General features: G+C 44.1%; 1 protein-coding gene across 1 annotated transcript; it reads left to right on the plus strand.

Moving 5' to 3' along the window:
• Positions 1–4,706: 4,706 nt before the first annotated feature.
• Positions 4,707–53,553, plus strand: FZD6 (frizzled class receptor 6). Its single transcript, XM_029063367.2, has 7 exons — positions 4,707–4,830; positions 8,789–9,124; positions 31,288–31,484; positions 33,650–34,667; positions 37,865–38,013; positions 45,741–46,169; positions 51,380–53,553. Exons 2-7 carry the CDS (start codon positions 8,948–8,950, stop codon positions 51,537–51,539), a joined length of 2,130 nt encoding a protein of 709 aa, XP_028919200.1. The 5' UTR covers positions 4,707–4,830; positions 8,789–8,947; the 3' UTR covers positions 51,540–53,553.
• Positions 53,554–57,184: the final 3,631 nt, after the last annotated feature.

Raw genomic sequence — 57,184 nt, forward strand, 5'->3', positions numbered from 1 at the left:
GGGAGAGGAGACTTCAACCTCTTTTTAGGTGGCCTGTGGTCTCTCTAGCTTCCCGAGCATGCTAATGGGCACTATGTTGTTCCAGCTTGAAAGCTAAAGGTCCACAGCGCCAAAAGACACAAAGCCTCCTCTCTGCTCTCGGGGAGTTGAATTAATTAGTCCATCACTCATTTGATCAATTGTATTTATTGAGCAATTACTGTGTGCAGAGCACTGTACTAAGCATTGGAATATACTATTCGGCAACAGATAGAGACAATCCCTGCCCAATGATGGGCTTACAGTCTTGGCACCCTTTCTTCACCAGTCCCTCAGCCCCACGGTAAATATGCACCTATTCACAATTTATTTATTCATTCATTCATTCATTCAATAGTATTTATTGAGCGCTTACTATGTGCAGAGCATTATACTAAGTGCTTGGAATGTACAAATTGGTAACAGATAGAGACAGTCTCTGCCCTCTGATGGGCTTACAGTCTAATCGGGGGAGACGGACAGACAGAAACAATAGCAATGAATAGAATCAAGGGGATGAACATCTCATTAAAACAATAGCAAATAATTATATTAATATGTATCCCCCCCCCCGTTCCGTAAGCTCACTGTGGGCAAGGATCATGTCCACCAACTTTGTCGTATAGTCTCACCTATTTTGCTGTTGACTCCTAACCCACTTCCTGCCCCTGGCCTGGACCGCTCTCCCTCCTCAAATCTGACAGATAATTATTTCCCCCCCTCCTGCCCCCGCCACTTCCAAGTCTTATTGAAGGCACATCTCCTACAAGAGGCCTTCCCAGACTAAGCCTTCCGGGCCCCACCCTTCCATCTCCCACTCCCTTCTGAGTCCCCCGACTTGCTTTTTATGTTCTTCCCCTGTTCCCAGCCCCAAAGCCCTTATGTCCATAACTGTCATTTATTTATTTGTATTGATGTTTGTCTCTCCCACCTTGACCGTAAGCCCTTGGTGGGAAGGGAATGTGCTTGTTTATTGTTGTATTACACTCTCCCAAGTGCTTAGTACAATGCTCTGCACACAATAAGTGCTCAATAAATACGATTAAATGAATGAATAATCTGCCTGCAGTATGTGCTCAGTAAATTTCAATGATTGACTGGGAGACTGATTGATGGCAAAGCACGGTACTAATCGCTTCAGTAGCAGCATGTCCTAGTGGCAAGAGCACGGGCTTTGGAGTCAGAGGACATGGGTTCTAATCCCACCTCTGCCACTTGTCTGCTGTGTGACCTTGGGAAAGTCACTTCACTTCTCTGTGCCTCAGTTACCACATCTGTAAAATGGGGATTAAGACTCTAAGCCCCATGTGGGACACCCTGATTATCTTGTATCTACCCTAGAACTTGGCACATAATATGTGCTTAACAGATACCATTATTATTGTGAGGAGCAGCAGAGCGTTGTGAATAGAACACTGGCCCTGGAGTCAGAAGGTCATGGGTTCTAATCCCAGTACCGCCACTTGCCTGCTGTGTGGCCTTGGGCAAACCACTTTATTTCTGTGCCCCAGTTAACTCATCTGTAAAATGGGGTTGAAGACTGTGAGTCCTTTGCGGGACAGGGACTTTCTCCAGATCCCATTGTTGGGCAGGGATTGTCTCTATCTGTTGCCAAACTGTACTTTCCAAGTGCTTAGTACAATGCTTTGAACGCAGTAAACACTCAATCAGTACAATTGAATGAATGAAATTCACAGCGCTTAAGACAGTACCTGGCACATAGCATCCGCTTAACAAGTACCATAATTATTATTACTGTTCCTCCTCAGTGGGGCCGGGGAGAGGAATGAGGACAAGAAAGGGCCCTGAGGTGCCTCGTGGTAGACTGTGAGCCCATCGTTGGGCAGGGACTGTCTCTATCTGTTGCTGAATTGTCCCTTCCAAGCGCTTAGTCCAGTGCTCTGCAAAAAGTAATCGCTCAATCAATGCGATGGAATGAATATTGATGCCTATTGTCTTGTTGTCTGTCTCCCCCTTCTAGACTGTGAGCCCGTTGTTGGGTAGGGATTGTCTCTATCTGTTGCTGATTTGTACTTTCCAACTGTTTAGTCCAGTGATCTGTACACAGTAAGCGCTCAATAAATATGATTGAAAGAATATTGATGCCTGTTGTCTTGTTGTCTGCTTTCCCCCCTCTAGACTGTGAGCCCATTGTTGTGTAGGGATTGTCTCTATTTGTTGCTACTTTCTACTTTGCAAGCGCTTAGTCCAGTGCTCTGCACATGATAAGCGCTCGATCAGTACAATGGAATGACTACTGATACCTGTTGTCTTGTTGTATGCCTCCCCACCTCTAAACTGAGAGCCCACTGTTGGGTAGGGATTGTCTCTGTTGCTGCTTTGTACCTTCCAAGCACTTAGTCAAGCACTCTGCACACAGTAAGCGCTCAGTCAGTGCAATGGAATGAATACTTGCCTAATGCCTTGTTGTCTGTCTCCTCCTTCAAGATTGTGAGCCCACTGTTGGGCAGGGCTGGTCCCTATCTGTTGCTGCTTTGTACTTTCCAAGTGTTTAGTCCAGCGCTCTGCACACAGTAAGCGCTCAATCAATACAATGGAATGAATACTGATGCCTGTTACCTTGTTGTCTAGACTGTGACCTGCTGTTGGGCAGGGATGATCTCTATCTGTTGCTGCTTTGTGCTTTCCAAGCACTTAGTCCAGTGCTCTGCACACAGTAAGCGCTCAGTCGATACGATGGAATGAATACTCATGCCTTGTTGTCTGTCTCCCCCTTCAAGACTATGAGCCCATTGTTGGGCAGGGATGGTCTCTATGTGTTGCTGCTTTGTACTTTCCAAGGACTCAGTCCAGTGCTCTGCACACAGTAAGTGCTCAATCAATACGATGAAATGAATACTGATGCCTGTTGTCTTGTTGTCTCTCTCCCTTCTAGACTGTGAGCCCATTGTTGGGTAGGGATTGTCTCTATCTGTTGCTGCTTTGTACTTTCCAAGGGCTTAGTCCAGTGCTCTGCACACAGTAAGCGCTCAATCAATATGGTGGAATGAATGAATGAAGGAAGGAACCAATGAAGGAATGAATGAACGTGGCTCAGTGGAAAGAGCCTAGGCTTGGGAGTCAGAGGTCATGGGTTCGAATCCCGTATCTGCCACTTCTCAGCTGTGTGACTGTGGGCAAGTCACTTCACTTCTCTGGGCCTCAGTGACCTCATCTGTAAAATGGGGATTAAGACTGTGAGCCTTGCGTGGGACAACCTGATTACCCTGTATCTCCTCCAGTGCTTAGAACAGTGCTCTGCACATAGTAAGCACTTAACAAATACCAACGGCATTATTATTATTAAAATGGGGATGAAGATGGTGAGCCTCACGTGGGACAACCTGATGATCCTGTAACTCCCCCAGGGCTTAGAACAGTGTTCTGCACATAGTAAGTGCTTAACAAATACCAACATTATTACTATTATTACATGGGGATGAAGACTGTGAGCCTCATGTGGGACAACCTGATGACCCTGTATCTCCCCCAGGGCTGAGAACAGTGCTATGCACATAGTAAGCTCTTAACAAATCCCAACATTATTATTATTATTAAAATGGGGATGAAGACGGTGAGCCTCATGTGGGACAACTTGAGGATCCTGTATTACCCCCAGCGCTTAGAACAGCGCTCTGCACATAGTAAGCGCTTAACAAATCCCAACATTATTATTATTATTATTAAAATGGGGATGAAGACTGTGAGCCTCATGTTACATCATGATGATCCTGTATCACCCCCAGCGCTTAGAATAGTGCCCTGCACATAGTAAGCGCTTAACAAATCCCAACATTATTATTATTAAAATGGGGATGAAGATGGTGAGCCTCACGTGGTACAACCTGATGACCCTGTATCTCCCCCAGTGCTTAGAATAGTGCTCTGCACATAGTAAGCGCTTAACAAATCCCAACATTATTATTATTATTATTAAAATGGGGATGAAGACTGTGAGCCTCATGTTACAACATGATGATCCTGTATCACCCCCAGTGCTTAGAATAGTGCTCTGCACATAGTAAGTGCTTAACAAATTATTATTATTATTATTATTATTAAATGGGGATGAAGGCGGTGAGCCTCATGTGGGACAACCTGATTATCCTGTATCTCTCCCAGTGCTTAGAATAGTGCTCTGCACACAGTAAGTGCTTAACAAATACCAACATTATTATTATTATTATGAATGGATGGATGGACGGATGGATGGGTGGATTAGACTGTAAGCCCGTCAAACGGCAGGGACTGTCTCTATCTGTGGCCAACTTGTTCATCCCAAGCGCTTAGTACAGTGCTCTGCACATAGTAAGTGCTCAATAAATACTATTGGATGGATGGATGGATGGATGGATGGATGGATGGATGGATGGATGGATGAATCAATGCATGAATGAATGGATGGATGGATGGATGGATGGATGGATGGATGGATGGATGGATGGATGGATGGATGGATGAATGAATGAATGAATGAATGAATGAATGAATGAATGAAGGGAGGGAGGGAGGGAGGGAGGTGTCACTCCCGCCCTTCCCTCGAGAGGCGCGGCGGGCCCAGTCTCGCCCGGCCCGTCTCGCGCCCCTCGCTCAGTCTCGCGAGATCTCCCAGCTGTGGCCCGGCGAGAGCCGGCCGCGGGGCCGCGCGCGCGCGCGCCCTGGAGGGGAGGGGGGGCCCGGGAGCGCGCGGAGGAGGCCCGGGAGCGCGCGGGAGGCCAGGACCGGCCGCGGCCTGGGCTGACGAGGTCGCACCTCCCGCACCTCTCGCACCCCGCACCCGGAGGCCACCACCCGGAGGGTCCAGTGAGCCAGGTAGGATCCCGTTTTCATCTTTCCTCCGCCGCCGTCTTTCACTTAGCTTGGCTTAGTGGCCAAGAGCCCGGCCTTGGGAGTCGGAGGACCTGAGTTCGAATCCCCCGCCCCTTCTCTGCTCTATCTCCTCGGGCAAGTCGGCCCACTTCATTCATTCCATAGTATTTGTTGAGCGCTTACTATGTGCGGAGCACTGGACTAAGCGCTGGGAAGGGACACATCGGCAACAGATAGAGACGGGCTTACAGTCTAACTTCTCCGGGCCTCAGTGACCTCGTCTGGAAAATGGGGATGAGGCCTGGCGTGGGACAACCCGAGAAGGCAGCGAGGCTCAGTGGAAAGAGCTCGGGCTGGGGAGGCAGGGGTCGTGGGTTCCAATCCACTTGTCAGCGGGAGGACTTTGGGCAAGTCACTTCACTCCTCTGGGCCTCAGTGACCTCATCTGGAGAATGGGCATGAAGACTGGGAGCCCCACGTGGGACAACCCGATCACCTTCTAGGCCCCAGCGCTTAGAACAGTGCTTTGCACATAGTAAGCGCTTAGCAAATACCACCATTTATTTATTTTGTATCTCGCCTCCGCCACTTAGCTGGGTGACTTTGGGCAAGTCACTTCACTTCTCTGGGCCTCAGTGACCTCATCTGGAAAATGGGCATAAAGACTGTGAGCCCCACGTGGGACAACCCGATCACCTTGTAGGCCCGAGCGCTTAGAACAGTGCTTTGCACATAGTAAGCGCTTAGCAAATACCACCATTTATTTATTTTGTATCCCGCCTCCGCCACTTGTCAGCTGGGTGACTTTGGGCAAGTCACTTCACTCCTCTGGGCCTCAGTGACCTCATCTGTTAAATGGGGATTAAGACTGTGAGCCCCACGGGGGACAACCTGATCACCTTGTATCCCCCAGCGCTTAGAACAATGCTTTGCACATAGTAAGCGCTTAACAAATACCACCATTTATTTATTTTTTATCCCGCCTCCGCCACTTGTCAGTTGGGTGACTTTGGATAGACGACTTGCTTTGTTTTGTTCCGTTTTGCTTCGCTGTCTCCCCCTTCTAGACAGTGAGCCCGTCGTTGGGCAGGGCTGGTCTCTATCTGTTGCCCAACTGTACTTTCCAAGCGCTTAGGACAGTGCTCTGCACATAGTAAGCGCTCAATAAATGTGATGGTATGAATGCAGCGTGGCGCAGTGGAAAGAGCACGGGCTTTGGAGTCAGGGCTCATGAGTTCGAATCCCAGCTCTGCCACTTGGCAGCTGTGTGACTGTGGACAAGTCACTTAACTTCTCTGGGCCTCAGTTCCCTCATCTGTAAAATGGGGATTAAGACTGTGAGCCCCACGTGGGACAACCTGATTCCCCTGTGTCTACCCCAGCGCTTAGAACAGTGCTCTGCACATAGTAAGCGCTTAACAAATACCAACATTATTATTATTATGAATGAATGACAGGGGCTGTGTCCAGCCCGATTTGCTTCTATCCACCCCAGCGCTTAGTACAGTGCCTGGCACATAGGTAAGCACTTAACAAATACCATTATTGTTAGAAATAATCATCCTTTAGGCTATGAGCCCGTCGTTGGGCAGGGGTGGGCTCTATCCGTTGCCAAATTGTACTTTCCAAGCGCTTAGTACAGTGCTCTGCACATATTAAGTGCTCAATCAATACGGTGGAATGAATACTGATGCCAGTTGCCTTGTTGTCTGCCCCCCACTTCTAGACTGTGAACCCATTGTTGGGCAGGGATGGTCTCTATCTGTTGCCGAATTGTGCCTTCCAAGAGCTTAGTGCAGTGCTCTGCACACAGTAGGCGCTCAATACGATGGAATGAATGAATGACTTCTTGGTGCCTCAGTACCTCATCTGTAAAATGGGGATTCAGACTGTGAGCCCCCCCCGTGGGACAACCTGATTACCTTGTATCCCCCCAGTGCTTAAAACAGGGCTTGACACAGAGTAAGCGCTTAACAAATACCGTTATTATTATTATTGTATTGACCCCAGCGCTTAGAACAGTGCTTGGCACAGAGTAAGCGCTTAACGAATACCATCATCATTATTATTATTGTCCGTCGATGATATTTCCTGAGCCCCTACTAGGCGGTAAGGTCGTTTGGGGCAGGAAAGGTGCCTGTTAATTCAGTGGCAGTGTACTCTTCCCCACCACCCCCTTCTGCTCTTTCTCCTTCCCCTCCCCTCAGCACTGTGCTCATTTGTATATATTATTTATTACCCTATTCTGTTAATGAGGTGTATAACTCCTTGATTCTATTTATCTTGAAGGTTGTCTTGTTTATGTCTTATTCTGTTTTGCTTTGCTGTCTGCCCCGTTTAGTCTGTGAGCCTGTCATTGGGCAGGATTGTCTCTATCTGTTGCCGAATTGTGCATTCCAAGCGCTTAGTCCAGTGCTCTGCACCTAGTAAGTGCTCAGTAAATACGATTGAATGATTGAACGAATGAAAAGCGCCTACTACAGTGCTCCACACACAGCACTCAGTAAATACTATTGCTTCATTGTATTGCCCTCAGAACACTTCACTAATCGCTTGGGAGAGTACGCTACAACAGAATTGGCCCCAAACGATCCCTTTCATAGGTCGTTGTGGGCAAGGAATGGGTCTGTTTATTCTTCTCTTGGTACTTTCTCAAGTGCTTAGTACAGCACTCTGCACACAGCGCTCAATGAATACCACTCCTTGATCGATGTGCTGAACAGTGTACTAAGCGCTTGGAAGAGTACACTCCAACAGAATTGCTCCCAGATGATTCCTTTCCAAGGTCGTTGGGAATGGATCTGTTTATTGTTATATTGGTACTTTCCCAAATACTTAGTACAGTGCTTTTCACACATGGTAAGCGCCTAATAAATATGATTAAATGATTACTGGGGAATTTCTCCCAGAGTAGGGCTCTTTTGAGAGGAATCAGTGCTCTCCTCTTCCCCACACTGAGCAAAGTAAAGTTTGGTTCAATATCTCATCCACAATAATCTGCCTGCCTACTTGTTTTGTTTTATGTTGCCTGTCTCCCCCTTTTAAACTGTGAGCCCGTTGTCGGGCAGGGATTGTCTCTCTCTGTTGCCGAATTGTACATTCCAAGTGCTTAGGACAGTGCTCTGTGCACGGTAAGCGCTCAATAGATACAATTGAATGAAGAATGATTCCAACCTTAACCCTAAATCCTAAATGTTAGATTTCTAGTCCTACGAGGGACAGGGTCTGCATCTAATTCTCCTCCAGCACTTAGAGCGGTGCTCTGCACCTAGTAAGCACTTAATAAAAAGTATTACTACTTCTAGACTCTAAGCTCTGCTCTACACTATGAGCTTGTCACGGACAGGGAATGTGTCTGCCAGCTCTGTTGTATTGTACTCGCCCAAACAGTACAGTGCTCTGCACATAGTGAGTACTCAATAAATACCATTGATGATGATGCTATTAAGCCCGTTGTGGGCAGGGATTGTCTGTCTTTATTGCTCTTTTATACTCTCCAAGTGCTTAGTGCAGTGCTCTGCATACAGTAAGTGCTCATAAATACAACGGAATGAAAAATACGTTGGAATGAATATTATCCCAGCATCTAGAGGAGAATTATGCCTCCAAAGGATTGAGTTAGAGGCTGGCCATTTGGAGGATGGAAACTTCTATGTGAATAATTCTTGGCTTCCCTGGCATAGTCCAACCAGCTGGTGAATGCCCCCGCTCTAATCGGAAGACACATAGACCCACTGCAACCCAAATCCTTTCGTGTAAGACAAATGGGCCTCATCAAATACCCTGGGTTTTTTTTACGGTAGCCATGCAAGGCTCCCGGTTCTTGTTATTTCCAGTACCTTTTTGAGATTTCATTTTACTTGGAAGATCTTCCAACTCAGTGAGCATTGTTTTTTGTTATGTACTCATGATTGGTAATCAGATTTTTGTTACTGATTGTTCTTTCTTTTTGCCTTTACAGTTCAGTTATGTCATTTTCACGGAGGCAGCATTCAACAGAACAGTTAAATCATGAAATGTGATGGACCTCATCATCAGTTTATGAGTGCTCTTATCTGTTTTCGGGTGGAGATGAAAATACTGATCCAAACCATGTGCTGAAGTCAGAAAGTTGAAGAAAATGGAAATGCTTGCATTTTTTGTAACTTGTGGTGCTTTATCCCTAATTCATGGGCACAGCCTCTTCACCTGTGAACCAATTATCGTTCCCAGGTGTGTAAAAATGGCCTACAACATGACCTTTTTCCCCAATTTGATGGGACATTATGATCAGGATATGGCTGCTGTTCGAATGGCGGTGAGTTTCTTTTCTTTTTTTTGTGGTTCTTGGTACAGTTAAGTATCAGGTAATTATGCTAGAGAAGTACAGAAGTGACTTATGGAAATGCTTTTCTATTGGTATCATTGGTATTTATTGAGCACTTATTCAGTTATATTTATTGAGCGCTTCCTGGGTGCTGAGCACTGTACTAAGCACTTGGGAGAGTACAGTACAACACTAAACACACATATCCCCTGCCCACAACTAGCTGCAGACCACTGTATTAAGGACTTAGGGGAATCCAGTAAGACAGAGTTGGTAGATGTATTCCTTGCCCACAACAAGCTTATAATCTAGAGAATCAGAAAGCATATTTAGTGGGCCATCTAGAAAATATACTGAATTTTCTCTGAATCATTTATGTCAGACTCTGAGTCTGAACTTGAAGAAAATTACATATTCTTTATTTGCTATGAGATTGGCTGTTCTCTATGAAACACTGCGAAACGTTCTTTCCTTAGCTTTAAATTACAGTAGGACTTTGAGGCCTTGTTGGTCCATGCTACACTGTCATCTCCTTTTGAACAGTGGCATTATGAGATACTTGCCAAACAAGTTTCCAACCTGTTTTAATAATGGTGTAAGCAGCCATGTTAAAAAAAAAAAAAAGGCCAAATAAATTTTGTTTTTAAAATATCTTTCTCATTGGTGTATTTTCCAGTTGCATTCATCCTTATCCATGCCATTATTATCATAGGCCAAATTCTACTGTACGCTCTGAAAATCTGGCCTCAGTTGAGATCCTCGGAAGGTGGTGTAAAAGGCAAAATTTTCAGTAGTATACCTTTCACTGGTAGTTTACCATGTGTTTGATATGGAATAAAACATGATGCGCTATCTTTTTCAAACAGTGACTACTTATAAATTCATTCATTCAATTGTATTGAGCACTTACTGTGTGCAGAGCACTGTTCTAAGTGCTTGGGAAAGTACGATACAACAATAAACAAATTCCCTGCCCACAATGAACTTACAGGAAATAGAAACAAATGATAGACACACCAGTAAAAGAAAGGATTTTCTGGACTTCAGTGTGTCTAATAATAATAATAATAGTATTAAGTATTATGTGCCAAGCACAGTTCGAAATGCTGGGAAAGATACAAGGTTATCAAGTTGTCCCACTGGGGGCTCACAGTCTTAATCCCCATTTTACAGATGAGGTAACTGAGGCAGAGAGAAGTTAAATGACTTGCCCAGAGTCACACAGCTGACATGTTAAAAATTACTGTGATACTAGGGGAACAGAGATGCTGGAAGCGGGGGCCAAGAAGCAGCGTATAAAGTCAGAATGCTGGCCCTAGGACTGGAGTCTGTAACCTTTACCTGGGGAAAGGTTTACCTTGAGCTGGGGAGCGGGGGTATTTAAAGTCATCCAGAGCCTTTCCGGTTAAGTGTGTGTTTGTGTGTGAGGGGGCAGGGGGCACAAAATGTCCCACAAAGCTCAGGGCTGGGGGACTCCGCTGCCCATCGGGTGACTCCAAGTAGCAACCGCAGAGAGAGCTGAGGGGAAAGAAGGAAGACTGGGGATTGTGGGCAGGAGGAGGAGGGGTGGGCCACCGGCACAAGCCAGGGCAAGAATGGGTATTAGACATCTATCCCTCACCTCTCCACCCACTCTAGCGGCGCAAAACTATCTTTGCTGTGTGGGAGGGATAGTGCCCCACCTCCAGCTGTGAGCCGGATCCAGCAGTGAGGGCCTCCTGTCCTCTGCTGGTGGATCCAGATCAGAGTAATAGTATGTGTTAAGTCCTGTACTGTACTGAGGGCTGCAAAAGAATCAGACCCAGTCCTTAACCATCCAGAGACTCATCATCGAAGTTATCATGGGGGACTGGCCACAGACACCTAAGGAAAGATAAACACAAGGAGAACACAGAAACATCAAAGACAAAGGGTAGAGATCACTCAAAAATAAAGTAAAAAATGCAGTAACAATAACTGTGGCATTTAAGTGTTTACTGTGGGCCAGGTGCTATACTGAGCTCTGGGGTGGATACAAGTATCACATGGGGCTCACGGTCTCGATCCCCATTTTACGTTTACTGTGTGCCAATCACGGCTTTAAGCGCTGGAGATACGAGGTTATCAAGTTGTCCCATTTGGGGCTCACAGTTTTAATCCCCATTTAACAGATGAGGTAACTGAGGCTCAGAGAAGTCAGTTGACCAGAGGCACACAGCTGACATGTTAAAGATTACTGCTCGGACAGCTAGCCTACCATCTCCACTCATTCATTCAGTCGTATTTATTGAGTGCTTACTGTGTGCAGAGCACTGTGATATTGGAGGAAGAGAGATGCTGGAAGTGGGAGTCATTTACAGTTACAGAGAGGTAAAGTGACTTGTCCAAGGTCACACAGCAAATGGGGTACTCTGGCTGGAAAGCAGTCTTCCAGGATGCTCTTGGCTCAGAGGCCACTGGTTTAGTCTGCAGTGTCCATCCCTCCTAAGCAGCATGACATAGTGGATAGAGCATGGGCCCCTGGAAGTCACAAGGTCATGGGTTTTAATCCTGGCTCTGCCACTTGTCTGCTGTGTGACCTTTGGCTAGTCACTTCACTTCTCTGTGCTTCAGTTACCTCATCTGTAAAAGAAGGATTGAGATTGTGAGGCCCACGTGGGACGGGGACTGTGTCCACCTCGATTTCCTTGTATCCACCCCAGCACTTTGAACAGTGCCTGGCACTTAGTAAGCGCTTAACAAATACCAGAATTATTATGAAGTGGGCATTTCGTGAAGGTGGCATATTTGCCCTTGCTTCTGTCCTTCCTGCCAGGTCCCTTTGGACTAGAGGTCCAATGGTGATGCGGTTGTCGGGGACGGCACGGGTTGCCCAAAAGGCAGCTCAGCTCTCCGGCGGGGAGAGCAGGGTGTGGCGAGGTAGGGTCCACGCTCTGCTGCCCTGGGGTCAGGAGAGGAGGGCAGGGAAAGCAGGCTGGCCCACTGCACCATCCCATCCTTCCTCCCCTCTCCCTTCCTTCCTTGTCCCCTGTCTTCTGTTCTCTCCTCTTCCCTTTCCCTCTCCCCTGGCAGCAACAGCTGTTGTTGTGAAGCAGCTGCAGGGTGCAATAACATCATCGCATGTGAGGTAATGAGGTCAGGTGAGGGTCCCATAAAACCGTGTAACTCAGTTCTGTTGAGTGGGCATTGAGTTGGGGTGTGGTGGGGGACTGAGCATTTGAAACTATTAGATTCACAATGAAGTGAGCTATATTAATGTGTTTAAATTGGATGATTGGTTCTTTGTGTACCATCTGCCCAGAGGTTTCGTTTTGTTTGGCTCAAAGACAGTGACAATCTAGAAATGGCAAACAAAAGCTGTTACCTCTTTTGCTAAAACTGAACTTCTTATCTTCCCACCCAAATCCTCCCCCTGACTTTCCCATCACTGTCGACAGCATCACCGTCCTTCCTGTCTCACAAGCCCACCTTGGCGTTATCCTTGACTCCTCTTTCTCATGCAACCCTCATATTCACTAAATCCTGTCAGTTCTACCCTCACCCCATTGCTAAAATCCACCCCTTCCTCTCCATCCAAACTGCTACCACATTAATGCAAGCACTTTTCCTATCCCGCCTTGATTATCGAATCAGCCTCCTTCCCGACCTCCCTGCCTCTCCCCACTCCAGTCCATACTCCACTCTGCTGCCCAAATCATTTTCCCTCAAAATGTTCAGACCCTGTTTCCCCACTCCTCAAGAAACTCCAGTGGTCGCCCTTACACCTCCGTATTGTACAAAAACTCCTCACCATTGCCTTTTAAAGCACTCGATCACATTGCCCCCTCCTACCTCATCTCAATACTCTCCCCCTACAATTGGCCCGCACAATTCGCTCTTTTAATGCTAAACTTCTCACTGTACTTAATTCTCATCTATTTCACCACCGACGTCTCGCCCACATCCTACCTCTGGCCTGGAATGCCCTCCCTCCTCATATTAGACAGATAATTGCTTTCGACCACTTCAAACTTCATTGAAGGCACATCTACAAGAAGCCTTCCCTCAACTAAGCCCTCCTCTCCTCTTCTAGTCCCTTCTGTGTCGCCCTGACTTGCTCCCTTCATTCATCCTCCCCTAACCCCCACAGCCTCTATGTATATATGTGTAATTTATTTATGTATATTAATTTCTGTCTCCCCTCCTATACTGAGAGCTTGTTGTGGGCAGGGAATGTGTCTGTCGTACTCTACAAAGGGCTTAGTACAGTAAGCAATCAATGCGATTGAATTGGAAGCTCATGATCACTGAAAATATTTAAATGTAATGATAGGTTAAAAGCTCAAAGTGCTGTGACTCAAAAGTTTGGATTGTCTTCCCTGTCATTCAGTTGTGTTGCATGGTTTCTCTCAAAAGTTTTCATTCTAAAAGTTCTCATAAACCCCCATGTCTCAAAGTTGGTCTTTCCTTTGGCCAAACAGTGTATTTTAAAGGTTGCAAGGGATGATGATGATATAGAGGGCTTTACAGAAAACTACTGAGATCTCTACACAATCCCAATTCTACTTCACTTATCATCATCAAAGGTATTTATTGAGCGCTTACTATGTGCATAGCACTGTCCTAAGTGTTTGGGAGAGTATGGTGCAACAGAGTTGGCAGGCACAGTCTCCGCCCATAGTGAGCTTGCAGTCTCGATGTAGAGTTAGACACTAATCAATCGATGGATTTTTATTGAGCACTTTGTATGTGCAGAGCACTGTACTAAGCACTAGAAAGAGTGTAGTACAACAGAATGAGCAGACACGTTTCCTGCCCATAATGAGTTTATAGTCTCGAGAGGGACATAGACATTAATATACTCTTCTATACTATACTATAGTATATATACTATGCTATATGTACTATATGTATACTGTATAATTTAAAGATATGTACATTTGTCCTATGGAGCTGATGGTGTGGCACATATATGTCGCATGACCTAGTGGATACAGCACACAATCTGGGAGTCGGAGGGACCTGGGTTCTAATTCCAGCGCCATCACTTGTCTGCTGTGTGACCTTGGTCAAGTCACTTCATCACATCTCTGTGCTTTAGTCACCTCATCTGTAAAGTGGGGATTAAGTCTGTGAGCCCCATGTGGGCTCCTGTTCAACCTGATTGGCTTGAATCCAATCCAGAGTTTAGAACAGTGCCCGACACATAGTAAGTGCTTAATAAATACCATCATTATTAATAAATGTCCAAAGGTCACAGATCCAAGTGCATTAGATGACGCAGAAGGGACAGCAAGTTGGGGAAAAGAGGGCTTAATTGGGGAAGACCTTGGTTATTATTTTCAAATTATTGAAATAATTACTTCCCTGTAATCCTTTTGGGAACCTGATCCCCAGCTTTAGAGATGCTATTTTGGATTCAGGTCTCGTCCTCCTTGATGCACGTGTTTTTTAGAACATGGTTACCTCTTGTAATCTTCATCTTTTAATTTTCAGCTGTTAGATCACTTTAAGCCTTGGAAAGTGTCCTTAGCTGTTTTCTCCAGAGTATTTACATGTTTGATGATGTCTCTTTGAAAACTCACTTTTATAACTGTTTAGGGTTTATTGTTTCTCCACTTTTCAAAGATGCTTTTTGGCTTGCCTCACATTCTTAGTACCAAGAGTGTAAGTCTGAATAGTACCAGCCCTGGATGGGTTAACACCCGTGTAAACCATATGAGCTTTAGCTTATTTAGAGTTTCTAATTCAGAGAAACTGTCAATCATCTAAATCAGTGGAATTTATTGAGCATCTACTCTGTACACATCACTGGACTAAGCACTTGTGAAAGTGCAGTAGAGCAAGTAGATACAATCCCTGCCCATAAAAACTACCCTATGGAAAGGTATGCAAGTAAGATATACGATCTAGCCACTAAATATTGGTGTATTGTACTCCCCCAAGCACTTAATACAGTGCTCTGCATATAGTAAACAATAAATATGATTGACTGAATAAATAGTTGTAAAGATAGAATTCCTGGGTCTTGTGGTACAATTTACACCTGGTTTACTTTGAAACTGCTTGTAGGCAACTGGAACCAATCAATCTGGTATTTCTTGAGTGCTTATTGTGTTCAGAGCACTGTACTAAGCACTTGGGAGAATACAATACAACAGTCTGTAGACATTCCCTGCCCACAACGAGCTTACAAGTCTAGAGGGAGAGAAAGATGTTAAATAAATTATAGATAGATATGTAAGTGCTGAGGGTGGGTGAATATCAAGTGCTTAAAGGATACAGATTCATTCATTCAATAGTATTTATTGAGCGCTTACTATGTGCAGAGCACTGTACTAAGCGCTTGGGATGAACAGGTCGGCAACAGAGACAGTCCCTGCCGTTTGACGAGCTTACAGTCTAATCGATCCAAGTGTACAGAGATTGCAGAAGGGAGAGAGCTGTGGGGGGGGAAAGGGCTTAGTCGGGGAAGGCCTCTTGGAGGAGGTGTGTGACTGTAGTAAGGCTTTGAGAGTGGAGACTGTGGTGGTCTGGAATATCCGGAGGGAGAGGGAATTCCAGGCTAGAAGGAGGATGTGCGAAAGGGGTCGGTAGCGAGATAGATGAGATGGAGGCACGTTGAGCAAGCTAAAGGAGCAAAATGTGCAGCCTGGGCTATAGATCCAGGGAGGTGAGGTAGGAGGGAGTGAGCTGATTGAGTGTTTAAAGCCGATGGCGAGGAGTTTCTGTTTGATATGGAGGAGGATGGGCAACCATTGGACGTTCTTGAGGAAGGGGAAGACGTGAACTGAACTTTTTAGAAAAAATGAACCGAGGAGCAGAATGCAGTACGGTCTGGAGTGGGGAGAGGCAGGGAGGTCAGCAAAGAGGCAGTGGCTGTAATCAAGGTGGAATTGGAATTGTGAACGTCTCCAGCACTGGTCTTCCCTTCTCTCCCAGCTGGTATTGATATCATTCTGAGAACACTTCATAGCTGGCAGGTTAATAATGTTGGTATTTGTTAAGCGCTTACTATGTGCCGAGCACTGTTCTAAGCACTGGGGTAGACATAGGGGAATCGGGTTTTCCCACATGGGGCTCACAGTCTTAAGCCCCATTTTACAGATGAGGGAACTGAGGCACAGAGAAGTGAAGTGACTCGCCCACAGTCACACAGCCGACAAGTGGCAGAGCTGGGATTCGAACTCATGAGCCCTGACTCCAAAGCCCATGCTCTTTCCACTGAGCCACGCTGCTTCTCCGACCTTTTCTCCTTTCTCGTCCAGGTCCTTTTCTCAGACCAATCAGTTATATTCATTGAGCGCTTACAGTGTTGAGCACTCTACTGAGCTCTTGGGAGAATACAATATAACACAGTTAGTGAGCAAGTTCCCTTCCCACAAGGAGTTTTCAGTCTAGACTGTTTAGCCAGACACTGATATGCCACCCCTAGGAGTTTCGTATTGATAATCGATTTCTACAGGCTCACTACTACCACCAGTAGCTAAGAATTTCTTTTTCAGAGTCTACTTTTCTCTGTATAGAGGTGCAAAAAATGAAGGATGAAGGCAGCTCCTTCTCTAGAATGGACATTGAGCCTGAAAGGCAGGGAGAGAGGGAAGGAAAAAGGAAGTGTCAAAGTTCTATCACTCTGGATGGTATTTGGTATTTTTTATTTGTTAAGCACTTACTATGTGCCAGGCACTGTACTAAGAAGATAATCATAATGAACACAGGCCTCGTCCCACAGGTGCTCACAATCTTAATTCCCATTTTACTGATGAGGGAACTGAGGCACAGAGTAGTGAAGTGGCTTGCCCAGGGTCACAGAGCAGACAGGTGGATCAGGTTGGATCTCCAAAAAGGCCAGTTTCTTCTGTGAGACCACTTACCCAAACCCATGGGACATGTAGCAGACAGGTGCTACTTGAGGATAGGAGGCATCAAGTGCTTAGTATACAGTGCTTTGCACCCAGGAAGTGCTCAATAAATGTGAGTGAACGAATTTGGAGACCAAGTCCCCATGTGTGTATTTTCCCTAGTCCAGCCTGCTCATTTCAGGGTCAGTCTCCATATTCAGCAACAGTTTCCTGGCTTCCTAGTGTGTGTTGTATATTCAAATATCTTGACTTTTAGCTAGTTTGTATCAGAAGGCATTTGTCTCACTTATGATTAACTTGTAACCTGGGTTTGCATTTGGACTTTGTCATGAAAAGACTCGTGTTCAGGCGAAATCTCAGAAGTAAAACCCAGATGGCTACTGGTTTGCCATTGTGCCCTTTAGCTTCCTGTTTCAAGAGCATTGTTTCTCATATTGTACGTGAGGCCGACTTCCCTGGGGAGACTCAGATCTCTTCCGGTAGAGGCTGAAACTGGGCTAGGGAAAATGGAAACAGGAACACTTTTTTTGCTTCTTGCTGAATTGCCTTCATTGAGGGCTCAGCTAGGTATTGTGTTTAGAACAGTGTGTGGTAATTCTCCTTTTGTTGAATTCTAAGGGGAATTAAGCCAAAAAAAAGAGCAGGCTTCCTTTCCACCTGTTAATATGCATTACTGAAATGTGCTGAATATACTGAATAATGTACTGAAATAATAAGAGTTTCGAATATCCCCAGTAAGGAGAAAAAGTGCATGGTTTCATTCTTGAGACTATAGCCTAAAAACAGCCTTAGTAGTTTTTAGGGTAATGTTTTTGTATTTGAAGACATGTACTTATTTTAACCCGATGATCCTGGAAAATTTGAGGGGAGGGAGTTTCAGTCTCGTAAATTTTTGTGTGTCCTAACAAAAATATAATTAGGGAGGTAGAACTCACTTATGATTCTTGTTGGACTGCATCCCAGTTTGTTTCAAGCCCTGGACATAGGCTACTCTGAAACAATGGCCTAAAACTGAGGTTGTAACCAGAGATTAAAAATACTCTTAGGGGTACTTTTAAGTATTACATTATAATTACATTATAATCCCTGCCATTATTGGGCGGGATCTTGGCGTAATAGGAATGTGTGGGTTCAAATGTCAGAGGTTTGGGCTCTATTCAATCAATCAGTCATATTTATTGAGTGTTTACTGTGTGCAGAGCACCGTGCTAAATGCTTGGGAGATTACGATATAACAAGTCCCGCTTTGCCCTTGACCTTCTGGGTGACCTTGGACAAGTCCACTTAATCGCCCTGGGCCTCTGCTTCCTAATTTGTTGTAATGGGGTAGTAAATGCCCACCTCGTCACATCTTTCAGGGCAGTTGTGAGGACAAAAGTGAGATCATGTGAAAGTGTGATTGAAAAATAAAATTACTCTAGAAATCAATTCAGGGAGCTATGAGGAAAGTGGCAACAGCAGCCATTGTTGCTGCTGAACTGCTCCTTGCTGGTCCACCTGATAAGGCAAAACCTTATCTGTAAAAATGATAAGGCAAAAAAGAGAGGATTGGAGGAGAGGAACTTGAGAGAGTGGGTGTAGACAACTCACTCGCTCAAGGAGTTTGGAGAGGAATGGTAGGAAGGAGATGGAGCACTAACTGGAGGAAGCCATGGGGTCAAGGGATGGGTTTTTTCAAGATAGGGGAGACGTGCGCATGTTTGAAAGCCATGGGGAAGAAGCCATTTGAGCGAATAGTTGAAGATGGCAGTCTAGGAGGGAAGAAGGGAGAGGGCAAGTGTTTTGATAAAGTGTCGAGGTGTAAGGTAAGATGCTCAGGTGGAAGGGGTGGATTTTGAACGAAGGCAGGTGATTTTCTCTTGGATATTGCTGGGAGGGATGGGAGAGTTAAAGAAGGGGCAGAAGGAAGGAGGAACTGGAAGGAAATATTGGAGATTTTTGGTAGCTCAAGCCTGATAGTGCCAGTTTTCTCAATAAAGCAGGCGTCCAGGTCATCGGGGGCCAGGGTTAGGGGAGGCGAGGTGACAGGAAGTTTTAAGAGGGAGTTAAATGTCTGGAACAACTGGTGAGGTAAATAAGTGTGAGTGTCCATCAGGATGGAGAAATAATTTTGCCAGGCAGAGGAGAGGGCAGAGTTAAAGCAGGCAAGGATGAACTTTAAATCGTTGATGTTTACCAGCAGCACTCTGCGGCTCGTGCACAAGAGCTAAGGAAGCAGACTGGAGGTGATCCAGGGCTGTGGGTTAGTGGAATGAGATCGACGAAGGGATAGGGGAGAAAGAAAGCTGTGTTCAGTAGAGAGGGTGGAGTTGAGGGTGTCAATTTGGTCATCAAGGGAAGGTGGTTTGGAGATGGAGGCTAAGTGGGGCATGATGACTTGAGAAAGTTGGATGGGGTCAAAAGATTGGAGGTCACTGTGGGGCAACAGCATAGATTAGCGGGAAGGAGGTGTGGGAGAGATCAGTATCTGACCTAAGAGTGGGTGAGGGGTCAGATGAAGGCAAAGATTGTGAGGATGGAGTTAATTCTTTCAAGTGAAATTTCAGGAGTGCATTTAGTGGGGTGGGGGGGTGGGGGAAGGGAAACCCCTGACTTAAAGGGATCGCTCTCATTTTTGAAAGGTAAATTGAGATAGTTACTAGACTGTAAGCTTATTCTGGGCAGGGAACTTGTCTGCTAACTCTGTTGTACTATACTGTCTCAAGTGTTTAGTACAGATTATTGAGAAAGCACTCAATATCACTGATGATTGATGACAGTTCCAGACTTCCATCCATGGCCACACTAAACTTCTCCCAGTTAGATTCAGTGTTCAATTAGAACTTCATATAGACTATTTGACAGAGTGTATTACTTACTAAAGAACTAGGGCAATTTAGACTGGGCTATAGGTGTCTCAGGAGAAAGACCTCCAAATTATCTGTGATATATGCCTGTGATATATGCCTGAGGTTGGACTGATCTTAGTTACTTCCATTTACAGAAGAGAAAACCAAATCAGTTCATTGAATTTATCATTTATCCAAGAGTAGGCTTGCAGGATTTTGGTATCTGTGCCTTTAATGGACCAGAGGAAAGTTTATACTCACAACTAATACAGTCTTTAGTACCGAATACCTTTCCATGCAATTTTTTTAGTCTATAGATTATTTCATTTCTGCAGTTTCATGTTCATTCATTCCTTCAATAGTATTTATTGAGCGCTTACTATGTGCAGAGCACTGTACTAAGCGCTTGGAATGTACAAGTCGGCAACAGATAGAGACAGTCCCTGCCCTTTGACGGGCTTACAGTCTAATCGGGGGAGACAGGCAGACAAGAACATGGCAATAAATAGAGTCAAGGGGAAGAACATATAAAAACAATGTCAAGTAAATAGAATCAGGGTGATGTACATCTTATTAAACAAAATAAATAGGGTGATGAAGATATATACAGTTGAGCGGACGAGTACAGTGCTGAGGAGGTGGGACGGGGGGGGGAGGAGGAGAGGGAAAGGGGGGAGAAGAGGGTTTAGCTGCGCAGAGGTGGGGGGGAGGGAGCAGAGGGAAAAAGGGGGGAGCTCAGTCTGGGAAGGCCTCTTGGAGGAGGTGAGCTTTAAGTAGGGATTTGAAGAGGGGAAGAGAATTAGATTGACGGAGCTGAGGAGGGAGGGCATTCCGGGACCGTGGGAGGACGTGGCCCAGGAGTCGACGGCGGGATAGGCGAGACCGAGGGACGGGGAGGAGGTGGGCGGCAGAGGAGCGGAGTGTGCGGGGTGGGCAGTAGAAAGAGAGAAGGGAGGAGAGGAAGGAAGGGGCAAGGTGATGGAGAGCCTTGAAGCCTAGAGTGAGGAGTTTTTGTTTTGAGCGGAGGTTGATAGGCAACCATTGGAGGTGTTTAAGAAGGGGAGTGACATGCCCAGAACGTCTCTGCAGGAAGATGAGCCGGGCAGCGGAGTGAAGAATAAACTGGAGCGGGGCGAGAGAGGAGAAAGGGAGATCAGAGAGAAGGCTGACACAGTAGTCTAGCCGGGATATAACGAGAGCCCGTAGCAGTAAGGTAGCCATTTGGCTGGAGAGTAAAGGGCGGATCTTGGCGATATTGTAAAGGTGAGACCGGCAGGTCTCCGTAACGGATCGGATGTGTGGGGTGAACGAGAGAGACGAGTCAAAGATGACACCGAGGTTGCGGGCCCGAGAGACGGGAAGGATGGTCATACCATCCACGGTGATAGGGAAGTCTGGGAGAGGACTGGGCTTGGGAGGGAAGATGAGGAGCTCAGTCTTGCTCATGTTGAGTTTTAGGTGGCGGGCCAACATCCAGGTGGAGACGTCTCGGAGGCAGGAGGAGATGCGAGCCCGAAGGGAGGGGGAGAGGACAGGGGCAGAGATGTAGATCTGCATGTCATCTGCATAGAGATGTTAGTCAAAGCCGTGAGAGTGAATGAGTTCACCAAGGAAGTGAGTGTAAATGGAGAACAGAAGAGGGCCAAGAACTGACCCCTGAGGAACTCCTCCTCCCCAAATGTCTCAAGGCCTCTTACCTGGGGAAGAAGGACAACTTTTGTGGGGGAATTTGGGAGTGGAGGGTGGGAGGAGGCTTTTTGGGGAAAGAGAGCAGGCATTACATCCTGGAGTTGTATTCATTCAATTTTATTTACTAATAATAATGTTGGTATTTGTTAAGCGCTTACTATGTGCCGAGCACTGTTCTAAGCGCTGGGGTAGACATAGGGGAATCAGGTTGTCCCACGTGGGGCTCGCAATCTTAATCCCCATTTTACAGATGAGGGAACTGAGGCACAGAGAAGTTAAGTGACTTGCCCACAGTCACACAGCCGACAAGTGGCAGAGCTGGGATTCGAACTCATGAGCCCTGAGTCCAAAGCCCGTGCTCTTTCCACTGAGCCACGCTGCATTTACTAAGTGCTTACAGTGTTCAGAGCACTGTACTAAGTTCTTGAGAAAGTACAATACAGCAAAAAAGAGTGACAGTCCCTGCCCACAATGAGCTCACAGTCTGGGGGTTGGGGATGGGAGGTGGGGGGGGGGGGAGAGACAGACATCAATATAAACAAACAGACATTAATATAAATAAATAAAACTGTAGATATATACATAAGTGCTTTGGGGATGGGAAGAGCAAAGAGAGCAAGTCAGGGTGACACAGAAGGGAGTGGGAGATGAGGAAAAGTGGGGCTTACTCTGGGAGAGCCTCTTGGAGGAGATGTGCCTTTAGTAAGACTTTGAAGCAGGGGAGAGTAATTGGTGGATTTGAGGAGGGAGGGCTTCCAGGCCAGTGGTAGGATATGAAGACTGTGAGTCTCACATGGGACAACCTGATCACCCTGTATCTACCCCAGCGCTTAGAACAGTGCTCTGCACATAGTAAGCGCTTAACAAATACCAACATTATTATTATTATTATGTGGGCCAGGGGTCAGCGGCAAGAAGCAGGACAGGCGAGGTAGAGGCCCAGTGAGAAGGTTAGCATCGGAGGAGCAAACTGTGCGGGCTGGGTTGTAGAAGCAGAGAAGCTAGGTGAGGTAGGAGTGGGTAAGGAGTTGTAGACGTTAGCATATCAAATGGTGCTTTGCTCCCGAGTTTGGTGGGTCCCAGGATCTGCTTTCCAGCTTCTCTAGGTACACCAGCCTATTCCTTAGGCTTTGGATGGAGACTTCTCGTCTTCCAGTGGCTCCATGCTGCCCTCAAGTGACATTTTGACAATAATGTCCCTATCCAGGAGGACACAGTTTAATCCCAGTGGGACTAAGGGGTAGGTTTTGATGCCCTAAGGGGGTCTGGTTCAGAACTCCAGAGCCCAGATCTTTCATTCATTCATTCATTCAATAGTATTTATTGAGCGCTTACTATGTGCAGAGCACTGTACTAAGCGCTTGGAATGGACAATTCGGCAACAGATAGAGACAGTCCCTGCCCATTGACAGGCTTACAGTCTAATCGGGGTAGACAGACAAAAACAATAGCAATAAATAGAATCAAGGGGATGTACATCTCATTAACAAAATAAATAGGATAATAAAAACATATACAAATGAGCGGACGAGCACAGTGCTGAGGGGAGGGGAAGGGAGAGGGGGAGGAGCAGACTGTGGCCTAGGCCCTGGGAGCCTCACATACGATCTGAGGAGGGACAAACAGGAGTTGTCTGAAACAAAGGACAGTAGATATAGTTAATAATAGTTACTATTATACTATATATAATATAGTATAGTATAGGGACAGTAATAGTTAAGAATAATAATAATGATGATGGTATTTGTTAAGTGCTTGCTATGTTAAGCACTGTTCTAAGCGCTGGGGTAGATACAAGTAAGCAGGTTGTCCCATGTGTGGCTCACAGTCTTAATCCCCATTCTATAGATGAGGTAATTAGGCACAGAGAAGCTAAGTGACTTGCCCAAAGTCACACAGCTGAGAAGCGGCGGAGCCGGCATTAGAACCCACGACCTCTGACTTCTGAGCCCGTTCTGTGTATAGGTTCAGAGCACATAGTCAATCAGTGGTATTTATTGAGCACTTACTATGTGCAGAGCACTATACTAAGTGCTTGGGAGAGTAGAGTACAACAGAATTAGCAGAACCATTCCCTGCTCATGACGTGCACGCATGGCTTTTCTCTCACACACTTGTCTTCTCTAAATGATCTCTCTGAACATACCTTGGGCTGTTTTCATTTAAAATAGTTTTATTTTAGCTGCAAAATTTGAAGAGGGAAATTCAGTTAGTGACATTGGTATTATATTTAGTGTTCGTTTTCAGTTCCATGAAGTGGCTCCTTAAAATGCAACACATTTTAAAACTGCCTGAGCAAAGGAAACTCCAGATCGACTTCTTTTCCCCTTTTATTCGTGTAGATTTGAAGCAGAAACGTGTTGGGACGTAGCTCCGGGAACCTCTCCAAGCCACTTTAAAAAGACTGAAAAGTCCTTTGAAGTTCATAATTAGTGAGTAGTTGTGTTATGTATAGGAAAGAGATACTTAATCTAATTTAAAAAAATTTTAAACTTAAAAATGTCACTTATCAATCAGTGGTGTTCATTGAGCAAGTAAGTGTGTGCAGAACCCTGAACTAAGTGCTTGGGGAAGTATAGTTCAATAAAGTTGGTAGACAAGATACCTGCCCACAAGGAGCTTATAGTCTACAGGGGGAAGGTGGACATTAAAATAGATTACAGCTAGGGAAAATTGCAGTAGAGTGTAAAAACATTTACCTAAGTGCTGTGGGGTTAAGATATCAAAGTGCTTTATAAATCAGTCAGTCAATGGTATTTATTCAGCGCTTACCGTGTGCAGAGCACTCTACTAAGCGCATGGGGGAATACAATGTAACAGAGATGATAGACGTGTTCCTTGCCAACAGTTTGCCATCCAGAGGTTATTAAAAGAAATTATGAATATGTAACATAAGTGCTGTGGGACTGAGGATGGGGTGAATAAAGGGTGCAAATCCAAATGCAAGGGTGACACAGAATGGAGAGGGAGTAGAGGAAATTAGGGCTTATTTGGGGAAGGCCTCTTGGAGGAGATGTGATTTTAATAAAGCTATGAAGGTGGGGAGTGTGGTGATCTGACAGATATGAAGGTGCGGGGAAGATCAAGGCCAAAGGCAGAATATGTGCCAGGGGTCAATGGTGCAATAGATGAGATTGAGGTATAGTGAGTAAATTGGTGTTAGAGGAGTGAAATAGCATAGTGACTAGAGCCTGGGCCAGGGAGCCAGAAGGTCATGGGTTCTAATCCCAGCTCTGCCACTTGTCTGCTGTGTGGCCTTGGATAAGTCACTTCTCTATGCCTCAGTTTACCTCATATGGAAAATGGGGATAAGACTGTGAGCCTTATGCGGGACAGGGACTGTGTCCAACCCAATTTGCTTGTCTCCACCCCAGGGCTTAGTACGGTGCCTGGCACATAGCAAGCGCTTTACAAATATCATATTATTATTATGAGCATGCTAGGTTGTAGAAGGAAGGTAAGATGGGGGCCAGGTGAGTGAGTGCTTTAAAGCCAATGGTAAGGAGTTTCTGTATGACGTGGAGGTGAATGGGCAACTGCTGGAGGTTCCCGAGCAGTGGGGAGACATGGACTGAATTTCTTTTTTTTAGAAAAATGATCCAGGCTGCAGAGTGAAATATGGACTTGAATAGGGAGAGAGAAAGGAGTCAGGGAGTTCAGCAAGGAGGCTGATGCAGGGTGTCAGGGTGGGATTGGATAAGTGTCTGAATCGATGCAGTAACAGTTTGGTTAGAGAAAGGGAAGATATTAGTGATGTTGTGAAGGTAGAACTGACAGGCTTTGATGGCAGATTTAATATGTGGGTTGAATGAGAGAAATGAGTTGAGCATAATGCTAAGGTTACAGGCTTGTGAGTTAAGGAGCATGGTGGTTCTATCCATGGTGATGGGAAAGTCAGGGGAGGATAAGGTTTGGGTGAGAAGATGAGAAATACTGTTTTGGACATATTAACTTTGAAGCGTACTCAAGTTTAAGGGGCACTTAGTCAAGGGCATAGTCGATGCAGAGCCGAGGGAGGATGGAGGAAATAAAGGACTTAGTCACTTTGATAATGAAACCCAAATGGTATTTGAAAATTACTAACTCCATTGGTTCAGAAGCAGTCCGTGGGTAGGGACCTTCCTTTTCCTTTTGTAATTTTCCCTCAGCATCTTGTGCAGTCCTTGCTGAAAACAGTATTTACTGTTAATTGAAAAAATTCTGACTTGCCAGATAGAGCCAGAAAATTAACACCTGTGTATTTTCTTTTCTTGAAGGAATAATTATATAGTTTCCACTTGAACCTTCCTTTTTGAAATTATATTGGCATTCTAGTCTACTTGGTGGGAGGCAACTAGGTGTTACTCCTCTACAGTGTAAGCTCACTGTGGGCAGGAAACATATCTACCAACTCTGTGATATTTTACACTCCCAAGCTCTTGGTATAGTGCTCGGCACACAGTAAGTGCTCAATAAATCCTATTGATTATTGACAGTTTTACACAGTTCATACTATCTTAAGCAGAAAATAATGCTTTAGGAGCAATAGAGTAATGGAGGAAGGACATTTTATTCATGCTAATTATAGCATTTTGTGTTAATAATAATGATGGTATTTGTGAAGTGCTTACTATGTGCCAAACACTGTTCTAAGCCCTGGGGTAGACACAGAGGAATCAGGTTGTCCCACGTGGGGCTAACAGTCTTAGAGAATAGCATAGCTCAGTGGAAAGAGCATGGGCTTTGGAGTCAGGGGTCACGAGTTTGAATCCCAGCCCTTCCACTTGTCAGCTGTGTGACTGTGGGCAAGTCACTTAACTTCTCTGTGCCTCACTTACCTCATCTGCAAAATGGGGATTAAGACTGTGAGCCCCATGTAGGACAACCTGAGTCCCCTGTGTCTACCCCAGCGCTTAGAACAATGCTCTGCACATAGTAAGTGCTTAACAAATACCAAAATTATTATTATTATTATTAACCATTTTAGAGATGAGGTAACTGAGGCACAGAGAAGTAAGTGACTTGCCCAAGGTCTCACAGCAGACATGTGGCAGAGTCGGGATTAGAGCCCACAGCCTCTGACTCCCAAGCCCTGGCTCTTTCCACTCAGCCTCGCTGCTTCTTTGTTAAATTGTGCATGGGTATCTTCATCAAACAGAAACTCCTTTCTCTTGGCTCTAAAGCACTCAATCAGCTCATCCCATCCTACCTCATGTCACTGCTCTCCTTCCCATCTACAGCCCAGCCCACACACTCGGCCCCTCTAGCACCAGCTTACTCACTGTGCCCCGATCTCGTCTATCTCCCCGCCTACCCCTTTCCCACATCCTCCCCGTAGCCTGCAACTCCCTCCCCCTCCAGATATTCCAGACCACCACTCTCTCTATTTTCAAGGCATTATTAAGGTCACATCTCCTCCAAGAGGCCTTCCCCGATTAAGCCCTCTTTTTTCCGGCTCACTCTCCCTTCTGCATAGCCAATGCACTTGATCGATGACCTTTGGACATTTGATATTTGCCCCAACCCTACAGCAGTTATGTACGTGTTAGACATTAATCGAAGTAATTTCTATCTCCCCTCTAGACTGTTAGCTCATTACAGGTAGAGAACGTGCCTGCTAATTCTGTTGTACTCTCCCAAGAGTTTAATGCAGTGCTCTGCACATAGTAAATGCTAAGTAAATACCACCGATTATGCTAATTCTGTTGTATTGTACTCTCCCAAGCGTTTAATGCAGTGCTCTGCACATAGTAAATGCTAAGTAAATGCCACCGATTATGCTAATTCTGTTGCATTATACTCTCCCAAGCATTTAATGCAGTGCTCTGCACATAGTAAACACTAAGTAAATACCACCGACTGATTGTATGTGTGCCTACAAGGGATTGAATTTCATATCAGTACCTTTTCTCCCCTCTACTTAAACTGTGAATCCTTTGTGGTGCCAGGATTGTCTGACCTGATTACCCTGGATCTAGAGCTTAGAACAGTGCTCGGTACATGTTCAGTGCTTAAGAGATACCATAATAATAATTGTAAAAAGGAACTGTCCTTCTAAAAATAATCATTCTCTGTAGTACTAAATACTTGACCCTGCACACACAGGCAATCATTTTTTGAAGTGAATGCAGTTTCACTGCTCTTGTGGCTATTTCATTTTCACTAGGTCCTATGATAATTACAAATACTTGATGCAATCCTGCCTATTTTGTTAGCTTCCTCTGGAATAATTTGAAGATCTTATCTCTTTCAGGCCATTAAATTGCCAATCCAGTGCACTTAATGATGGCCTAATGGCCAGAATAGCCAATTCTCCTCCAGAAGTATCTAAGTTACTTACAGAGTAACATTTTTGTAATCTAGCATGCTCTGGTCCAAATGCTCTTCCAACTCTAGGGCCCTTGCATCAGAGACTTCTGTCAACTATTAATTTTATTTATTTGGTATTAATGCCAGTCTCTCACTCTAGATTGTAAGCGCCTTGTGGACAGGGAATGTTGTCAGTGAACTCTTTTTAATTATTTCTGCCAAGTGCGTAGTACAGTGCTCTGAACACAATAAGCGCTCAGTAAATACCATTGACTGAATTACCTAAGTTTTCCAGTTTACATTTGTATTTATATGCTCCATATAAAACCGTGTATTTTAAACTTGGCATTTCGTAGGATGCACCCTCTTTTTCAAACTGTGAATGGGTACAGTAATAATGGTTTTTGTAAAATACCTACTGAGTACAATGCACTATACTAAGTACTCCCTTCACTTGTTTTTTTTGTAGAATACCAAAGTGTTAATGCCGCTGTTAAACAAAATGGTAGAAAATAATGTGAAGCAGTGTAGTCTGAACAGGTAATTGAGTGAAGCAAAGTTATTACTGATTTAAATAAATCAAAGGCAGATGAATAGTGAAGATATTCCATTTTGATTGGCTTGACAATTTCCACTATCATCAAACTTCATCAAGGAAGTTTATCTTTATTCACTATGGGTTTAGGCTGGAATGCTGTTGGAGAATCAGGAATGTTATTCCGGCCACACATTACCTCAGGAAGCTAGATTGTAAGCTCACTATGGCAGGGAACATATCTACCAACTCTGTTGTTATATCATTCTCCTCCTAGTGCTTAGTACAATGCTCAGCACAGAGTAGGCACTCAAATACCATTGATGATTAGGCGGAAGAAGTTAAGATCAGTTCATACACTGAAGACAGTGCTCTGCACATGGTAAGTGCCCAGAAAATATCATTGATGGGTTGAAGAGGGTTTGGATAAATTCATGAATGAGGTGCATAATTGGTTAATAGAGGGAAGGGTTGTTAAAGGTTGCATCTCTGAACCTTAATAATAATAATGGTATTTGTTAAGCGCTTACTATGTGCCAAGCACTGCTCTAAGCGCTGGCGTAAATACAAGGTAATCAGTTTGTCCCACTTAGGGCTCACAGTCTCAATCCCCATTTTACAGATGAGGTAACTGAGGCACAGAGAAGTTAAGTGTCTTACCCAAGGTCACACAGCTGAGAAGCGGCGGAGCTGGGATTAGAGCCCACGACCTCTGAATCCCAAGCCCATGCTCTTGCCACGAGGCCATGCTGCTTCTCAGAAAAGATATCAAAAAGGGTAACTATCAGAGTTCCCCCCAAATATCATTTGTCACTGTCAGAGGCAGAACGATGTACTGCATAGACCACTGTTTGATCCAAGAATAGTTTTTCTCAAGTTCTTACCACCAGGATTATCAGGAAACCAGCTGTTTGGTCATTTTGAGTTTTAAATAAAGGTACTAACCCACCATTGGCATCAATAGCAAAAGGTTCTCTGCACAAGGGCTTGGCTAATATTGCTGATTCTGGCTCATGCCTTACAAGGGCGGGCATCTGTAGTTAGGGAACACGGAAGTACCCACTGAGGGGGCGTCTGCTGGCCCACTTCATCCATTCTGTTAAATATAGTACCCGGAGAGCAGGGAGCACAGGGAAGCAGTGTGGCCTGGGATCAAGAGGACCTGGGTTCTATGGCTGGCACATAGTCCAAGCTTAACGAATACCATAAATCTTAATCCTGCTCCATTCCTTGCTTGCCGTGTGACCTTTGACAAGTCACTTAACTTCTCCCATCTTAGTTTTCTCAACTGAAAGATTCATTCATTCAATCGTATTCATTGAGTGCTTACTGTGTGCAGAGCACTGTACTAACCACTTGGGGAGAGTACAATGCAACAGTGTAACAGACACATTCCCAGCCCACTACGAGCTTACTGTCTAGGGCAGGAGATTGAGACATTAATTTAAATAAATTACAAATATGTACAGATATGCTGTGGGTTGGGATGGGGAAGAACAAAGGGAGGGGAAACAAAAGGGTGTGGGAGAAGAGGAAAAGGGGGTTTAGTCAGGGAAGGCCTCTTGGAGGAGATGTGCCTTTGACTGGAGCCCCATGTAGGATAGGGACTTTGTCCAACCAGATTAACTTGTATCTACCCCAGTGGTTAGGGCAGTCTTTGACATATAGTAAGCACTTAATAAATACCGTTAAAAAAACCCCAACAGTAACCATACTACATTCTCATGAGGATTATCCTAATAATGGTCTTTTATAATAGAGGACCCACAGCAGAGATTTTGTTAACAGAGAAATCTGTGGGGGTGAAGGGAGAAGAAACATTTCTTATTCATCAAAACTCATTATTGGCTCCTTTCCGATCTACTTTATGCTAAAATGAAATTAATCAAAAGAAATTCAACGGAAATCTGACTCCATGTAAGTAAATTTGAATGTTTGCATTAGAATATATTTTCCTAGTAACCGAGTTGGTACAAAATTGGTGTAGTTTGCATTGTTTTTTAAAATTTTTTATGGTATTTTTTTAAACAGTTATTATGTGCCAGGCACTGTAATAAGCACTGGGGTAGATACGAGTTAATCAAGCTGGAAACAGTCGATGTTCCACATAGGGCTCAGTCTTAATCCCTATTATACAGAGAGATAACTGAGGCACAGAGCAGTGAAGTGCTTTCCCAAGGTTACACAACAAGCAAGTGGCAGAGCTGGAGTTAGAACTCAGGTCCATCTGACTTCCTGGGCCTGTGCTCTCTCTATTAGGCCATGCTGCTTCTCTTTACTGTAGTTTATAGAAGAGCAATAAATTTTGGTATATATGATCAAACCATCCCTGCTCAGGGTCGCGCCTGGAGAGTTTCCAATATGCCACCAGTCTCGACCGTGGGAGGGAGAGTCAAGCGGTGGCCTATCCATTCCATTCCTAGCTTGGGCAGTGGCTAGCGAGTGGAAGGCCATCTGCTACAAGCCAAAACTCACCTGTGCTGGGCAGCAGTGGCATGGGAGAGAGTCGAGGGTGGAGACTAAAACTTCCTGCACGGAAGCAGGCGGTGGTAAATCACTTCTGTATTTTTACCGAGAGAACTCTATGGATACACTACCAGAATGATTGCAGATGGAAGTGGGATGATCTGAGAGAGGTGTGTCCATGGTGTCGCTGAGGGCCAGAGACAACTGGACAGCATAAGATAATGATCAAACCATGCAATGTGGCCAACCAGAATTTATCTTTCCAACCATTAAATTAGAATCCTGAGCACGGAGGAGGCAGATGTGCAGTCCATACATTATCTTTATCTCAGAATTCCTGTAGATAAGCCCTGTTGTTAGAAAGAAAAAAGCACCTGGGACAAACAGTACCATTTAAAACATTTACCTCCGGAACCACCCCAGACTAGGAATAAAACTGCATTTTGAATAGCCAAAGATAAAAGGGAATTCATTTTATTTGACTATGCCCATAAAATTGTCTAACCAGGAATTTTTTTTTCTCAACAGCCTTTTCTTCTTCTTGCCAATCTGCATTGTTCACCTAATGTCGACACATTCCTCTGCAGTGCTTTTGTGCCAGCCTGCAAAGAGCAAATACAAATCGTTCCTCCTTGTCGCAAGTTTTGCGAGCAAGTGTACTCTGACTGTAAACACATGATGGACACTTTTGGAATCACGTGGCCTGAGGAACTTGAATGCAGCAGGTACAGTATTCTTAAACAGTTGATATTTTAATATCAGGGTTCCAGCCATAGCAAACTTAAAGTGTATTATCCCTAGAACAAGCTTAACAGTAATTATGTCCATATTACTCGTTGAAGAAACCCTTTGTTTAAAGCATTAGGAAGATATAATTTATAGTTGGCTGCTTAATGAAAGTAGTCCAAGGCTTAGAAATCTTACGAAGCTTGCTTTGGGAGGGGTCTGACCAGGCATAAGCCAATATTTCATTCATTCATTCAATCGTATTTATTGAGTGCTACTGTGTGCAGACCACTGAATGAAGCACTTGGGAGAGTTCAATACATCAATAAACAGTCACATTCCCTGCCCACAACAGGGAGAGACATAAGTACAAATTAATAAAATTACAGATATGTACATATATTTGGGGTTTGGACCACCAAACCGTTGAGAGTTTTGCCAGCCTAGGGCCAACGAGCTTGGACTGTATATCCTCCTCCCCTCACGGTTACCCACCTCCTTTCCAGCAGAAGCAACACTCACCCAGAAGGGTAAACATCCAGTTGAATGTGGGTTTTTTTTTAATGTATCTCCTGCTGATAATGGGCTCTTAATTGCTTTCTGTCCTTTTGAAATACCTAGCTTGCAATTGGACAGAGGCATGAGGAGTGGAAGTGGGGAAGGTGGAAGCGGGATGACCCAAGTCAGTCCCTACCTGGCTGTGTTTGGTTTGTGCTGGCTTCCCCTCTGTCAGGTCTCCCACAGGGCTGTATACTCTGGTATAATAATGTTGGTATTTGTTAAGCGCTTACTATGTGCGGAGCACTGTTCTAGGCACTGGGGTAGATACAGGGCAATCAGGTTGTCCCACGTAAGGCTCACAGTTAATCCCCATTTTACAGATGAGGAAACTGAGGCACAGAGCAGTGAAGTGACTTGCCCACAGTCACACAACTGACAAGTGGCAGAGCCAGGATTCGAACACATGACCTGTGACTCCCAAGCCTGGGCTCTTTCCACTGAGCCATGCTGCTTCTCTGGTATCTCTGATCTCTGATCACACTAGTATCAGTGTGATTGTGGCACATCTGCATGTGTGGGAAGCTAGAGGGGCCGCCTTTACCATATATCAAAACTGCCTTGAGAAGCTCAAATCATGATGCTTGGGATATGCATAAAAAGTTTATAAATATTATTTATAAATAGCAAATGTATAGTGAATTGTATTATACAATTAATAATGATTAGCAGTACTTCCCACTGTCATTATTATCCCACTGTATCTACAGTGTCATTATTATCATTAATAATGATTAGCAGTACACACTTACTGTGTGTAAAGTACTGTATTAAGCACCCGGGAGAGCACAATACAACAGAATTGGTAGACATGTTCCCTGCTCACAGAGTAGACAGCAAGCTCTGTGTACTATAGCACTTTCCCAAACACTTAGAATGGGAGAGTATTCTGCACAGCAGGGCCTAGTGGTGAGAGCATGGGTCAGGGAGGTAGACGGTTCTGGGTTCTAATCCCAGCTCCTCTGCTTGTCTGCTGTGTGACCTTAAGCAGTCACTTCATTTCTCTGGGCCTCAGTTCCCTCATCTGTGAAATGGGGATTAAGATTGGGAGCCCCACGTGGGACAGGGACTGTGTCCAACCTGATTTGCTTGTATCCACCCCGGTGCTTAATACAGTGCCTGGGCACATAGTAAGCACTTAACAAATACCATGATTTATAATTATTACTCTCAGTAAACACCATCGATTGAGAAACAGAGGGACTGGCAAATGGAGAGAAGTAGCAAAGAAAGAAAAGAACAGTTAAGAGGGAAAATTCAAAGGGAAAAGGAGGGACATATGAATGTAGTGATGAGAAGAGGAACAGGACTAGAGGCATGGAAAAGGGGGAAAGAACATGGAGAAGATTTATTGGGACAGTGGGAAGTACAAGTGGGACAGAGGAGTTAGAGGGACAGGGAGTGGCAACAGAGGATACAAAAAGTTGGGGACCGAGGAGTAAGATTTTACTTCATTCTAGATTTTGGTTTTTGTGAACTCATTTGGAACCTTTACCTGTCAAATGATTTCAAGGCAGCGATTGTTTTATACTAGGGAATATGACAGTGAAATAGGAAGCGGTACATAATGCTGAAGTCCATTTTTGCGATATTATGATCTCTACAGATTGAGATACTGTGACGAGACTGTCTCTGACACTTCCGTTCTCCCCACGAAGCCTCATGATCCACAGACGAGCCCAGAGGAAGTGTCGAGAGACTACGGATTTTGGTGTCCCCGGCATCTGAAGACCTCTGGTGGACAAGGCTACAAGTTTTTGGGGATTGACCAGTGTGCCCCCCCGTGCCCCAATATGTATTTCAAAAACGACGAGCTAGAATTTGCCAAGAGTTTCATTGGGATAGTTTCGATATTTTGCCTCTGTGCAACCCTGTTCACGTTCCTTACCTTCCTAATCGATGTTAAACGATTTAGATATCCCGAGAGGCCCATCATTTATTACTCAGTCTGTTACAGCATCGTCTCTCTGATGTACTTTATTGGATTTTTGCTGGGCAATAGGACAGCCTGTAATAAGGCAGACGAGAAGCTAGATCTCGGGGAAACTGTTGTTTTAGGCTCCCAGAATAAGGCTTGTACCGTCCTTTTTATGCTTCTGTATTTTTTCACAATGGCAGGCACGGTCTGGTGGGTGATTCTTACCATTACTTGGTTCCTAGCCGCAGGCAGAAAATGGAGTTGCGAAGCCATCGAACAGAAGGCTGTATGGTTTCATGCAGTTGCCTGGGGAATGCCAGGATTTCTGACGGTTATGCTCTTGGCCATGAACAAAGTGGAAGGAGACAATATCAGCGGTGTTTGCTTTGTTGGTCTCTATGACCTGGATGCATCTCGATACTTTGTATTGTTACCGCTGTGCCTGTGTGTGTTCGTCGGGTTGTCTCTCCTTTTAGCCGGCATTATATCTCTAAATCACGTACGTCAAGTCATACAACACGATGGCAGGAACCAAGAAAAACTGAAGAAGTTTATGATTCGCATCGGGGTTTTCAGTGGCTTGTACCTCGGGCCACTGGTGACGCTTCTTGGATGTTACGTCTATGAGCAGGTGTACAGAATTACCTGGGAAACCACTTGGATGGCAGACCACTGTCATCGATACCACATACCGTGCCCTTACCAGGTAAACCGCCCCATTTTATGTCATTTACGCTGAAAAACAGAGTGGTCAGTGGGACTCATTGCGGACGTTTTGCCGTCAATTTCAGTTGGAAAATCCTTCCATTGTCTGACTCCAGTACTGCCCTACCGGGTCAGTTAAGACTCATTCGATGGCTATGTGAAATGAGGGCTTGAGAGTGTCCGACATGGGCTGGAGAGAGAGAGTGAAAGGAGGGGCATTCCCTAATTTGGGATTATTTTATCAGGCAAAGCAGAAACATAGACCAAAGTAACCAAGGCTTAATTTGCACTGGAACTTACCTGCCACCTGTGGGTAGAGCCCTGCCACCTTGTGCCAACATCAGGACCAGAGGATTAGTGCTGGGAGAATCTGCCTTCTCTCCTTCCAGCCTTCAAATCTCCCTGTTGCTCAAGGTCGGGGGCACTGAGAGATGTTGGCATTTAGAGCCTCACCGAGGACAAATTCAACCCTGCCGTTAATAATAATGATGGTATTTGTTAAGCGCTTACTATATGCCAAGCACTGTTCTAAGTGCTGGGGTAGATACAAGGTAATCAGGTTGTCCCACTTGCGGCTTACAGACTTAATCCCCATTTTACAGATGAGGTAACCGAGGCACCGAGAAGTGAAGCGTCTTGCCCAAAGTCATGCAGCTGATAAATGGAGCCAGGATTAGAACCCACGACCTCTGACTCCCAAGCCTGGGCTCTTTCCACTAAGCCATGCTGCTTCATAATTGCATGAATGTAACTTGTTTTAGACATTGACTTTTTCTGTTTGTGTTCCAAAAGCCGTGTTTTCATCCTGATTTGGCCTGAGTCCATATTGTTCATTCTTAAATTAAAGAAACATATGTTTCTGTGATCTTTGATTATCATGATTCTGGTAGTCTTACAAGCACCTCTACAAAATTTACCTTGGTGTACGCATTTCCTTTCCATTTCTTTTGAAATGGCTCGACTGCCTCGGTACTGGGATTAAAGTCTATGTTAAATTAGTGTTAGATCGTGATAATTAGGTACATAATGACAGATCTGTTAGCACAAGTAATATTAGTATTTGTTTGTATTTATTGAGCACGAACTTTGGTGCAGTACCCTATATAGGTGCTTGGAAAGTACAGCATAAAGAAATGATACGTACCCTGCTCACAAGGAGATTAAACTCTCATGAGAGGGATTATACATCATACATCTTCTGTTTAAACTGAAAGGAAGAAGACACTGAGAAGTCACAAGGCCTAATGGAAAGAGCATGAGCTTGGGAGACAAAGGTCCTTGTTCTAATCCCAACTCTGCCACTAACCTACTGTGTGACTTTGGACAAGTCTCTTTATGGGGTTCCGTTTCTTCATCTGTTAAATGGGATTTCATTACTTGTTCTTCCTCCTCTTTAGCCTGTAAGCCCGGAAAAGGAGAAGGGACCATGTCCAACTGGAATATCTTGTATCTGCCCAACACTTAGTATAGTGCTTGACACAGAGTGCTTACCAAATGCTACAATTATTATATTGAAAAAAAGTCAGCATCTACCCTTAATACTGGATTTCCTCTATTTTTCAAGTTTCTATTAAATTCTTTAGTTGGACCTCATGATAAACCGGGTGATGTCTTTTGATCTAATCATCCAAGTGTCCAGTGTTTAAGACCATAAAGTAGACTAAATGTGGACGAATAGAAATGATCTTCTTAAAATCGAATGTATTCACACGGTGAAGTCATTTGGGCTTAAATGCTCTAGTTTATTGGTGGCCGGAGTAATTCTTCACTTGTTCTGCAGCACCTAGTTATCATTATTATTGTTATTGTTTATATTGGGCTGGCCTCAATAGTGTGGCCTAGCAGTCTGAGGTGCTGGATTTAGGGTCCAGTCTCCCTGGAAGCATGGGCTGGAGTCCCTCAGTGACAATACTGTTGGGAAGCAGCATGGACTAATATATAGAGCCCGGGAGTCAGAAAGACCTGGGTTCTAATCCCGGCTCCACCACTTGTCTGCTGCGTGACCTTGGGCAAATCACATAGTTACCTCATCTGGAAAATGAGGATTAAGACTGTGAGCCTCGTGTGGGACAGGGACTGTGTCCAAACCGATTTGCTTGTATCCACCCCAGTGCTTAATACAGTGCCTGGCACATAGTAAGTGCTTAACAAACACCATTATCATTATTGTATTAAGCACTGACAGTGTGTCAAGCACTGTGCTAAACACGGGTAGATACGGTCATCAGACCGGACACAGTCACGGTCACACCTGGGGCTCTCGGTCTAAAGTTTATTATTCTTTTCTCCACGGTGCAGGCTGCAGGGGATCGATCGCAGTTCCGGGCCTTCTAACAGTAATCATGGCACCAGTCCGCTTGGGAGGGGTGTGTTGTCTGGCATCAGCCCAGCCCTTATCCTGGCTTTGTCTTCCAGCTCACTGCCACCTCTCCACCAGCACTTTACCTTCTGTCCCCGGGAAAGCCTGCTCACTGCCACTCAGCCTTCTGGCTGAAGACAGTGTTTTCCGATCTGTTGCTCTCAGCCATGTTATTATTTTGCTTTGTAGCTCATAATAACAATAATAATAATAATAATAATGGCATTTGTTAAGTGCTTACTATGTTCCAGGCACTATACTAAGCACTGGGGTGGATACAAGTGAATCATGTTGGACAAAGTCCCTGTCCCAGATGGGGCTCACAGTCTCAATCCCCATTTACAGATGAGGTAACTGAGACACAGAGAAGTGAAGTGACTTGCTCAAGATCACACAGCAGACAAGTGGCAGAGCTGAGATTTGAACCCTTGACCTTCTGACTCCCAAACCCATGCTCTATCCACTATGCCATGATTCATCCTTGGGGTATTTGTTAAGCGCTTAATGTGTACCAGGCACCGTTCTAAGCAATGGAGTAGATATAAGATAATCGTGTTGGACACAGTCCCTGTTCCACATAGTCTCACAGTCTTAATCCCCATTTTTAGATGAAGGAACTGAGGCCCAGAGAAGATAAGTGACTTGCCCAAGGTCACACAGCAGACCATGTGGTGGAGTCAGGATTAGAACCCAGGTTCTTTTGACTTCCAGACCTGTGCCTTATCTACTACGCCATGCTGCTTCTCAGTTCCTTGAGGCTTGACTACCATGCTCAGTATCTTTTCAGGACAATATTGCTGTCGGCGTTTTCTCTTAAGTGTTTGTTTTTATTTTTTTAGGCAAAGACATTAGCAAGACCAGAACTGACCTTATTTATGATCAAGTATCTGATGACACTAATTGTTGGCATCTCTGCGGTCTTCTGGGTGGGAAGTAAAAAGACCTGCACAGAATGGGCCAGTTTCTTCAACAGAAATCGAAAGAGAGAGTAAGAGAAACCTTTTTTGCCATTGCCTATTTAAAGTGTGATAGATTTATACAATTATGCCTTTTGTGTTATTTACAAATGATCCTGTTAAATGTTGTCTCTGCTTACCACATTCTCACAAATATCTAATTGGTTCTTGAAATGGCAGCAGTAATGCTGCATTCACTTTCTCCACTGGAAGTCTGTGAGTTAAGGTTGGTCCCCTCTATACTTCATTTATACTCACTCTCTTGGAGAACTCATTTGCTTCAAATATCATCTCTATGCGGATGATTCCCAAATCTCCCTCTGCAATCTTGACCTCTCTCCTTCTCTCTAATCTCCCATTTCCTCCTGCCTTCAGGACCTCTCTACTTGGATGCCCCACCGATATCTCAATCCAAAGATGTCCAAAGCAGAATTCCTCATCTTCCCCCCACGCAACTCTGTCCTCCCTCTGTCTTTCCTGTGACTGTAAACAAAACCATTATCCTCCCTATGGCCCGAGCCCCCTAACCGTTTCATTTTCCCCAGCTCATCTCTCATTCGATCCACATATTCAGTCTGTCAAGATCTGTCGTGTCACAGTCTGTCCATTCTACCTTCAAAACATCTCTAGAATCCACTCCTTCCTCTCCATCCTAGCTGCTCTCACACTGAGCCAAACACTTGCCTTCCACCATGTGACTACTGCATCAGCCTCCATGCTGATCTCCTCACCTCCTGTCTCCCCCATCTTTAATCCATGCTTCACTCTCCCCAGATCATTTTTCTAATGAACTGTTCAATCCATATCACTTCACTCCTCAAAAATCTCTAATGGTTGCCCTCCCACCTCCACATCAAACAGAAACTCCTTACCATCGGCTTCAAGGCACTCAATCGCCTTGTCCCCTCCTTCCATTCCTCACTGTTCTCCTACTACAAACCATCCACACCCTCCCCTCTCCTAGCGCCAACGTACCTCTTACCTCAATCTCATCTATCCCTCGGGCCTGGCACTCCCTCCCTCTTCGTACCCGACAGACCATCACTCTCCCCATCTTCAAAGCCTTATTAACATCTCATCTCTTCCAAGCGGCCTTCCCTGACTATACTCATTTCCCCTAAACACCCTACCCTCTCCTCCTCTCTGGGTACCCCTCTATGTGTTAATATTCACTGCGGCCCCACAGCATCCGTGTATGTATTCTTATACGCTTATTTCCGCTATCTGTAATTTATTTTAATGTCCATCTCCTCCTGTCCCAAGTATTTAGTCCAGCGCTCTGCACACAGTAAGCTCTCTGATTGGAAGAGAAGAGGTTGCCTCTAGACCATAAACTCGTTATGGGCGGGGAATGTGTCTGTTTATTGTGGTATCATACTCTCCCAAGGATTTTCTATACTGCTCTGCACACAGTAAATGCTCAGTAAATACGATTGACTGACTGGGGTAGGCCCCGTTTGGTTACGGCCGACCGCCTCTTCTCTCTGGCAGGTAGCTCTGGCACCTTTAGTTTATTAATCCTTAAACCCTTTAAAAAGGTGTGAGGTACCATTTATTGAAACTGCCCTTTATTCCTCTATCAGCCTCCAGGTTCTCAGACTCACTAATTCCTGTAGTAATGGATTCTGCCAAGCATCCACTAGATCCTAAGCTTGTTGTGGGCAGGGGATGTGTCTATTATATTACTCTGTTATAGTGTACTCTCCCAAGCACTCAGTACAGTGCTGTGCACTCAGTAAGCACTAAATATGATTGATGGATCCACTAAGCACAAGCCGATGCTTTGAATGCTCGGAAAAGTACCACAGAAGGACAAGGCAGCTTTTCTGTCAGCAAGATGCTCACAATTCAAAAAATCCCCTTGAAAGTTCTTGCCTTCTGCCTCTGCATATAATTTCTTTGCTTTAGTATTTGGAAAATGGAGCGCATTAGAATCATCAACATTCTATATCTGTGACCTGTATTCTAACCTGCTTTTATTTTCTTGTTCATTTTTACATAATTTTCATTCATTCATTCAATCGTATTTATTGAGCTCTTGCTGTGTGCAGAGCACTGCACTAAGCTCTTGGAGTGTACAGTTCGGCAACAGATAGAGACAATCCCTGGCCAACAACGGGCTCAAAGTCTAAAAGTGGGGAGACAGGCAGCAAAACAAAACAAATAGGCATCAATACCATAATTTATTTTTTCCTATTCATTTCCAGTTCCTTCCACTTGGGATTTTAAATCAGTGTTTCTCCACTCTCATTTTTGTATCTGGTTTTTATTTTTCCTACCTAGATTGCATCGTTGTATATTAATATTCCAAACACATTAGATCTCACCACATCTCATATTAACTGATTTGTAATTTGTGTTGTGGTTTAGACTCTCTCTGGATTTTTGACATATTTTCAAGCATCTGGCATTTAACCATTCCTTTTTTTTTAACTACATTATCTTTTTATTTATGTGCTCTATTGATGTTTAGTCCTTTTTTTATGCTTCTTGCTGTAATTTCTATTTTGGTGTTTCCCCAAAGTTTGCAGGTTATAATAATAATTATAGTATTTGTTAAATGCTTACTGTGTTCCAGGCACAATTCTAAGTGCTGGGGTGGATACAAGCAAATCGGGTTGGACAGAGTCCCTGTCCCACGTGGGGCTTACAGTCTCAATCCCCATTTTACAGGTCAGGGAACTGAAGCACAGAGAAGTAAAGTGACTTGCCTAAAATCACACAGCAGACAAGTGGCTGCTGCTTATAATATCAGGCTTTTCTATTGCTCCACACAATGAGCTGCAGGTTACTTTAGCAGAGTGCTCAAACCAGGTTTTTCAAGACTGCGATGATGCTTCCTTGGGTGCCTGAGAAGAGAGGCAAGCACCCTCTCCTTTCTGTGTTCCAAAGCAGTTTGTTCCCTCACGTAGTTCTTTCTCAGAGCTGCGTTGAGCGAGCGTCACAGGGGAGTGCGCACACAGCTACCAGGCTGATGGCTGAATCCCCCCAGCGGCCCGTTGCTGTTGGAGGTGGGCCTAGGGACAGTGTGTCAGCTATGTGCCACTGGTGGGGATTCAGCCCTCAGTCTGACAACTGAAGGGGCGCTCTCCGGTGACACACTCAACACGAATACTATTTGTTAATGCTTATGGGCATCAAAAATACAGTGCTTTACACGTAGCTGTGTAATATAATGAGAAGAAACATGGTTTAGTGGATAGAGAAGTAGCGTGGCTTAGTGGAAAGAACACGGGCTTGAGAGTCAGAGGTCGTGGGTTCTAATCCCGGCACCGCCACTTGTCAGCTGTGTGACTTTGGGTGAGTCACTTAAATTCTCTGGACCTCAGTTACCGTATCTGTAAAATGGGGATTAAGACTATGAACCCCACGTGGGACAACCTGATGAGCTTGTTTCTACGCCAGCGCTTAGAACAGTGTTTGGCACATAGTAAGTGCTTAACGAGTACCATCATCTTCATCATAGAGCACGGACCTAGGAGTCAGAAGGACCTGGGTTCTAACCCTGGCTCCCCCACATGTCTGCTGTGTGACCTTGGGAAATCCACTTCACTGCTTTGGGCCTCAGTTACCTCATCTGTAAAATGGGGATTAAGAATGTGAGCCAATGTGGGACAGGGACTGTGTCCTACCTGATTGACTTGTATCTAGCCCAGTGCTTAGAACAGTACCTGGCACATAGTAAGAGCTTAACAAGTACCATAATTATCATTGTTAGGTAACTAATGTATTATTAACACAATCAAATGAGAGTAATAGTGTTACTGCTCATAAAGAACACACTTTGCTCACAGAACGGGCAAAGTGTTGAGGGATAGGGAAGATGCAGCATGGCCTAGTGGATAGAGCACAGGCCTGGGAGTCAGAAAGACCTGGGTTCTGATCCTAGTTCTGCCTCTTGTTTGCTGTGTCATCTTGGACAAGTCACTTAACTTCCCAGGGCCTCAGTTAACTCATCTGTAAAATGGGGATTAATATTGTGAGTCCCATTTGAGTCATGGACTGTGTCCAACCCGATTATTTTGTATCTACCCCACCACTTAATACTTAGTACTTAGTCTTAGTACTTAGTCTTAGTACTTAGTACTTAGTACTTAGTCTTAGTACTTAGTACTTAGTACTTAGTCTGGCACATACTAAACACTTAACAAATACCCGTTCATATCCCCTCCCCCCCCCACAAAAAAAAGTAAAAAACAAGTGTCATCAGTAAGCAATGGTGTGGAGACTATTGAAAGGTTTCATTTGTTGTCCAGTCATTTGGTTATAGTCCCTGGCATTAAACTGTGGCTCGAATGCTTTTTCTTTTTTCATATTTTTTGAATTTTCAGGACAAGAAACAGGGACCATAGTACTAGTGTGGCCGTAGTGATTGGAAGGTAGTAGATAAGCAATCTAGCCCTGGTTCAGATTTTGTAAAATGTTGTTGTAACCACTGAAAATCTTAGCCAAGTCCTGCCTGATGGCTTCCTTTGACCATTTCATTCATTCATTCATTCAGACGTATTTATTCGGAGCTGCTGTGCGCTGAGCACTGTACTAAGCACTTGGCTCCTTGTCCAACCCTAGCCTTAAGCTTCTTTGCAGCTTCTACAGCCTTCCTAGAAAGCCAAGGCTGATGGTGACAGGTTTGGCAATAAGGATGTGGGGTAGAGAAAATTGGGAAGAAAAGATTTATTTGAAAGTTTTCAGTATGGTGGCTTGAGGGCCCTCCCAACTTCTTGTGTAGGAAGGGAATGTGCCTATTTATTGTTGTATTCTTCCAAGGGCTTAGTACAATGCTCTGGAATAAGCGCTCAGTAAGTGCTCAATAAATAAGATTGAATGAATGAACTTCCCAAACCAAAATATTGTTTATAGAGTTTTCAAAACCTACATTAGTAAGGCACTGGCGTCATTCAGTGTCATATTTGTAGTAATCGTTTTTAAAATAATCCTCCTTGTTCATATAAAAGCATGTTTCTTTCATATATATCATAGGCATCATTTGCACCTGGAAAATGGGTTTCCTCTTTCTTTTTCCTTTGAGTAATCCCAGAGATAAAGGGAAAAAAACCAGTCACAGTTAATGGAACTATTTCATGAACTTTTCATTTTACCTTTGTTTGAGCTGAAAACTTACAAGAGTATCCTGCAAATGTAGTTTGATTTTTCTTTTTGCTTTACCAGCTGAATAATAAAAGTGGAGTCTTTCCTCCAGAAAAAGACAAAGCAAGATTTCTTCTCAATTATTTACCAGACTTCTAGATATGTAGTGCCTTACTTATTGAATACATTAAGGCTGTTAGGGCAGTGCCTGTTATTCTATGTGTGTCCCTCTAACCTGGTAATATCCCTTCATGTTGTTTTTTTTGTTTAAATGGTATCTAAGTGCTTACTATATGTCAAACACTGTTCTAAGCCCCTGGGTACAGGTTAATTAGGTTGGACACAGTCCCCGCATGGGGCTCAGTCTAAGTAGGACAGAGTCACAGAGAAGTTAAGTGGCTGGCCTACAGGTCACACAGCAAGCAATTGGCAGAGTCGAGATTCTGACCCTCCCAAGAGTGTGTGTGCTTTTTCCACTAGATGATGCTGCTTCTCTAAGTTATTATACACTGCTGAAGGCAGCAGTAAAAGAGCATTTCTTTGGCCTGGGCTCCTAATCTATTTCTTTATGTCTGTCTTTCCTCAGTTTGTGAGCCCTGGGTGGGACAGGGATTGGGTTTTTGTCTCATAGGGAACATGTCTACCAGTTCATACTGTACTCCCCCATGTCCTTAATACAGTGCTCTGCACACTGTAAGTACTCGATAAATATGATGAATGATAATCATCTATTTGCCCCACTACATATCACTCTGCTTTGCACATAGTAAACATTTAATAAGTACCATACTGCTGCTACTTCACAAAACCTCATAGGTTGTACCCAGGCCAAACACCCACAGAATCCCATGACATCAGGTTGAGGGGAGATCCACTGAAGCTTGAAGGAGGCCAGTTCAAAGCACATGAAAGGAAAACTTCACTTAACAGGTGATAAGCGTATGGAATCTGTTGATGCAGGGAAATAGCCAAAGTCCAACATATCAGCAGATTCCAAAGGAGGTTGGGTGACTCCACCAGTGTACAATCCCATTGAGTTATAGGGGAAAAGGCCGTAATATTAGCATTAGACATCCCCGAGCATTAGACGGAGGACAAGGAGGGCAGCCACATCATGCCATTTCTTCAAACATCATTACTACTGTTGGAGGTGAAGGAGGGGGCTGGATAAACCGTTGGCCTGACCCAGTAGTGTCAATTTTTCAGTTTTAAAAATCATTCGATTTGTTGCTGTGTGTGAAAAGGGAAAATTTTGCCAGGCCCATGATTCATCAAAAATTGAGCAAGTTTTCCACCTGGCTCTGCTAGTTAATTAACACTCTTTCAGTTCTGGAAAATATGTGCCACAGTGTGTGTAGTTGTTTATGATATGAATTAGTGTGATGGGAGGGGAGACGAATGTAAAATTACTTCTCTCGCTTGTCCCAAGGCAAGTTAAATCAAAATCGAAATGTGACATGTTGATTTAAGAGAGTTACATAGGCCTTCATTCATTCAATCAATTGTATTTATTGAGCACTTACTGTGTGCAGAGCACTGTACTAAGCACTTGGAAAGTACAATTCAGCAACAGACAATCCCTGACCAACAACGGGCTCAGAGTCTAGAAGGGGGGAGACAGACATCAAAACAAGTAGACAGGCACCGATAGGATCAATATAAATAAATAGAATTATAGATATATATACATCATTAATAAAATAAATAGAATAATAAATATATACCTATATACGTGGTCCAGGAAGAGGGCTAGAGCAGAGGGAGCGAGTCGACGATGGGGAGGAGAGGAGGAATAGAGGACAAAGGGGGGCTTAGTCTGGCTAGCCTTCTTTTGTTAAAGCATCTAATTGCAGTGAAATACCAAGATCTTTTAAAATGAAGAGAACTGTAGACTCAGTCCTCCCATAAAGACAGCTTTTACTTTGCACTTTGGATTGAATGCGATTAGGGAACATTCCTCTGACAATGATGTCCCCTTGGGAAGAACATGATACAGTACTGAAGAAAGAGTTTGGCTCTGTGCATGTGGTGTCGATCAAGCCATGAGTTTTTCTTCAGTACTGGCCTTGTCAGGAACATGATTGATTGCTATAGGTGTAATAGTATATATAGAATGAAATATTTCAACTGTAGATAGTAGAATAGTTACCCTAGGCCTGGGTATCAAGGATTTTCAAATTTTGTAGGTAATGATTACCTAAGGCCTTTCACTGTAACTATGTTATTATCTATGTTTTTTCCCCCATCTCTTCCCCACCCTCTCTCTCAGAGAAGCAGGATGGTGTAGTAGATATAGCACAGACCTAGGAGTCATAAGGTCGTGGGTTCTAATCCTGACTCTGCCACTTGTCTGCTTTGTGACCTTGGGCAAGTCACTTCGCTTCTCTGCACCTCAGTTACCTCATCTGTAAAATGGGGATCAAGACTCTGAGCCCCCTGTGGGACAGGGACTGTGTCCAACCTGATTTGCTTGTATCTACCCCAGCGCTTAGCACAATGCCCGGCACTCAATAAGCACTTAACAAATACCACAGTTATTATTATTATTATGTATAGCTGTACTTTGTGTTGGATGATCCTACTGATGAGGAGAACCTGTGCACAACCAACCCTCAGGAATATTTGAAGAGTCTCTAATTTAGAATAATACTGTTCCGCTTTTCTCTTTCAGTCCCATCAGCGAGAGCCGACGAGTACTGCAGGAATCATGTGAATTCTTCTTGAAGCACAATTCTAAAGTGAAGCATAAAAAGAAGCATTACAAATCCAGTTCGCATAAACTGAAAGTTATCTCCAAATCGATGGGGACCAGTACGGGGGCCACGGCAAATCATGGAACGTCTGCAATAGCGATCACCAACCATGATTTCTTAGGACAAGAGACCTTCACAGAGATCAAAACCTCTCCTGAACCATCTGTAAGAGAGTTGGGAGCTGATGGGACCTCCCCGCAGAAACCAAGAGAGGATGATAAGGGTGAACGGGCCTCCACCATAGCATCTAGTTCTAAACTGTCTGTGGAGCACGGGGAAAAAAGGAGTAAGACAGATGGTGGAAATGACAAGGGCAGTGTTGCTGGGAGTGTACGGAGTGAAGGAAGGTAAGAGACTCTTCGCTTCTCTTTTGGTTTTTCCCACGTAAACCTCCTCATCCCATGGGAGACCTAATCTTCTTATTGAAGAAACAGTAGAAAACTTCAAAAGGGCATGTTATTGTTTACAGAATTTAAAAAAAAAATTTCAAGTTCATATGCATCCACCCGGGTGTGTGGAGGATGTTTGGCCATGAGGAAAGTTGGATTTTAGTACATCAATATGCAGTTAATGCATTCAGACTTTATTTTTAGCCTGTCCTTTAAAATCGTGTACTGAACCAGCCTGTAAAGGTGCCCCAATTCACTAGGGACATAGAAGTTCACTCACACTTGGCCTAAGTTCAGCACTGCAGGGAAACAAGACCCAACCAGGTCATGTATCCAATCCACGGGGAAGCCCCCAAGATCCCTTCTGGCACCCCTAAAAGTAGAATACGTGATCCAAAACCATACCATATACTATAACCTTATCCAGTATGCTTGCAAATGTCTGTAGGTATATATGTAAATTTCACACTATGTGTTCGTTCCCCTCCCTTAGACTGTAAACTCGATGAGACCCGATACCTCGTCATAGAAATTTAAGATTCTCCCAGGTCATATCCTTCCAAGTATCTCCCCAACACTAGCAGCCACTAATGCACAAACCAATTTAATAATATTCTATTTTAGCCCTCATTCATTTTTCCATCAACCAGTCAACGGTATTTAGCATCTACTGTAGTAAGCACTTAGAGAAGTCCACCTGTATGGCCTTATGGTCTGTTGGGCTGACATGCGGATTTAAATTATTTACAAATAATGGGACCATGAGGAGAGAGAAGACTACAAACAGATAGTAAGAGTATGTTAAGGTGAAATACGATGATGATATTTGTTAACCCCATTCTCTGTGTCAAGCACTGTATTAAGCGCTAGAGTGCGTACATCGCCAAGATCCGCCCTTTCTTCTCCATCCAACCTGCTACCTTGCTGGTACAATCTCTTTTAATATCCCAACAGGATTATTGCATCAGCCTCCTCTCTGATCTCCCATCCTTCTGTCTCTCCCCACAGCAGTCTATTCTTCATTCTGCTGCCCGGATTATCCTTCTACAGAAACACTCTGGGCATGTCACTCCCCTCCTCAAAAACCTCCAGTAGTTGCCTATCAATCTTCACATGAAACAAAAACTCCTCACTCTTGGCTTCAAAGCTCTCCATCACCTGGCCACCTCCTACCTCATCTCCCTTCTCTCCTTCTACAGCCCACCCCACACACTCCGCTCCTCTGCCGCTAACCTCCTCACGGTCCCTCATTCTCGCCCGTCCCGTCGTCGACTCCTGGCCCACGTCCTATCACTGACCTGGAATGCCCTCCCTCCTCACATTCGCCAAACTAACTCTCTTCTCCTCTTCAAAGCCCTAGTGAGAGCTCACCTCCTCCAGTAGGCCTTCCCAGACTGAGCCCTCCCTTTCCCTCTGCTCCTCCTCCCTTCCCCATTCCCCCTACTTCCTCCCTCTGCTCTTCCCCGTTCCCCTCCCCACAGCACTTGTGCATATTTGTATATATTATTTATTACTCTATTTTGTTAATGATGTGTATATATCTATGATTCTATTTATCTTGATGGTATTGACGCCTGACTACTTGTTTTGTTTTGTTGTCTATCTCCCCCGTTTAGACTGTGAGCCCGTAGTTGGGCAGGGATTGTCTCTATCTGTTGCTGAATTGTACATTCCAAGTGCTTAGTACAGTGCTCTGCACATAGTAAGTGCTCAATAAATACAATTGAATAAATGAATGAATGCAAGGTAATCAGGTTGATTAAAGTAAAATAGCTGAATAATTAAATGTTCAATATAATTCAGTGCTGAGGATGGCTATAAATGCATAAGCGTTAAGGGTGATGATTGATATAGTTTGGACAATTGATCATTTAAAATGTAGGAATTAATTGGGGAAGGTTTCTTGGAGAAGTTCGAACTTTAGGAGGACTTAGAAAGGGAGGAGAGCTGTGGCCTGGCATATCTAGGCTGTAAGCTCATAGTGGTCAGGGACCTTGTCTACCAACCTCGTTCTATTGTACTCTCCCAAGCGCTTGGTACAGTGGATTGTACATAATAAGCTCTCAATAAATGCCATCGATTGATATTTGAGGCTGAAGGGAATTCCAGGCAGAAAGAATGGTGAGAGTAAGGGATTGGAAGTGATTATTCTTTTCACTTTCTTAAAACCATTCGTACTTGTCTCTTCTCTCCCAACTGTAAAGCAGCTCAGGTCCATCTGTCCCCTTGCTAAAATCCACCCTTTCCTCTCCATCCAAACTGCTACCTTATTCATCCAAGCACTTAAACTGTCCCAACCTGACTACTGCATCTGAAGTACCTGCACCTGAAGCTATCTGCACCTGACCTCCCTGCCTCCCTCCTCTCTCTACTCCAGTCCATACTTCATTCTTCTGCCAAGATCATTTTCCTACAAAACCGTTTAATCCATGTTTCCCCACTCTCAAGAATCTCCAGTGGTTGCCTAACCACCTCCACACAGAAACTCCTCACCTCCCTTGGCTTTAAAGCATTTAATTGCCTTGCCCCCTCCTATCTTACCTCCCTCATTTCCGACTACAACCCAGCCCACACACTTTGCTCCTCTAAAGCTAACCTACTCATCTATCTTGCCACCGACCTCTCCCCCAAGCCCTTCCTCTAATGTGGAAAGCCCTCCCTCTTTATGTCCGACAGATGATCACTATCCCCACCCTCAAAGCCTTATTTAAAGCACATCTTCTCCAAGACACCTTCTCCGACTCATCCCTCATTTCCTCTTCTCCCATTTCCTTCTGTATCGCCCTTGCATTTAGATTTGTGCCCTTTATTCATCCCTTCCTCAACACCATACCACTAATGTACATATCCTTAATTTCTTTATATTAATGTCTGTCTCCCCCTCTAGACTGTTAGTTCCTTGTGGGCATGGATGGCTTCAACCAACTCTGTTATATTGTACTCTCCCAAGTGCTTAGTACAGTGCACACAGTAAGCATTCAATATAATTGCTTGATTGAGGACAGGGTCCCCCTACCTCTGTTGTGCTTAGTTCTGTCTTCTTCACACAGTAGGAGCTCAGTAAATTTTCCGATTGGTTAGTGTCCATCCTTAAGGAAAGAGCCACAATCTTCCTTGGTAGTATGTTTGTCTTCTATCACCCTCAAATATTTTAAAATTTGCCAGGCAAAATCTCTTCAGCCTTAAATTTGACCTGTTTTTTAACAATGGGTAAGCCTCTTTCCCATAAAAATCCTTCATATACTGGGAGACGTTTAAATCAATTAATTTCCTCATCTCAAGGCTAAACCGCCTTGATTACTGCAGCCTTTCCTCCTAATGTGTTAAGGTCTTGGGACCCTCTCCTGTTTCTCCACTTCATTTTTTTAAAATATGATGGCGAAAACTGGACTCCAGACTTTAATGATTAGTCGAGAGTCAAGTGATGATGGTAGTGGTGGTATTTGTTAAGCACTTACATAGCCGAAGAATGATTCCAAGTCTTGCGTGAATCATACTCCTATGATACATTCCACTACCTTATTGGTGTTTTTAAAAATGACACTACATTTCTAACTCATACCTTTTTTGCTTTTCCTGTAATACCCCTCAGTGCTTAAAACGGCACTGCCCAGAAACGGTATAGAAGTACTACAGATTCTCCTGCTAGCTTTTCTGCATGTTAAGCTTCCAACAGTGGCTTGCAGAACTGTGACTTGGCCTTCTTTTTCATATCAGGCTCTCAGCGACTGTTCTAGGTGGGGCTGTGTGTGAACTTGGAGTGTGGCTGTACTTCTAATAGAAGGGGATTAAAGCACTCAATCAGCTTGCCATCTCGTACTACAACTCAGCCCATGCCCTTTGCTCCCCTAGAGCCCGTTATTTCCTGTGCCTCGATCTCACCTATCTCATCTCCGACCCGTTTCCAACATCCTCCCTCAGGCCTGAAACTCCCTCCCCCTCCATATATACCCCAGCTCCAAAGCTTTATTAAGGTCACATCTCCTCTTGGAGGCCTTTCCCATTTAATTCCTCTTTTCCCCTGACTCCCTCTCTCTTCTGCATCATCTACACACTTGGCTCTGTACCCTTTAAAACACCTAATTTTCTGCCCACCCTCAGCCCCTTGGCATTTATGTACATATCCAAAATGTATTTATTTGTATTAAGGTCTGTCGCCCCTCTAGTCTGTAAGCTTGTTGTGGGCAGGCAATGTGCCTATCGAATCTTCATTCATTCATTCATTCAATAGTATTTATTGAGCGCTTACTATGTGCAGAGCACTGTACTAAGCGCTTGGAATGAACAAGTCGGCAACAGATAGAGACAGTCCCTGCCCTTTGACGGGCTTACAGTCTAATCGGAAGAGACAGACAAGAACAATGGCAATAAATAGAGTCAAGGGGAAGAACATCTTGTAAAAACAATGGCAACTAAATAGAATCTGGTGTACTGTGCTCTCCCATGAGCTTAGTACAGTGCTGTGCACATAGAACTCAATAAACTTCATTGATTGTATTATTGATTATACAGTGATTCTTGGAATAATAGCTAAGAACCCATGGAATACCCTGGGCTCCTGCTTTGCCTTTCTTGCCAGTTGTTGGCTCATATTTAAGGTTCCAGTTCATTGAGGACCTGATGAGACCGAGTCAAGGTGTAAGCTCCCTCTGGACGATAAGCTCATCGTGGGCAGGGAATGTGTCTGATTATTGTTGTATCGCTCTCCCCAAAATGCATAGTACAGTGCACACAGTAAGCGCTCAATAAATACTATTGATTGAATGAATGGCTCTGGCATTTCACTTTTTGCCAAGAGAATACAAGGAGGGTGGGTGGAGAGGGAAGGTGCCGGGATCCTGAGTCTTTGGGAGAAGCGAATGGAGGTTTGCGATGTGGACTCATTCATTCACTCAATTCATTCAGTCGTATTTATTGAGTGCTTACTGTGTGCAGAGCATTGTACTAAGAACTTTGGAGAGTACAGTATAACAGTAAACCAACACATTCCCTGTCCACAGTGAGCTTACAATCTAGAGCCCAAGTCTACAGACTCAAGGTGACAGGGCTAAAAATTGTCAATGACAAGACTCTATGGGTTAATACAAGTGTACATATATAGTGTGCTTGTGTTAAAGTGTGTTTTGTTTCAATACGCCTCAATATTTCTTTTTCTTTTGTTCCATTAGGGCAGCTTCAAAAAATGATTTTACAGAAACTTATCCACTACAGGGCAGCCTTTTGCATACCTCCAGCCCTTCACAACCAAGCAGCCCCAAAGGCTCCATCTCACTGCTTGTTCACTCTGCTTCAAACACTAAAAAAGACCAGGATGCAGGGAATGGCTAAAATCCACAGAAAAACCACTTCAACCATGTAGTTTCATTTACTGTTATTGATCTGGGGATTCAGGTTACACTGGAAAGGCAAATGCCTCATAAGCAATAATGTACAGGCTTCCTTCGCCAGTCAGTCAGTCGTGTTTATTGAGCGCTTACTGTGTGCAGAGCACTGTACTAAGTGCTTGGGAAAGTACAATTCAACAGTAACCAGACCCGTTCCCTGCCCACAGCGAGCTTACGTTCTAGAGGCCAACAACCAGGGTTCAGTCCTCACCTTTGGCAAAACCACAGCCTGGAAGACCAGAGGCTTATGGGGTAAGGGGGTTTGAGTCTGTCCAGCTTCAGTCACACTGGCTAAAATTCCAGCTGTGTGGGGAGGAGGAGAAAAATATTTTCATCCTGTTAGTTACTCTGTTCAAACTGCAGGAATAATCAGGTCAACTTTTTAAAGTTTACTTTTATCCCAGTTCTGTGCACCTCGCACTCAGGTCACCTTAGCAAAGTGCCACTGGTAGTTTACTGTTGATTGTTACGGTGAGGTTTCTACGTAACATCCATGGACTGCTGAAACAATAATGGGAAAAGCTCAGTGCTGTCCCAGTGCTTGATGTAGCAGGTAAGTGTAGCCAGCTTAAAACACCTGCTAGTATTATCCCCAGCCACAAAAACTGCTGTTACTCAATATTGTATACCACATTTTAGTACAGTGCTCTGCACATAGTAAGCACTCGATAAATACTATTGAATGGATTACCAGAATGATAAGCAGAAAATTGAACATGGATTCTGAAAACTACAGTTGGCAAGGAAACCTATATGCATCTCTGATTTGCACTTAAAACCCAAAAGTGAAATTGCCTGCTGGAGAGAAGAAATTTCAGAAGCTCTCTGCCTTAATTCAATCAGACAATACTGATACCTGCTGGGTAACCTAAAGGACTGAAATGCAAAAATTAGTAATATTGTGAGGGGAATCGGGAATGGGGTGGGAGTGGGAATTGTAGCTTTCGACTTAGGAAAGATTTTCTTGAAATCCTTTCATTGTAGGCTGGGTTTTGATTTTGAAATGTTAAATCAAAGCTTTCTTTTGCTTGCTAACTTAAATGTATTTTGTCCTTCTTGGGTATTTACTTTTCAAAGTTACAGTCGTTTATAAGGATTTTATATTTTAGAAGTTATGCAGAATTAAGATATTTTAAACTTGATTTTGTACCACGATGTATTCACTTCATTAGTATTATTGGTAGCTTTTACACTGAATCTATGAGAAAAAATAGAATTTGAGTTAAGGTAGGTACTTAAAAATTTAAATCATGTAAGGTTTTTATATTTCATATTAGTATCTAGCGTTTTTTAGAAATTGCACAAATCGACTGCTGTGCAGGTCTTAAGATGGTTTCTTAAGTGTTGGTATTGTGCTGCTCAAATGACAGTTTCCTTCTGAGAGGTCACTGTGATGAAAACACTGCTTTCTTTTTTTAAAAAATAAATACTTAACGTATTCCAATGAAATGTTACCTTTTACCAAAGAAAAGTAGAAATCTTTTTTCAAAAATTATTTTGTGACTAGTCAAGAAGTTAACAGCATTGTGTTTGCATTTGATAAAGTAGCTTGAATTTCCATCTAAACCCAAAGAAAAAGATAAAGAAAAAAGCACTTTTCACTACATTGGAGCAGGTTTTATATAAATGACCTTTCAACTAAAATCAGATTGTAAGTCATGTCCAAGAATAATAGAGAGCTGTTGTTTTAAAAGTACTCCAATTTTTTTATTTTTATATTTTTTCTACCTATTTCTGATAAATGATTTTATCCACTCTTTTTCCACACTAGTGTTTTGAGCAGGGCTCACTTCTTGTCTTTTCTTGAGAGCACATGATATTATTTAAGGAAAGAATCTAAAACATGGGAAATGTAAATATTTCTTCAGTATTTGTAAACTGATAACTTTGTATATATTTTCACAACTTGTATTTCATTTTTGTTATCTTTTTAGGAATAAAGTGTTCTTTCTCTAATAGATTTTGCAGCTCAGTGTTCTGTGGGAGTTGGGGTGGTTTCCCAATATCCTTTGTTCCCAAAACAAGAGGAACAAAGCATCAGAACTGTGTCTTTGTTAATGAAAATATTGAAACTTTGCTTGGGTGGAGCATTTTATTTTTAAAAGGTCATAATGCTGTAAGTCCATATTCATTACGTTGCCCTTCTCCCTGAAGTACAGAGCCAAGCCAAGCAAGTGGACCAAATCGGGAGCCATCAACAAATAAAGAGTCAGTTGTATTTATTGAGCGCTCACTGTGTGCAGAGCATTGTACTATGCACTTGGGATAGTACAGTATGAAAGTATAACAAACTGTCCACACTGAGCTTACAGCTTAGAGAGGGAGACAGATATTAATATAAATAAATTACAGATATGTACCTAAGTACTGTGAAGCTGTGGAGGTGGAGAGGTGAATAAAGGGAGCAAGTCGGCAATGCAGAAGAGAGTGCGAGAAGAGAAGAGTGTGAGAAGAGGAAAGGAGGACTTAGGTAAGGCCTCTTGGAGAAGATGTGCTTTTGATAAGGGTTTGAAGGGAGGGAGTGTATCATTGTCAGATATGAGGAGGGAGGACGTTCCAGGATGGAGGAAGGATATGGATGAGAGGTTGACGGCAAGATAGACGAGATCGAGGTATAATGAATACGTTGGCATTAGTGGGTGGGCTGGGTTGTAGTAGGAGAGTAGTGAGCTGAGATAGGAGGGGGGAAGGCGATCCTGTGAGAGAAAAAAAAGAAATTGGCTCAGTAAAGAGATTTTGGAACTATGCAGAAAGATAGCGAGCAATTGTATTTATTGAGGACTTTCTGTGCACTGGGCATTGTCTTAAGTTCTTGGCCAAGTGCAAAAGAGATAATAGGATCACTGCCTTAAAGGGGTTTACATTCTAGAGAGATGATGATGATGATGGTATTTGTTAAGCACTTACTATGTACCAAGCACTGTTCTAAGTGCTGGGGTAGATACGAGGACATCAGGTTGTCCCCCATGGATCTCACAGTCTTAATCCCTATTTTGCAGATGTGGTAACTGAGGCACAGAGAAGTTAAGTGACTTGCCCAAAGTCACATAGCTGAGAAGTGGCAGAACGTGGCACTTTCTTATGGCATTACAGCACTTACTATGTGCCAGGCGTTGTACTAAGCACTGAGGTAGATACAAGCTAATCTGGTTGGACACAGAACATGCTGCTGCACATGGGGCTCACAGTTTTAATCCCCATTTGTCATTTGAGGCAACCGAGGCCTAGGGAAGTGAAGTAACTTGCCAAAGGTCACACAGCAGATAAGTGGAGAAGCTGGAATTAGAACCCAGATCCTTCTGATTCCCAGACCCTTGCTCTATCCACTAGCCTATACTGCATCCCACTAAAGCTACAGGTAGAGGAAGCGTCCGAGTATAAAGATATATACGTAAGTGCTGTGGGGAGAGAAGTTAGGGTAAGTGCTAGGGGAATGGGGACTCGGGTGTTTGTGATGCAGTAGGGAGGGAAGTAAGGTGGGGAGATGAGAGAGGCCATCAAGACTTCCTGGAGATGACGTGACTTTTAGTAGGGCTATGAAGATTGCGGAGTGGTTGTGGGGGGATAGTCTGCTGGATATGAAAGAGGGAGCTCCAGGTGGATTTAAGCAAAGGATAGATGATGAGAGATGAAGTAAGTGGACTGGCATTAGAGAATTGAAGTGAGCGGGCTGGGTTATAGTGGGAGTGGCGTAAGGATAAGTAGTGATGAGAGAGCTGATTGGGTACCTTAAGAGTCGATTTGGAGAGGAACGGGTAACCCTTGGCTACTTTTGAGGTGCGGGGAGATGGGTAGAATGTGGTTTAGGAAAAAAGATCTGGGCAGCAGAGTGAAGTATGAACTGAAGAAGGGAAAAGCTGGAGAAAGGGAAGGCGGCTTGGAGGCTGATGCAGTAGTTGGGACAGGATGTGACAACTGCTTGGACCAACAGGGTGGCTGTTCAGATGGTGAGGAAGGGGTAGATTCTGGAAGTCTTATGAAGGTAGAACCATCAGCACTGGATGACCCAAATACATATGCAAGTTGAAGGAGAGCGAGAAATCAAGAAAAACGTCACAGTTGTAAGCTTGTGGAGCCAGAGAGGATGGTGAGATTTACAGTGATGGGAAAGTCAGGGAGGGAAGATGAGTTCAGTTTTGGATGCGTTGGGTTTGAGAGGTTCTGAAGACAGGAAGAAAAGAGTGTTTGCAAGAGAGCAGAGAAGTCAGGGTTGGAGAGGGTAGATTGGGAGTCATGGGGGTAGAGATAGTTTAAATTGTGGCAGTGGTTATAAACAGAATTGAAAGGGACCCAGGACTGATTTCAAGGGACCCCCAAAGTTAGGTGGTGGGAAGCAGAGGATCCAGTGAAAGAGACCAAGAAAGAGTGGCCAGAGGAGATAAAGGCGAATGAAGTATGGACAGTCAGAAAAATCAAGGTTCGATGGTGTTTCCAGGAATAAGGGAAGGTCCATGGTGTCAAAGGCAGACTGAAAGTCAAGAGGGGTCAGGATGAAGTAGAATCCACTACATTTGATCAAAAGAGCGGTTCCTCGGGGCCCAGAAGAGAGAAGTTTCAGTGGAGTGGTGGGGGCAGATGCCAGGTTTCAAAGGTTATGGAGGGAGTTGATGGAGAGGAAGTGGAGGCAGCAGGTGTAGGCAACTCATTCAAGGAGTTTGGAAAGGATTTGTAGGAGGTGAGGCGCTAGCTGGAAGATGCATTGGAGTCAACGGAGAGGTTTTTTTTAATGCTGGGGATACATGGGTGGGATCGGAAGAGGAGGGGGAAGAGCCATTGGAAAGTTAGTGGTTGAAGATGGCAGTCTCGGGGGCAAAGTGGGTAAGTGCAAGTGTTTTAGTAAGGCGCAGTGGGGTAGGGTTAGACGCACAAGTGGAGTAGATTTTGAAAGGAGGTAGGAGGTCTCAAACAATCGGATTTATGAGCACTTACTGTGCAGAGCCCAGTACTAAGCGCTTGGGAGAATTAATGCAACAGGATTAGCAGAGACATTCTCTGCCAATAACGATCTTACAATCTCTTGAGAAAGGACGGGTGGGAGTGGATGGGGCCGGGACTGGGGAGGTGATGGGAAAACCGGGGGGAGTTCACACCTGATGATTTCAATTTTGTCTTAGACAAAGTCATTCCATGTGAGAAAATCATTCATTAATTCATTCAAACAATTGTATTACTATATGCAAAGTACTGTACTAAGCGCTTGGGAGAGTACGATACAACAGATACATTGCCTGCCCGCAGTGAGGAAGAGGCGTGGACATTGGGCACTTAAGGAGGGAGATAAAAATTAGAAATAGTTGATGGGGGCAGTAGGTGTCAACAGGACAAGTAGTGTTGCTGGACAGAGTTAAATAATAATTATGGTATGTGTTAAGCACTTACTATGTGTCAAGCACTGTTCTAAGTTAGACCTGGAAAAAGATAAGATGATTAACTGTAACTTGAGAGCAGCTTCCTCCTTACCATGTCCCTGCTATCCTGCTACCTTAGGACTTCTCTGATTTTTTTTCCTTCTTTTTTTGTAGCGGGGGAGGGAAGAGATGATAAATTTAAAACAGCCCCAGGATTTGAACTGTATCACCTCCAACATAT

This window comes from Ornithorhynchus anatinus, chromosome 4, assembly GCF_004115215.2.
Source record: "Ornithorhynchus anatinus isolate Pmale09 chromosome 4, mOrnAna1.pri.v4, whole genome shotgun sequence".
Lineage (NCBI taxonomy): Eukaryota > Metazoa > Chordata > Mammalia > Monotremata > Ornithorhynchidae > Ornithorhynchus > Ornithorhynchus anatinus.

Bases quoted from the DNA above. Each gene is read 5' to 3' on its own strand.
- FZD6 (XM_029063367.2), top strand. From the start codon at position 8,948: ATGGAAATGCTTGCATTTTTTGTAACTTGTGGTGCTTTATCCCTAATT. The intron at 31,485-33,649 runs GTACAGTATTCT...TGATCTCTACAG, and splicing joins GAGGAACTTGAATGCAGCAG to ATTGAGATACTGTGACGAGA. The intron at 46,170-51,379 runs GTAAGAGACTCT...TTGTTCCATTAG, and splicing joins AGTGTACGGAGTGAAGGAAG to GGCAGCTTCAAAAAATGATT.